This window comes from Phaseolus vulgaris, chromosome 7, assembly GCF_000499845.2.
Source record: "Phaseolus vulgaris cultivar G19833 chromosome 7, P. vulgaris v2.0, whole genome shotgun sequence".
In the NCBI taxonomy this organism is placed as follows: domain Eukaryota; kingdom Viridiplantae; phylum Streptophyta; class Magnoliopsida; order Fabales; family Fabaceae; genus Phaseolus; species Phaseolus vulgaris.
The window spans coordinates 4,790,391-4,859,297 of NC_023753.2; the positions used below are offsets into that span (position 1 = coordinate 4,790,391).

At 33.5% G+C, this 68,907-nt stretch overlaps 9 protein-coding genes and 1 long non-coding RNA gene across 24 annotated transcripts in view; 7 read left to right on the top strand and 3 right to left on the bottom strand.

The window, feature by feature from the left end:
• LOC137828306 (uncharacterized) overlaps nt 1–3,528 on the top strand; it is a 4,246-nt gene extending 718 nt beyond the window's left edge. For 2 of the 5 annotated variants that reach the window (XM_068634807.1, XM_068634811.1), the window contains exons 2-9: nt 209–345; nt 447–918; nt 1,022–1,139; nt 1,432–1,538; nt 2,103–2,188; nt 2,702–2,811; nt 2,884–2,916; nt 3,132–3,528. In XM_068634807.1, the coding sequence (XP_068490908.1) occupies nt 255–345; nt 447–918; nt 1,022–1,139; nt 1,432–1,538; nt 2,103–2,188; nt 2,702–2,811; nt 2,884–2,916; nt 3,132–3,194 (1,080 nt within the window). In that variant the 5' untranslated portion in view covers nt 209–254 and the 3' untranslated portion in view covers nt 3,195–3,528. Of the gene's footprint in view, nt 1–191; nt 346–446; nt 919–1,021; nt 1,140–1,431; nt 1,539–2,102; nt 2,189–2,701; nt 2,812–2,883; nt 2,917–3,131 lie in introns of all 5 variants that reach the window. The other 3 variants (XM_068634812.1, XM_068634810.1, XM_068634808.1) reach the window with 3 other exon arrangements.
• Nucleotides 3,529–9,428: 5,900 nt separating this feature from the next.
• LOC137827902 (probable serine/threonine-protein kinase WNK9) lies at nt 9,429–13,306 on the top strand. 8 transcript variants are annotated; one of them, XM_068634268.1, is made up of 8 exons: nt 9,429–9,708; nt 9,942–10,079; nt 10,177–10,214; nt 10,396–10,623; nt 10,759–10,982; nt 11,135–11,292; nt 11,391–11,832; nt 11,959–13,306. In XM_068634268.1, exons 2-8 carry the CDS (start codon nt 10,005–10,007, stop codon nt 12,990–12,992), a joined length of 2,199 nt encoding a protein of 732 aa, XP_068490369.1. In that variant the 5' UTR covers nt 9,429–9,708; nt 9,942–10,004; the 3' UTR covers nt 12,993–13,306. The 8 variants fall into 8 exon arrangements, with proteins under 8 accessions (XP_068490369.1, XP_068490372.1, XP_068490373.1 ...); XM_068634271.1 differs by having other exon boundaries at nt 10,762–10,982; XM_068634272.1 differs by having other exon boundaries at nt 9,477–9,697; nt 10,762–10,982.
• A 4,439-nt stretch (nt 13,307–17,745) lies between these two features.
• Nucleotides 17,746–22,605, top strand: LOC137828592 (pentatricopeptide repeat-containing protein At2g22070). 2 transcript variants are annotated; one of them, XM_068635232.1, is made up of 3 exons: nt 17,746–20,670; nt 21,904–22,000; nt 22,107–22,605. In XM_068635232.1, exon 1 carries the CDS (start codon nt 17,976–17,978, stop codon nt 20,334–20,336), a length of 2,361 nt encoding a protein of 786 aa, XP_068491333.1. In that variant the 5' UTR covers nt 17,746–17,975; the 3' UTR covers nt 20,337–20,670; nt 21,904–22,000; nt 22,107–22,605. The 2 variants fall into 2 exon arrangements, with proteins under 2 accessions (XP_068491333.1, XP_068491331.1); XM_068635230.1 differs by having other exon boundaries at nt 21,904–22,605.
• Nucleotides 22,606–25,381: 2,776 nt separating this feature from the next.
• Nucleotides 25,382–28,817, top strand: LOC137828351 (imidazoleglycerol-phosphate dehydratase, chloroplastic-like). The gene is made up of 8 exons (XM_068634876.1): nt 25,382–25,795; nt 25,888–26,012; nt 26,458–26,562; nt 26,890–26,982; nt 27,618–27,692; nt 27,838–27,900; nt 28,217–28,326; nt 28,636–28,817. Exons 1-8 carry the CDS (start codon nt 25,408–25,410, stop codon nt 28,661–28,663), a joined length of 987 nt encoding a protein of 328 aa, XP_068490977.1. The 5' UTR covers nt 25,382–25,407; the 3' UTR covers nt 28,664–28,817.
• Nucleotides 28,818–29,784: 967 nt separating this feature from the next.
• Nucleotides 29,785–31,751, bottom strand: LOC137828584 (photosystem II D1 precursor processing protein PSB27-H2, chloroplastic). Of its 2 annotated transcripts, XM_068635221.1 has the most exons (4): nt 31,654–31,751; nt 30,976–31,096; nt 30,159–30,562; nt 29,785–30,031 (listed from the first exon to the last, which is right to left on the bottom strand). In XM_068635221.1, exons 2-4 carry the CDS (start codon nt 31,055–31,057, stop codon nt 29,894–29,896), a joined length of 624 nt encoding a protein of 207 aa, XP_068491322.1. In that variant the 5' UTR covers nt 31,058–31,096; nt 31,654–31,751; the 3' UTR covers nt 29,785–29,893. The 2 variants fall into 2 exon arrangements, with proteins under 2 accessions (XP_068491322.1, XP_068491323.1); XM_068635222.1 differs by lacking the exon at nt 31,654–31,751 and having other exon boundaries at nt 30,976–31,653.
• A 1,160-nt stretch (nt 31,752–32,911) lies between these two features.
• LOC137827727 (protein SUPPRESSOR OF GENE SILENCING 3 homolog) lies at nt 32,912–44,051 on the top strand. Its single transcript, XM_068634016.1, has 3 exons — nt 32,912–34,060; nt 39,271–39,578; nt 43,211–44,051. Exons 1-3 carry the CDS (start codon nt 33,234–33,236, stop codon nt 43,564–43,566), a joined length of 1,491 nt encoding a protein of 496 aa, XP_068490117.1. The 5' UTR covers nt 32,912–33,233; the 3' UTR covers nt 43,567–44,051.
• A 4,517-nt stretch (nt 44,052–48,568) lies between these two features.
• On the top strand, nt 48,569–51,516 carry LOC137827835 (FRIGIDA-like protein 4a). The gene is made up of 3 exons (XM_068634188.1): nt 48,569–49,771; nt 49,863–50,038; nt 50,615–51,516. Exons 1-3 carry the CDS (start codon nt 48,877–48,879, stop codon nt 51,119–51,121), a joined length of 1,578 nt encoding a protein of 525 aa, XP_068490289.1. The 5' UTR covers nt 48,569–48,876; the 3' UTR covers nt 51,122–51,516.
• A 5,617-nt stretch (nt 51,517–57,133) lies between these two features.
• On the top strand, nt 57,134–61,937 carry LOC137829940 (cysteine synthase-like). Of its 2 annotated transcripts, none has more exons than XM_068636973.1 (11): nt 57,134–57,382; nt 57,855–57,908; nt 58,022–58,131; nt 58,246–58,303; nt 59,287–59,550; nt 59,635–59,772; nt 59,936–59,987; nt 60,525–60,604; nt 61,204–61,263; nt 61,411–61,491; nt 61,668–61,937. In XM_068636973.1, the coding sequence occupies exons 2-11, from the start codon at nt 57,867–57,869 to the stop codon at nt 61,758–61,760; spliced, it is 978 nt and encodes a 325-aa protein (XP_068493074.1). In that variant the 5' UTR covers nt 57,134–57,382; nt 57,855–57,866; the 3' UTR covers nt 61,761–61,937. The 2 variants fall into 2 exon arrangements, with proteins under 2 accessions (XP_068493074.1, XP_068493075.1); XM_068636974.1 differs by having other exon boundaries at nt 57,355–57,738.
• A 4,797-nt stretch (nt 61,938–66,734) lies between these two features.
• Nucleotides 66,735–67,233, bottom strand: LOC137829942 (uncharacterized). The gene is made up of 3 exons (XR_011084113.1): nt 67,096–67,233; nt 66,937–66,997; nt 66,735–66,854 (listed from the first exon to the last, which is right to left on the bottom strand). It is a non-coding gene; the product is annotated as an uncharacterized lncRNA (long non-coding RNA).
• Nucleotides 67,234–67,249: 16 nt separating this feature from the next.
• The window catches only part of LOC137829939 (pentatricopeptide repeat-containing protein At4g14850), a 2,495-nt gene continuing 837 nt past the window's right edge, over nt 67,250–68,907 (bottom strand). The window contains exons 1-2 of the mRNA XM_068636972.1: nt 68,053–68,907; nt 67,250–67,761 (exon numbers count right to left, since the gene is read on the bottom strand). The exon at nt 68,053–68,907 is cut by the window's right edge and continues 837 nt beyond it. Coding sequence (XP_068493073.1) covers nt 67,296–67,761; nt 68,053–68,907 — 1,321 coding nt within the window. The 3' untranslated portion in view covers nt 67,250–67,295. The remainder of the gene's footprint in view (nt 67,762–68,052) is intronic.

Sequence of the window (68,907 nt, forward strand, 5' to 3'; positions counted from 1 at the left end):
ACAATCATATGATGTAGTTGCCATCTTTTGAATTTGCTGCTTCTAGAATTAGAGCATGTATCACACTATAGTCTTTCTACCCTGAGCTCTCTAAAAATGACAACTATTGGCAGTGCACTGTGCACATGGTTTTTTATTGCCTTTTAAGATAGATAATTAGACAAACTACTCTGTTTGTGTTTCAAGAGCAGTTTCATCTTTTGAACAGCTATATGATTTGAATTCTCCTCCTCTCATGTCTGGAAGCTTAACAAATGTCAGCTTCAAGGTTTCTCCTCAGTAATGGCATCCTTTTGGGCTCCTCAGATGCCCCTCCAGTCAAAAACTTCCTTGAAACTCATCCAGGTACTTTCAAAATGAGTAACAATTTAGTAAAATAAGTAAATAAGCTATAGCAAGATTTCCTTATACATTTTCTAAACTTATTTGGCTAACTTCTGGTCCAGGTGCTTACACAACATCACGTACTTACAACAATGCCTCATGGTTGTTATTTTGGGAAAGGCACATAAAAAGACTTTCAGAATCTGTACAAATTCTATCAAATTCTGCCCCATGGCTTCTATTTAAATCTAATCATTCTGCAGTTTTGTCACCATCATCAGTAACCTTGTCAATATGGCAACCCACTGTTCAGTTGCTTGTTAATGATTCGATATGCAAAGTCTTGCCAATTGCTCTAAAAGAAAGGAAAGATTGTGAGGAGCTGGCCATTACAACTCTTGTTAGTGGTAATTTAGAGGAATTAAATGCATGTGAAACTGTTAGCAAGGAAAACATGAGTAAAATTCTCGATGTGCATGTGCACGTTGAAACTTATGTTCCTCCTACATTCGGTATTTGGGGAAATGGTGTACACTTGGCTTTGGTGGGATATGGGAGGAATGTTGCAGCTGCAAAATATTCAGATTGGGTAAGGTTAGTTTGTGCATTTTGAATTACATATTTATTTTCATCTTCTTGCTGTTTGTTGCGTTGATGTTCCTTCAAGTTCATAGTTGGAAATTCTGCTACAATACAGGATTAGGAAGCCTATGGAAAAGCTCAGGCCTCCCTCAGTGACGGAACTGTTGCTGTCAAATGATGGGGATCAGATCCTGGAAGGTTGTGTGACAAATTTTTTTGTTGTTTGCTGCAATGTGAGTTTATTTTATCTATCTATTTAATTTCTAACTTTCTATGTTACTATATTCATACTTATCTTATGCGAGATTCTATATGCCTATTTTTATTAGTGTGCATACTTATGCATCACTCTCCAAAATTGGAACCTAAAGTTGATGCTAAATACTGGGGTTGGATTGAACAAACTTTAATATTCTTGTGCATGTGTGGGGTTTGAAACATTTTATGAAATAAACTTATGCATTACTTCTGCTTTTAATGACAGGTTTGTGCATCTTTTAGTGTTAATTTCTTGTTTCATTTTAGGTTTGGAATTCAAATGATGGGAAGGCCCTGTGTGATTCTTTTGAAGTACAAACAGCTCCTATCAGTGATGGTGTCCTTCCAGGAACAATACGCCAAATAGTGCTTGAGTACGGTTTAATTATAAATCTTTCTGCTATATTTTTTTTTGACCATAAATAAACCATGCCCTTGTGTAAAATTGAAGTTATTTATATGGTGTATAGTTTAACAATTTGCTTGACATTAGCATAGAATTAGGGCTGTATCTCGTATTGCTAACAGTTAGACTTAAAGCATTGCCTTTCTGTTTCTGTAGTGTTTGAATAGTGTAGTTATGATATATTGTCTTCTTTGGTTTAAAGGTGAACAAACGTATATTTTTTTCCTTTTTTCTGCCTAAGAATTCTATTTTTTCTTTTCTTTTTTACATTCATATGGAGTTCTAATCTCTATTATAACAGTTATAAACTTAATTCTTAAATTTGGTTTAAAGGGGAGCCTTGCTTTCTTTAATATTAGGATTCTGTCTTGGCCACAGATGAAACTATATTATTGTTTTGTCAGGTAAATGTGATGCAGGAAGGGAAAAAGGAATAAAAGAAATGGGGGGCCAGTGTATAGGATAGAGGCTACTGAGAAGCACTAACAAGCTGTTTCTCGTGTGATTGAGCATTGACTTGCGTTATGTGCAGGATATGCAAGAGTGAAGGAATTCCATTTCGAGAAGTTGCTCCCACATGGTCAGAACATGAAATTTGGCAGGAGGCATTCATCACAAGTATTATTTTGGCTTTTCAATGTTTTCATTTATTTAATATTCAAATTCTTAAGAATCGCATGTTAAAATATACATTGGTTCTTATAGAAATTTCAGTATCTGTCTTGACGGAGTGTCAAAAAAGCCGATTGGTGGCAGTTTAAAGGGTGATGATTGTTTCTGTTACCTTTGAAGTGGTTCAAACTAATTGTTGGCCGCAAGAAATAAACACACTGCTTTCTACGTAAGGATAAAAATCTGTTTTTTAGGGCAGGTTTGAGCACAAACACTGAATATCCCTCTAACAAGGAACTCCCTCCTTCAACTTACACGGAATAACAATCTGACACCTTAATTTATTTTTACAAGTCCATAACACAACTTATGTAGTTATGTATGACTACAACTGTCATCACCTAGAAGATTAAGATAAAAGTAAATGCCTACTGACTTCCTAATCGTGAATTATAACTACCTAAATCAAATGTTGGCCTATCATATTCTACCATTCACTTGGGATTAATGTCATTGCAGATAGCTTGAGGCTTTTGCAACATGTGGATAGTATTCAGGTTCCAACAGAATGGAAATCAGCCCATTCTAAAACATGGGAGGAAATATCATGGACAAAAAAGCAATTTCAGGTGGTATATTTCTACTGGTGCTGCAATTTATTCAGTTTTTTTAAATGATTTTCTAAACTAGAGTAACTGTAGGGTGGACCAGGGATGATCACAACTGTTATCCAGGTAAATTATGTATTACTTCTACATAAATTTAAAAGGGGGGGGGGGGGGGGGAAAGCAAGCAAAATAAAATGCTAATCTTCTGCTATATATTTACAAGCAAAAAGAAAACTTTATTCAAAAATCAAGCTTTGCTCGTCTTTCTAAGATTTCTTGCTTCTTAATAATATTTCACAACATTGCAATCACAAAACCGAAATTCCCTTTCTTTTAACCAGGAAAAGATTATGGAGAAAGCAGTTATGGAAGGGTACCCAATAAGTAACATATATGCATGTTGAAGATCCCACTGAGTTGCTAATATGGTGGGATGAACGGACAATAGTTGACTTCTCCTTCTTTAGTTGGCTTGTACATTGCCAAATTCCATATTTCCTTGGTTCATCAACTACATGACAATTGAATCTGAAGTCTGAACAACTTCATTAATTAGTCAGAGACCGAATAGAGAGAATTGGAACAAAAATAGAGAATCAATCTCTAATACTGAGGTCTGGCACTATTTTATTTTCTCCCCCATACTCTACTTATGTGAACATTATTATCCTCTTGTATCTGTTTATATGGAAAAGGACTTGAACGAAAATATAATAAAAAAAGCTTCTTAAAATCTAACTGTTTGTTTTCAATTGTCGAAGAAAAAAAATGGGAAGCAAGCCAAAGTAAAGCTGGATTCCCATAACTTATCAGAGAGCATATACGCTTTAGCCGAACAATCCACAATAGAGTTTAATTCAAAGTATGTTCAAGTTTTACATCCCAGGATAAGACTCTTCTGGTGTTGCTCACAACTCAAGCATTCAAGTCATTGACTTCCTGCTCCACCATGTTAATTACCATATGAGAAATAGAATGATACAAGTTTCCTTATACCATGATTCTAAGTTGGTTAAAACTAGAACTGTCCAAAAGGGTTAAAGCTGGATGACATCTCCTTAGATAGATAGTCCACTAGTCTATGAAGTGGGTTCATCTACTCCTTGAATCAAGTTGGTTATTTAGAAAAAGAAACATTTTTAACTTTATGTTCATGGGTTGACATACTTCAAAAGGCTCTATGGGCTTGCCTGTGGATCTACTTAATACTTTTTGTTGTAAAATAAAATCATATTCAGGTAATATAAAATGCAGAAAATCTGTGGGATTGATGTTCTTGTTTTTGTTTTTATCTTTTTTTCTCCATGCAAATGTTTTAAATCATAACTCCAAAAAAGAAATCTGTTTTCATTTTAAATTACAAATGTCATTTAATTTTTACCTTTTCAGTTTTCAAAATTTGCGTAAGAAACTATGAAAATTTAATAAAAAAATCAATATTCTTGTACAAAATTTTAGAAGTAGGAAAAAAAATGAAGTGTCGCTTTTGCAATTACAAAATAAAATACTTTCTTAAACTAAACCACATTATTTACCAACATATCATTTATTGGAGTGAAATTCAACTCCTATGTAAAAGTTTGGAGTAGGCAAAAGAAATTAAAAAAAGTGACTAGGACGGAAGATTCAATCAAAGTCAAATTAACCATAGCAGAAAAAAGATACTTCTTACCAATAATAATAATAATATAAAAAATAAAACACTTGATACTTTTGCTTTTTTCCTTGCGACTTTTTGAAGCCACAAAATAAAATAAATAATCAATGTAAAGATGATTAGCTGTGCTCTCTTTCCTAGCAAACCAAAAGATTCAATTTAAGTTAACAAAAATCTGGCAGCATGACAAGAGATATTTGGCTGTTAGCAGATGAGCCAGGTTTCAAGTTCTTAAAAAAAAAACAGTAAAATATATGAAAATGTCACATGCAAATATGACAACAGGATTGAACTTTGTCTTTAAGCTGATTGACAAAATCAGATTACGACTATTATATTGAAAATATATATGAAGCTATTTGAAGAAACCAGAGCAATAAATTGTGATTTTGTTCTTTTGATTTTAGCTCTTGTCGTGGACATAATCCAAGTCCAAAGATCGGATAACACTAGAATGTTTTTCTTTTTCTTAAAATGTGTTAGTTCCATAAGATCTGAGATTATATAACTTTGTAAGAGGATTCTTTGGCACATTGCTGAGCTAATGCATGCTAACTCAACATGCAGCTATTTTTTTATATAAAAAGACAAAAACTTCAGACATATTTATATTAAGAACTCATTTCTTAATATTTCACCCCTTCATCAAAAAACAGTCTTTGAAACATGTTTTTTTATTGGTTGAGATTCATTTGCAGTTATAAAACTATGAAATTTATAGAATGAGTTTAAAAATTCCTTGATTTCTACTAACAATAAAATATTTTAAAAATGTGTTGCTGTGGTAGTTGTTAGCCTTTCTCAACAAACAAAACAACCCTACTTGGTTCAGAGACAAACAGCAATAAACAACTCTCTTTTATACTCAGAGAGTTTAACAGACCACCATCACATGCTATGCTATAGATTAGGTAGGTTTGAATTTTCACATAAAACAAGCAAGCTAAAGTAAAACAAATGAAAAGATAGTGATTTAACTTGGTATCATAATATAGTGTTCATATATAAAGTGAATAGTTTCTTATTATAATTTTAAAATTGTTTAATTTCACAAAATATTATTTTCTCTTTTCAATTATAATTTAGTATATAGTTCTCGACATATTAATACTCATTTAAATATTCTCCTATAAAATATAATAAGAGAATTTCTCCATCATATTGGTGAAAATATGTAAAAGCTAGTTATGCTAGAAAGCGTGTATCATTTGTTTCTTATGACAACCAACATACTATTAGTTTCTTTCTTTTAAGTTATTGACCAATTTTTAATCCACAGTATAAGAATTAAAAAGATTTTTTTAAGTTTTATCGTTCAATAATAAAAAATTATAAATGGTTTTATACTATTTTTCATTTTAATAAAAATACACCTAAAAGCACAAGTGTTTCTAGCTGTCCCAAGCCACCATCATTTTTTCCTTATCTGGCTGCCACCGCCCTCTATATGATGGTCGGCAGACATGTATGTGGGCTCCAGGCATAGCTTCCTACAAAAGCACTTTAAATATTTAGGTCTCTTTGTGTGGTGATAAAACTTTCTAACAAGGATTAGGTTAAGGGTTTATTTGGATTTATTTTCAACATTTATAAAAAAATAGAAGAAACTTAAAACAATTTTTTATATCACTTTTAAAATTAAATCTAAATTATGAATGTGTTTTGAAAATTTTTCCGTACATTTTTATATATATTTTTTTAATTTCAATAATACTCTTTTGAGTATCTTGAAGAGTGTGGCGTTTTTCTCATTTTTAAGTGGTGGTGGTGCTTTGTGGTGGTTGATGATGACTGGTAGTGAACATTGGTGATTGAGATAAGTTTTGTGATGTTTTTACTAGTAATGGTTGTGTTTTTATTCACTTATTTTTTTATTTTTTTGAAAATCACAAAACTTTAAAAAAATCAACTAGGTGCAAAAATAGAATATAAAACTCTTAAAAAATTATCTTAAAAAAGTCTAATACAACGAATCTTCTTATCACACACTCAAATGGTAGGATTGCTCTTGTTGAAACTGGAAAAGAATGAAAGTATTGACCTATATATGTATCGTTTTTGTTAATATATAGGTTTTAGTCTAGTCCCCCATATTTATTTGTATTTCATTTCTTTTGTCTTTTAATAATATTTTTTTTTTATGTGATGGCAGATGATTGTTGTTACTTGGGGTGTCAGTTTAGCTGAGATGTCATGTTTCATAATAATATCTAACATGAAAACTTTTATAAAAAAAACTCTTAATCAAATTAACTATTTTTTTAAAAGAAAAATAGAGTAAAATTGTAGTAATAGACAATATTTCAACATTTAATATCATATTTAGATATTATATTATTGCATGAAGTAATGATGGATTTTATTATTTACTAATTTTTATGAAGTTTTTCTTTCAAAACACATTTTTTTATCCATACAATTTAAATACGGTACCGGTGAGGGTCGTACGACTGATGTCATGTCTTGGTCCTCATCACTGGACCGACCGAGGTGAAGGCCCACGTCCATAGGGTCAATCGATAGCACAAATCCAATTACGCTCAATCAAGGTAAGCGAAGTTAATCCATGATTAAGAGTTAGGTAATGTATCCCTAAGCATGGCCCAACTCCCTAATTCGGCCCAATAAGATAGGCACACTAAAATAATATAAATAGCACATATTCTAATAATCAAGTATGTCATCGTATACAGTGTTATGAGAATCGAGTGTTGAATACCTTTGCTGACTTGAGCGTTGAAGTGTCTTTTGCAAGTACCCTCCGAGTCTCGATTACGATAAGACCGAGATTCGAGACTAGGAATGAAGAGAGAGGAGTTTGCAAAGAAAGAAGTTAAAGGACAGTATTAAGAACTCTACAACTGCTGAGGTACTCATATATGCAATTGAGATAGATCAAACCAACCAAATTTTACATTAAATTACTAGAGATCATAATAAAATGGTACATCAATCAATAATACTACAACTTTTCAATTTATCTAATTCAATTTCAACAAACTCAATAAATACATTAAAACATATTCCACTAACATTGAACATCCAACTATTTTATATCACTTATTAGTTCAAAACGCATCTATTTCACTCAAATGTTCGTTCATTGGAAGACATTTCAGGAAAGTGACAAAGTCACTTCATATTCATATATTCAAACCTACCTAAGGTACTGTTAAAAAGTAAAACTAGTTTTCATTACCTAATTAAACAGTTGAGTATCAATCTTAACCAATGATTTAAATACATTACTAAAACCCTAAACTAATAGAAAATAATCATAAAACCACATATATCACATGTAAAACACGTTTATTTAGGTACAAGAAAACTCAAAACTAGCTCAAAAGAAAAAAAAGTGGAATTGAATTTACTCTAATAAAAAATATGACCGGATAATTTTATTCTATTCACTGTGATGAGTCTAAAGATAGTCTTTGATTGTCAATATGATGAATGATGAAATAAAAAATCTAAAGAAAAAGTAGAAGAGAAATATTTTTTAAAATGGTGATTATATTAAAATAAAACCTTAATAATTAGTTTTATTAATTTATATAAACTTTTCACTTTAATAATAAAATATTTTAATATATTATTTATATTTTATGGTCCTTACATACATACTTGGAAAAGAACACAAATTAAATTTAACAACTATATTATTAAAAAAAATGAGGTTCAAAATCAATTATGATAAAAAAAAAATTAACGATGTCGACATTTGGTATCGATTATAACCACTCCTATTTGAAGGAAAAAAATCTTGAAAAGGAATTTAGAATCCAGATAAAAGTTTGATAACTAAATTATAAAATACAGAAAAAAGCAAAAATAAAATTTGAGGTTGGAAAGCAATTCCCTTCCGAAAATCCAGAAGCATAGCCAAGTTGAAAGGGTAGGCCTAGCTAGAGTTCAAGAGCACTGGTCCCCCTTTCTTTATCAGAACCCCCTAATATGGTTATGGGCCCTCCCACTCACTTCTTAACTACTTATCTCTCCTCTTCCAATCACCACTCCTCCTAACTCTATTCACTTTTCGCATATATACCTTTAAGTTTCTCTCATCAAACCCACTTTCTGCAATTTTGTCAAATTTTCTTTTCATATATCAAAATAAGCACTTTAAGGAAATTATAGAAATTCACAAATTAGGTTTGACAAATACGACTTTAAAATAAAAAGTCATACTTTTAATACACAAATTATAAAAAATGAAAATAGAAGTCATATATGTATTGTTAGGCGAAAAGGTCAACCGAAAGATTATGTCGAAAGTTCAAACCGAAAGATTGAATGTAAAAAATATAAATAAATAAAATTATAAATGCTTATTGTAGCAAAATGCATAATGATATGTTCAAATTAATAGGTGTGTGTTTAAAAAAGATATTAGGTACAAAAATAAAAACCCAAATAGGTTCTTCCTATAAGAGAACATTATAAATATGTCATTAATCTAAGAAGTATGTAGAGTGATTTATCTGATAATTATATCAAACTGATTCTGACTTTGGCATCAAAGTGTCTTACAGGTACACACACCTAACCGTAAGAGGAAATCTAGAGGAAAAGTGGAGAGATTCAGTTGATCTAGCCCAACCTAATAAACTTGTCAATCATAAGTCCAATCTAAAATATGAGTGAATCGAAAGTCCAACCCAAAAAATTCAGATATTGATATTTCTGTAAATTTATACAAATTTTGATAAACTAAAAAAAAATCACACCAATTTGTGAAAGGCCACTACTTTTCTAGTAGTTTGGTGATCATTTAGACCAAGCCCTTGTGTGCAACTTTTTTTTGATAACTCCTAACTAAAATATGATGTATTACCTGTTGTTGTCCACAATGCAGAACTAAAAAAGGAAGCCACCGTTGGAGAGAAGTAACATTGGTTGATAAAGTTCACTAAAATAGTAACAATAGCAAAGGACACCCAAATTCCTAACTATAAAAGGTTTTCATAAATTTCAATTATGCAACAAAGTCTAACCTTCCATAAATGCACAGGACCCAAATTCTCCTCCCGTGCTTAGAGCACCACATAAAATATTTGTTTAAAATGAAAGCCTATAAAACATTGGTTGGTCCATGCAGTGCAAGCTGTTTCATTAGAGAGTGATAATGGTTTTACAGCTCGTGATGAGATGTAAAAAGAGGAGGCTGGAAGAAAAGGGGAGAGAGAGAGAGTGTGTGTGCTTGCTTGTGTTTGTCAGTTACTGTCAGAGAAGCGTGGTGGTAGATTAGAGGTATGACTGAGGTATCACTCTCCTACCTTGTGAAGCATTTCCTTGTTGTTTAGGTTAGTTGGCACTTGGCAATAACTTTGTCTGTTTCATGGACCTTCCTAGGCTCTCTCTCTCTCTCTCTCTCTCTTCATCCACAGAAAACCAAAGTAATTAGTCATCACACTTTCCAATATTCCTTCTAGTATGCATTGACAAAACTACTATTTTTTTTCCTCTCTTCTCGTGTTCTTTATCTCTCTCGCAGAAGAGGAAGTAAAAGTCTTCATAAACTAAAGCAAAGGAGAGAACAGATAATAAGAAACAAAGCATGAATGGTGTTGCATGTGTTGAGGCAGAGTGCTGTGAGTTTGTGGAAGCTGATCCCACAGGAAGATATGGAAGAGTATATATGCCTTTCCTTTTACTCATAAACATTTGTTAGTTCTTTATGTTCCAATTCTTTTGTTTTGATTCCGGGATTTGAATTTCATGTTTGGCAGTACAATGAAATTCTCGGCAAAGGAGCTTCCAAGACAGTGTATGCATGATATCCTTAATCTCTTGGTTTTCAGCATACCCACCTCCGAGTTTTTCAAACAAAATCTTTTAACTACTTGAGATGTTCTCCATTTTGTTGTTTGAGTGAAACAGTTATGTTGGTTTCAACAAAATGAGTTTTTTCTCTCTCTTTTTTATGAGACTAGATGCATTTGTTGCAGCTACAGAGCATTTGACGAGTATGAAGGGATAGAAGTAGCATGGAATCAAGTAAAGCTTTTTGACTTTTTGCAGAATCCTGAAGATCTTGAGAGGTTATACAGTGAAATCCATCTTCTCAAGACATTGAAACACAAGAACATCATGAAGTTCTATACTTCCTGGGTTGATACTGCCAACAGACACATTAACTTTGTCACTGAGATGTTTACCTCTGGGACTCTAAGACAGTAAGCCATCTCCTTATCTTTATGCATGTAAGCGTATATGAATATCTTCCATTGAATGATTTGTTCGGGTAATTCTAGCTTCTGCTTCTATGTTTTGCTTACAAATAGGTATGCTTATTATATTCATTGTATAAGCAGGTACAGACTTAAGCACAGACGGGTTAACATCAGAGCTGTTAAGCATTGGTGTAGGCAGATTTTGGAAGGGCTTCTGTATCTGCACAGCCATGATCCTCCTGTGATCCATAGAGATCTCAAGTGTGATAACATTTTCATCAATGGCAACCAAGGGGAAGTCAAAATCGGTGATCTTGGCCTTGCTGCGATTCTCCGCAAATCTAATGCTGCTCGTTGTGTTGGTGCGTAGAAAAGCAGCATGAAAGCCTTTGATTATATTCCAAAAGATGAATATGAAAATGTTACTTTCCACTATGATAATTAGTTTTCTATGTCTGCACACTTTGCCAGGTTAAAACTCTGTGTTTGCTTTTTCTTCTTTGTTTTACTCCAGGCACACCTGAGTTTATGGCTCCGGAAGTTTATGAAGAGGATTACAATGAGTTGGTTGACATATACTCTTTTGGAATGTGCATATTAGAGATGGTCACTTTTGAATATCCTTACAGTGAATGCAGCCATCCTGCTCAAATTTACAAGAAAGTTGTATCTGTATGAAGCAAAAGTTGTTCTTTTATTTAATTTACCTCGATTCATTGTCCTATTTGATTCTTCATCTTTGTCCACTAATCTGCATGCATATTTTACAGGGGAAGAAACCAGAAGCTCTTTACAAAGTAGCCAATCCCGAGGTAAGGCAGTTTGTAGAGAAATGCTTAGCAACTGCGTCCCTCAGACTTTCAGCTAAGGAACTCTTGGAGGATCCTTTTCTACAAATTGATGATTATGGATTTGACTCCAAAGTAGTGCAGTATCAAAGATATTGCTATGAAGTAACCCCATTAATCAGACAGCCTTTGAATGGAATTTATAGCATTAACAACACCTCATTCAGTGGGTACATTCATAATCTTGGTGGTTATGGACCCTTATCTGAATTGGATTATCATCAAGACGATTTTGAATCAAGTGAAATCGGTCTCTTTGATTGTGAAGAGGATGACAATTTGGCTAAGGTTAACACCACAATCAAAAGTAGAAGAAGAGAAGATGATGGCATCTTTTTGAGACTCAGAATAGCAGATAAGGAAGGTTAGCATTTCAATTTCTAATTTTCTTTTGGAACTCTTAGTCTTTGATTATTCTATATTCTGTTGTTCTTCTGATGCTTGCTGCATAAGCAAATAAGCGAAATTAACTAAGGATTCCTCTAAATAGGTAGAATTCGAAACATCTACTTCCCATTTGACATTGAGACTGATACTGCATTCAGCGTTGCAAATGAAATGGTAGCTGAGCTTGACATAACTGATCAAGATGTAGCAGATTTAGCAAATATGATAGACAATGAAATTGCAACATTGGTTCCGGAGTGGAGGACAGGAGCCAGAATAGAGGAAAAGTCAGAATGTTCAAGTGCAGGTGTCTGCCTCAATTGTGCTGCAAACGGTTACTTGTTTGATCATGTATCATCAAATAATCCATGTGGCAAGAACCTTCAATTTCTTCATTGTTCTAAAACTGGATGTGCTGCAATTCATGGCCGATTTGAAGAGATAACATACCAAGTTGAAGGGTCTGCAACAAGTGGTACCGAAGGTGCACTGGATGCATCAAGCCGTTCAGATGGCATTCATTATACAGATATTTGGGCTCAGAGAGATGAACCAGAGTTATACAATGAAGAGTTAAAGGACATACACTGTGACCAAACTCACGAGGTAACAAACCCCTTGAACATCAAGGAGGAAGGAAAAACTGTTAATGTGTATGGAGAAAGTGATCTCAATACCAAAAAGCCTCATTCAAACCCTGCACCAAATTGTGTTATATTGGATTATGAAAATGAAATTAGGCAAGAACTAAGATGGCTCAAAGCAAAGTACCAAATGCAGTTAAGGGAGCTTAGAGACCAACAACTGGGGGTGAAGCCAAAATTTATTTGCATATCTCCTGACACAGAAAAATTAAATTGTGGGAAAGATGGAATTCAGAGGTTATCAGCTATATCCAAATTGAAGACAGTAAAGATTAAACCACAATTGAGATCTATATTTTCTGGGAAGCATTTTCCCGTTGAAGACGAGAAATGCAACAATTATGCTGATCAAATGGTTCAAAATGTTGATGAGCTTAGTCAGTCTAACAGTCCTGAGCGAATGCTCACAGCCAAGAATTTCTTTACAGGAGCTTTCTTTCCACACTCACTTCAGAGGGCAACCTCCCTTCCTGTTGATGCAATAGATTTCTAGAATCTAGAAACCACCCAAGTTCATAATCATAAGTGGGCACCAAATGTAACTACATTAACTGATAGCCTGTTTTCTTAAATTTAGGGAAAGAAGATCAGAGCCTTGCAGTGATAGGATTTGCTCAAACGACCCTATCTCTTGTGGGCTCCCTTTTGCATTATGTTGACGTGACCTAGTATGAAAAATGCCAGATGTAAATCATGCACAGGCTAACATAGTCACATTAACGCAAGTACAGTTTTCCCTTGAGATGCTGAATTTCAGCTCCATCTCCTAAAGGATTATATACTATAGATGATATAGATGCTGTGTCAGTAAGATCTCTCAGTGCTCTCTATGAAATAAGTTTTTATCCATTTATCTATTCCTAACCTTTCTCACTAGTCTAGTGTAATGAGTAATAAGGCAGCTAAATAATGTTATAAATCAGATAAATTCTTGTATGGTTCTAAGCAACCAAGTTAAGTTTAAAAATAACTAATTAAATTTGACTATGTGATTGTTCGGGACTAACAATAACCTTTCCAGAGATGGAGGTACCATGTAACCAGATACTTGTACAACTAGGAAACTATCTAATTGTTAGTTCCTTCTTCCTTAGCAATGTGATAAACTGAAACTGATATAAAATATCAAAATTTCTAGTCCTTTATATTACTGAAAAGGTTCTCCATTTTGATAAATAAGGCCAAAGAGGAGCCTCAAAGGCAAAGAAGAAATGGTCCATCGATTTATGTGATGTTTAATGTTCTGCTGATATGAACAGCTAGGCCACATGTTTTGCATCTCGATATCTAAAACTGGCCAAAGTGGTAGATATTTGAAAGCTACAGATAAAGGTGGCTCTGACAAAATAGTATTGCCTAGTAAATAAGCACCCCTGCCTGCAAATTTTTCTGGCCAAAAAATGAACATAGCCATTAAAGGAATTTTCAAGATTAAGATTTAAAATAAACTGCAAAGGTCCATTTTTACTTAAGAAGTCACTTGTGTTCAAAAAATGATGTGAAGTGTTGTAATGAGTATAAATTGTATCTATCTCACTTCAGTTTCAATGTTTGTTTTCCTAACTCAAAATGATTTGTCAATTTTCCATGATTCTTATAGGTGTTATGTTTTCACCTGGCTCAAAGTTTCATTTAATTAAGTGGGTTTCTGGACCCACTTCGAAGGACATCAAACACATAGCTTTCGAGCATGAGTGATTTGGTGACCATTTCAAACACGCTTAAGGTACAAGAAAGAAAAAAGAAGAAGTTATGCTTATTGCTTTTTAAATATTTTAAAATTACTTCAAGATAAAATATTTAATCGTAAATTCTTATTTTAAATTTATTTGTTGTCATAATCAATGTTGCTAGAGTTTAAAATGAACACTTTAATAGAAAATAAAGAACAGCTCAATTATAAATTATATTTATAAGAAGTTATTATAAAAAGCATATTCCTCTAGTTTTAATATTATATATTTCTAACATGTATTAATAAAAATAATTATTTTAGTTGAATTTTCTTAAAACTATTTTCAATATACGTGTCTAAGTCAATGTTCTAAGTTTTCTATGTTTGAGCTATTTATGGGGCTAGAATTTTAAGTGTAAATTTGTATTTATATTGAATACATATGTGCTTAAATAGAAATATATGAAAAAAAGACTTAGATATTTATTGTTTTAAAGTTTTGAGTTAAAAATAATAAGTTAAACACAATTTTATTATAAGTTTTATTCTTAAAATAATGATAAATTAAATAGATTAATTATAATTTTAGTTATTAATAGAAAGAAAGTATGTATTTTTTTTATGAAGAGAGAATGTAAATATTGGTAGTGTTGTTGGTTACTCTCTTCATTAATGGTCTATTTGTTGATGTGATAGAAACACCCTAAATACTCTTTAGTAAGAAATGAGATGAAAGCAAATTCAAGAAGAAAAAAAAACACAAAAAAAAAACTTAAACTTTCAGAGTTTAAAAGTGTGAAGAAAGTTTGAAAAAAAAAACTTTTTTTAATAAATAAATCTTTATAATATAATTTACATTAATGATTTTGTAAATAAATAATCAAAACAAATATTAAAATAATAAATAAATACTAATATTTTATTTTAATAATATATTAAAGTGAATTATTTTTTATATTAAATTTAAATTAATTTATTATCATTTTAAAATAAAAAAATTTATATATTAAAATTTATAATAATTTATTTATTTTAATTTATTTTATATTTTTTTAAAAAAATTATATTACTTTTTTTTAAATTATCTTTTATTAATTATAAAGAATAAAATTTTAATTACATACACCTAACACATTACTCACACTCTTCTTTAAAAAAATCTTTATTTTCGTTCTATTTACTTTAATCAACTTCACATTCTTCTTATATTTTTTTCTCAAATTGAATGAGTGTTCCAAACAAAGCATAATGGTACTTATGGTAAAGATAGGGATTTGTCTGAAGCCTTGTACCAAGGACAGTGTACTCGCAGTGGCATATGCGAAAACAGAACATGGAAAATTGTAGGCCATTCAAATGCAATGAATCTCATCATAAACACAAGTACACTAATTCCTTTATTGTTTGCTTTATTCAGCCGCTTTAGAGTAAAAGCTGAATTATGAAACACCACCATTTCTTTATTCAAAATTAAATAATTCAACAAGCTGGGTACAAGTCATTAATTTTAGTATAATTGAACTCGTTCCTTTTAAAAAATTATATATAAAACAAAATCAAAACTTTATTAAAGGTAGTTATTAGTTTTCAAACAAAAATTAATCTATAAAACATAATACATATTTTGCATTGATAACATGTTACATATACTTGACAATATAGAAGATTGATAGTCCTAATTTAAGACTGGATATTACCAGTATAAATTTAACTTTGTTAGTAGTTAAGAGAGTTGTGAAAATTTTAATTTTTAGATTGTGTTTGGTTAAGGAGTATATTATGATTATTTATTTAATACTTTAACTATTTACATATAAATGGAATAATTATTTTAATGAACAATTTTGTATGCTCAATATTTTGAAAACAATTTACATTCATATAATTAACATAAACACCACTAACATAAAAAGCAGTGTATCACAATAATTAAAATAAAAAAAATCAAAATAGCAAGTCATATTCATATTAGTCAAAAGAAAATTCGATATAATATAATCTGAAAAAATAAAATAACACCTAATATAGTGGAAATAATTTGTTTACGGTGGTTCCCAACCAATGTATTCATATTTTATGTGATTATATAATTTTTTTTTATAACATTATACCTTAACCTTACATGGTAAATATTTAGAGGATAATGTTTTGTTTTTATAAAAAGATTAGTATGTTTTGTGGAAAAAGAATTTTGTTTGGATAAAAATTTTGTAAATAAATTACAATGTTATGAACATATGAAAGTAGTTTGACTATTTAAAATTAAATAATTTCATATTTGATCTAAAATGTGATTTTTTTAAATTATATTTTTTTTTTTTGTCTCCAAAACTTATGTACCTGTTTTTCATATTCTTTCTTTAGTTTGACATTGGTCAAGATATTATTAATTTGGTTGATGTCATATATTATTAGTTTACTATCATGTTTCTCTTTTCTTCTGACTTAAGTTGATTATGATTATTATTTGATCATCATGGTCAATATTATTATTTTTTCGATATTATTATGTTCTCAATTGGCATTAGTAAAAGTTTGTTTTAATACTAACGATGTTATTCAACTAATGTAAAATATTATTTTTTTAACATTATTATATATTATTTTTATTATTAATAATTAGGTTTTTTGTGTGTGTATTTCACGTTATCTCTTAACTAATTAATTAAGGTTCTCCTGTCCTTGTGATGATTTTTTTTTTAATATGAACTTGGACTTTCTATTAACACACAAGATTATTTTCCAACTAATACAAGTAGGAGTTGTTTAATTAATATTAATATGAATTATTTTCAAGTTGAGATTATTTATTCGCAAATGTGAACAATAATTAGTTTTCTAATATTCTCTTTAGAGTTTATTCAATTTAATGAAATTATTTTTTATAGTTGTTTTAATAAGACTTTTTCAAGGAATAGTTTTTTTTTTATATGTCTCCAAGGTCGAAGAACTAATTTTTGTATTTGTTGATAGCTAAAATACTCTATCCAAAAAATCAAAGTTTGATAAATTTAAACCATAGTATTCAAATAAAATAATTTAAGTTTAATATATTTGAATTTTATTTGAAAATTATAATTTTTTTCTATGTGAAGGTAAAATTTTGACCATAATAATTTCTCATAATGCTAAATTATTTTTACTAATGTAAATTTAATTCAACTTGATTTATTTAGGAGAAGACAAGGTTGTGGAAGGCAAAACAGAAGTCTGTAATTTTGGGTAATTTTACTGATATGATGAGATTTTGTTAAAATTTATGGGGCAGAAGAGTATGATATTATTGGCAGACATATCCATACAAAAAACATTCGCAATCAATAAAACAACACATTCTTAATCCATTGAAAAATATTATTATTTATCTAGAATATATATATATATATATATATATATATATATATATATATATATATCAATTGACTCTTTTATATGAATAAATAGTATAAAAAAGTAGATGTGACGTCAAAACATTACTAATTTTTAGATAAAATCATAAATATTTTAGTACATTACAATATTACATAATTATTTTGTTTTATTAACACCAATAAATCTACTACAAATTTCCCATCTTATTTTTCAGATCAATGTGAGCTCACTCTCCCACATTTTTCTTTCTCTCTTTGATCCAAACTCACCCATGAGTGCAGGGAGATAAGAAATTCTACTATACAACAATTCCACAAGGCTGAGTTTGAAGGCAAGGAAACGAAAGTAGTGTTTGAAAAACTGTTGGGGAAGCCTTGATGCTGGTGCAACTTTGGGAGGGAGACACTGCCACCACTTCAACACCACTTGATGCTTGTGTTGATGCAAAACCCGAACCCTCCCTCCCCTTCCGACAAATGGCCCTTCCTTCTCCAATCCGCAATCAAATCCCGGGATCCCTTCCTGGGAAGATGCATTCACGCTCCAATCATCAAACATGGCCTTTGCCTCGGCGTCTTCTTGATGAACAACCTCCTCAATTTTTACGCCAAAACCGGGTCCTTCTCCGATGCCCACCGCGTGTTCGATGAAATGCCCCTTAAGACCACCTTCTCATGGAACACCATTCTCTCCATGCACGCTAAGGGTGGCCACTTGGACTATGCACGCCAAGTGTTTGATGACATTCCCCAGCCAGATTCTGTGTCTTGGACCACCATGATAGTGGGGTATAACGACTTGGGTCTTTTCAATAGCGCTATTTACACGTTTCTTCGCATGGTTTCTTCTGGAATTTCTCCTACCCAATTCACATTTACCAATGTTATTGCCTCATGTTCTGCAAGTAAGGCCCTGAATATTGGAAATAAGGTTCATTCCTTTGTTGTTAAACTGGGGCTATCTGGGGTTGTTCCTGTGGCAAATTCACTGCTTAACATGTATGCAAAGTGTGGTGATTCTGTTAAGGCAAAGTTTGTTTTTGAGCGGATGAGGCTGAAGGACAAATCAACTTTCAATACTATGATTTCAATGCACATGCAGCTCGGTCGACTTGACCTAGCACTTTCTCTCTTTGATGAAATCAGTGATCCAGATATTGTCTCTTGGAACTCCATCATCACAGGGTACTGTCATCAGGGATATGACATCAAAGCCCTGGAAACATTTTCTTCTATGCTTAAGAGTTCATCTCTGAATCCGGATAAGTTCACTTTGGCAAGTGTTCTGTCAGCTTGTGCAAATCTCGAAAGCTTGAAACTTGGGAAACAAATCCATGCACATATTGTAAGAGTCGATATTGACATTGCCGGGCCAGTGGGGAATGCTCTGATTTCAATGTATGCAAAGTCGGGTGCTGTTCAAATTGCTCGAAGGATTGTACAATTAACTGGAACATCGAGTCTTAATGTTATAGCATTCACAGCACTGTTGGATGGCTATGTCAAAATTGGGGATCTAAACCCTGCAAGAGAGATATTTGATTCGCTGAAGTGTCCTGATGTAGTTGCATGGACTGCCATGATTGTTGGTTATGCGCATAATGGCTTAATTAGTAATGCTTTGGCTCTCTTTAGGTCGATGATAAGAGAAGGTCCAAAGCCAAATAGTTATACTTTGGCAGCACTATTAAGTGTCTTCTCAAGCTTGGCTTCTCTGGATCATGGTAAGCAGCTTCATGCAGTTGCTATAAGATTGGAAGAAGCATCATCAATTTCTGTGGGTAATGCATTAATTACCATGTACTCAAGATCTGGTAGCATCAGAGATGCTAGGAAAATATTCAATCAGATATGCTCCTACAGGGATACATTGACTTGGACTTCCATGATTTTGGCTCTAGCTCAACATGGACTTGGAAATGTGGCCATAGAACTGTTTGAAAAGATGTTGAAAATTAACCTAAAGCCTGATCACATTACTTATGTTAGTGTGTTGTCTGCTTGCACACATGTGGGATTGGTAGAACAGGGTAAAAGTTACTTTAATTTGATGAAAAATGTTCATAACATTGAACCCACCTCTAGCCACTACGCATGCATGATTGACCTTCTTGGGCGTGCTGGATTGCTTGAAGAAGCATATAATTTTATCAAAACTATGCCCATTGAACCAGATGTGGTAGCCTGGGGTTCACTTTTGTCTTCTTGTAGGGTTCATAAAAATGTTGATTTGGCTATAGTAGCAGCTAAAAAGTTGCTTTTTATTGATCCCAATAATAGTGGGGCTTACTCAGCACTTGCTAATACACTTTCAGCCTGTGGTAAATGGGAGGATGCTGCTAAGGTTAGGAAGTCAATGAAGGACAGAGCAGTAAAGAAAGAACAAGGATTCAGTTGGGTTCAAATCCAAAACAAAGTCCATACTTTTGGGGTTGACGATGCACTTCACCCGCAAAGAGATGCAATCTACCGTATGATTTCAAAAATATGGAATGAGATAAAGAAAATGGGCTTTATTCCTGACACCAATTCTGTATTGCATGACCTGGAACAAGAAGTGAAAGAACAGATCCTTAGACATCATAGTGAAAAACTTGCCATTGCATTTGCATTAATAAATACTCCAGAGCATGCTACACTGAGGATCATGAAGAACCTTAGAGTTTGTAATGACTGCCATTCTGCCATAAAATACATCTCTAAGCTAGTGAAAAGAGAAATTATAGTTAGAGACACAACCCGATTTCATCATTTCAAGGATGGTTCTTGCTCTTGTCAGGATTATTGGTAGAAGAAACGGTTAAATTTGGTGTAGACTACAATTTGACCAGGGGTTTCATGGCACATTGAACTGAAAGCATAAATTTGCCATTTCTTTCTATCCACATCTTTGGATCCGTGTCTGCACCCACTTGGTGTGGGTCTGGCCAGAAGCCACAATATATACGTTCTGCGTTTCTACAGTTTTGACGACGAAAGAATATTTATGATTGAGACAATCAAGATAGCAGAAGAAGTCTCACTACCAAAGTGGTCATTTTCAGCAACTTGGGATTTGAATCAAATCAACCACTTCAGATAATTCAGTGACTCTCACGCTTGTCTTTAAAGGTTCTAACTTCTAGGTATGTGTAAAATCGATAACTAATTGATTGATGCCGCTTTAGTCTGGAAGTGATAACGTTATTCTATTTCATTTTAGTTTCAATTTAATTTTTATCTTTCTAGAAATATTCATTGATATATTATGCTAGAAACTATGCTATATTTACATGATTTTGTTATAAACCTCACTGCTATATTTTCTTTTACCATAAGTAAACTGTGTCCTTGTGTAGTAATTGTAGTACAATTTATGTTATTTAATATGTTCTGTAGTTAAACAATAAATAAAGCAATTTGCTTGAGATTAGCATAAAATTAGGGCTATGTCTCGTATTGCTAACAATAAGACTCAAATCATTGTGTTTGTTTCTGTATTGTTTGAATAGTCTACTTATGTTACATTGTCTTGTTTGGTTTAAAGGTAGATTAACTTATTATAATGTTATGATTTTTCCTGCTTTCTGCCTAAGATATTTTATTTCATTTCTAATATGAAGTTCTTTAGCTCTATTTTATCAGTTATAAACTTAATTCTTAAAGCCAGTTTGGTTAGAGGGGAGACTTGCTCTAATATTGGGATTCTGTCTTGGTCACAGAAATGTTAGTGGGTAAAATGAAACTAGATTAATCTTTTGTAAGGAAGCTATGATGCAGTAAGGGCAAAAGGAATAAAAATAAATGAGGGGCCACTGTATAGGATAGAGACTACTGAGAAGAACTAACAAGTTGTTTCTCGTGTGATTGAGCATTGGCTTGCATTATGTGCCGGCCGGAGTGAACGAATTCCTTTTCGAGAAGTTGCTCCATCATGGTCAGAACATGAAATCTTGGAGGAGGCATTCATCACAAGTGTTATTTTGGCCTTTAAATGTATTTATATATTTTAAGAATAGTACATTATATTATAGTATACATTTTTTTTAAAATTTCAGAATCTATCTTTTGAGTGAGTGTCTAATAAAGCCGAATGGTAGTAGTCTAGCAGTCTAATCTAACACATCGTATTCTAAAAAGGATAAAAATCTGGTTTTTGGGCCGGGTTTGAGCACAAACACAGAATAACTCCCTGACAATCTGAGACCTCAATTTCCTTTTATAAGTCTGTAACATAACTTATGTAGTCATGTATTACTACAACTGTCACATAACCTAGAATATTAAGATAAAAATAAAGGCGTAAATTATAATTGTCTAAATCAAACATTGACCTGTCATATTCTTCGACTATTAACTCGGGCTAAATATCATTGCAGATTGCTTGAAGCTTTTATAACATGCGGATATTGTTCAATGACAATAGCCTATTCTACATCGTGGAAGTATACATCATGGACCAAAAAGCAATTTCAGGTGATATATTTGTACTGTTGCTGCAATTATTTCACTTTTTTCTTTATGATTTTCTGAACTCGAGTAACTTCAAAGTGGACCTAGGATGATCACACCTGTTATCCAGGTAAATTTTTATTATGTATTTACAAGCAAAAGACAACACTAATCTTCTGTTGTAAATCTGGGAGTATTGCAAATGATATTGCCGAAAGATGTTTTCTTCCCTGCGAGGATTGTGAAATCCATCTATAAGAAATCTATGAGGGTTTGCCGAAGAGGTTGCATGATATCTAGCTGAAGAACATTGCTGAAGTTGCAGAAATCTCGGACGGTTCATTCCTTCTTCTCCGCGAGTCAAAAGCTGTTTTAAGGATGACGCCGCTTTGTATCCCGCTTACCTCAGAAGCTTCCATATCTGGTGCCACCGGGATTGGTAATCTGCAGAGAGAGTCTCCTCCGTTTCCGGCGATCTTTACGAATCCCGCGGAATGACTAATTGTTTTTCTTTGAGCTTTCCCTTTTACCTATAAATAAGAGGCATGATATGCTCTAATGACACTGAAAGTTCAAGCTTCTCTCCTATTACTCTCCAAAATATAATATATTTATTGCTCTTTTCTTTACTCTTATTCTCTCATGTCCTCGATTTTACTCAGTTATTTGTTGATATCCTTAGATTACTGGAGAAGTTCCTATTGTATTTTTTTGGAAATTTGAGCAATGCATCACGTACGAATAAGTGATGCATTTGCATCACGTACGTATAAGTCTTGTTCTTTCGTGGTTTTTCAGCCTAATTTACTAAATCTTATACTATGTGTTCATTACTTAAGAAAACATAGATTCAAAATCAAGGTTTACTTACCTTTATTGTTTTTGAACTGTATTCCAACAACATTGCAGAGAACGGTTATGCCTTTTTCTATTTTAACTCGGAAAAGATTATGGAAAAGGCAATTCTGGAAGGGTACCCAATAAGTAACATATATGCAGGTTGAAGATACCACACTAAGTTGTTTCAATGCTGGGATGAAACGGACAGCAGTTGACCTTCTTACCCCCTCTTTATTTAGTTGGTATACAAACTTTCTTAGCTCTTCAATCTAATTACACTGTGATCTCAACGAAGATGGCCATTTTCTTGAATCTGAAGTCTGAACAACTTCACGAATAAGCAAGAGACTGAATAGAGAGAATTGGAACAAAAAATGAGAAATGTAACTTCCCATTGAAATTTTGAGCAGCCAAAGATACAGGTAACCTGTGAAAACATGTTATTGTGTTTTCTCCGTTAGAAAAAAAGCAAATGAGAGCCTTTATTTTCCTCTCATGCAAACTACTATTTCACGTTTCCTTTGGAAAAACTCAGAGCTATGCTTTATCTGTCAAATTTAGTGAAATAAAGGTTAGCCCATTATATAAATATTTTACGATGGAATATTAAAAATGGTTTCGTTTGATATCTAAATTAGAAAAAAAAAGAATCAAAGTTTAAATATACTTCTGGTCACAATAATTTTACGATTTCTAGTCCTAAATTTTGTATTGTACGTTTTAGTCATCAAGTTTGTTGAATTAAACAATCTTGGTCTAGAGTTACTCTAGCATCCATTTACCCGTTGTGGTCGCTGGCGAGCAATTTAATCATAATCATTTAAGTATTGGTCTTGAAAAGAAGTGTAATTATATGGCAAATTCTTCGTCCATCATATCATTTGCTTTTTTTTAAAAAAAGCAAATGAGAGCCTTTATTTTCCTCTCATGCAAACTACTATTTCACGTTTCCTTTGGAAAAACTCAGAGCTATGCTTTATCGGTCAAATTTAGTGAAATAAAGGTTAGCCCATTATATAAATATTTTACGATGGAATATTAAAAATGGTTTCGTTTGATATCTAAATTAGAAAAAAAAAGAATCAAAGTTTAAATATACTTCTGGTCACAATAATTTTACGATTTCTAGTCCTAAATTTTGTATTGTACGTTTTAGTCATCAAGTTTGTTGAATTAAACAATCTTGGTCTAGAGTTACTCTAGCATCCATTTACCCGTTGTGGTCGCTGGCGAGCAATTTAATCATAATCATTTAAGTATTGGTCTTGAAAAGAAGTGTAATTATATGGCAAATTCTTCGTCCATCATATCATTTGCTTTTTTTTTAAAAAAGCAAATGAGAGTCTTTATTTTCCTCTCATGCAAACTACTATTTCACGTTTCCTTTGGAAAAACTCAGAGCTATGCTTTATCGGTCAAATTTAGTGAAATAAAGGTTAGCCCATTATATAAATATTTTACGATGGAATATTAAAAATGGTTTCGTTTGATATCTAAATTAGAAAAAAAAAGAATCAAAGTTTAAATATACTTCTGGTCACAATAATTTTACGATTTCTAGTCCTAAATTTTGTATTGTACGTTTTAGTCATCAAGTTTGTTGAATTAAACAATCTTGGTCTAGAGTTACTCTAGCATCCATTTACCCGTTGTGGTCGCTGGCGAGCAATTTAATCATAATCATTTAAGTATTGGTCTTGAAAAGAAGTGTAATTATATGGCAAATTCTTCGTCCATCATATCAATTTTAATATGCATTCTACCTTTTTTTTAAATTATTTTCTATTCTAGATTTAAATCTGAAATTTAAAAAATACAATTCAAAAATCAAAATCTTGTTACAAAAAAGAAATCTGAATACAAAAAATAAATTTTGAAAAAGAAATTCTGAAACATAATTTGAAAATGCATTCTGAAAAAGAATTCATTATAAGAAACTCATTTCATAAGGTATCATCAAATATCTTATAGAATTTTTAAAAATCTCGTTCTAGAATATATTTAATGTGTTTTTGAAAGCTTGAAAATCTTATTGCATAAACTCTATTATTGAAATCATGTTCCAAAAATTCTAGAACATATCCAGAATAGGTAATATGAAAGTCACCTTTACAGTATGTAAATGGTTATTTTAAAAATTATGGGGTGTAGGAAGAAAAAGCTTTAGTGCAGCAATGGTGTTTGGGTTACACAATGATACTAGTCCTTCATTATCCTCAGAAAATCTATATTTTGAATTATACAATTGAAAATATAAAATATATTTCAGAATGTATCGAAACACAATTTTGTATTGTACATTATAGAATGCAAATTTTATAATCTTTTAACAAACTTATTTCAAGATAAACAAATATATTCTAGATTATAGAATCTAAAAATTAAAAATAACTTTCAAATTGTATAATCCGAAAAAAAAAATACTTATGGATTATGCAGAAACTTTTCTATATTCCACGATTTTAAAAACACTTTTAACTTCCAGATTGTAAAATCTTAAAAAACACTTTCAATATAAATTTTTATGTTTATGGAATGCAAAACAAATGTATGGAGGTGCAGGAAGAGATTCTCCCATCTTAGGTTTCAAAATGGACCTAGCAAGCCCTGTTATTTGGGCTCAAAATAATCTTGCAATTTATATGGGCCTGACATTCTTTTTGCCAAAATCTTCCCAAGTTTTTTTGTGGACCAAAATCACCCTCGGAGAAGATCGGCGCGGTGCTGCCGTTGTTGCTACACTCTCAATGGAACTATCTGCTGCTCGCTCTTTTCCAGCATCTCCTTCTTCGCCACTTCTCAATTCTAGGGTTAGGGTTTTCAACGCAATACCCAACCCCACGCCTTCACCTTTCCAAGCTTCAATCCTTTCGCTCAATCCACGCAAACTCACTCCAATGGATCTTACCAGAAACGTCTTTTCCGCTGCCGTGGTGGGAGACAATGATTCAGCGACGACGACTTTGCCTATTGACTCAGGTCAATGCAACCCTCTATTTCTAATCTTCACTTTTTGAGATTTTGCTTTTTCCAATGCGTTTTAATGCTCTATTTTTTTTCATCATTTTTAGGTGCTAGAATCGGAGAGGTTAAAAGGGTCACTAAGGAGACCAATGTATCAGTCAAAATAAACTTGGATGGTTCCGGGGTTGCTGATAGTAGTAGTGGAATTCCCTTCCTCGATCATATGCTCGATGTCAGTAATTTCAACTCAATTTTAGTGCATTATAGCTAAGGATGCTTTATGTTTCTGATTGTTTGTTTTTTTTGCTTTATTTACTTTTTAAATCCCGTTGTTGTTATCTGCCTCAAAATGTTATTTGAGATTTCAATCATTGTTCATATACATGTATGATGCAGAAAATAAATGTTATGGGAGCCAAAAAAAATCAATTAAAACATCAACTTAGAAAAAGACATCTAAAATGAAAATGCATATAATTTCATCAATGTTCGTGCTATAATAGATTAACGAACACGGTAATGTGGAATGAAAGAGATGAAAGGCTGGTTGGATAAGAGTTGAACTTTGTGATGAGGAGTCTATTTTCTGCTTGAAAACGGAACACTAAAGGCTACTGAGGATGTAAAACATTCAATGGAGATAATTTTGGAAACTAAACTTTGCTGTGGTTTTTCAGCAACTTGCTTCACATGGGCTGTTTGATGTACACGTAAAGGCTACAGGTGACATACATATTGATGATCATCACACAAATGAAGACGTCGCCCTTGCCATTGGAACAGTATGCAATCCATTAAATATGCTTATTCTTTCTTTCCTTTTTTGGTTTTCTATATTATATTTGTTATTTCAATTCAAACTAAAACATGCTTCATTATCTTGCATTGAAGATTGGTGCGCAATTTGTATCTTTATATACTTATATATTACCTTTTGCTTTCTATGCTCAATGGCATCTAAGTAATTGTTGATCATTTTAACAATTATAATGCTAATTCTAATCTTATAGCAACAGGGATTTGTAATTACACCGGTCTTTTTTTTTTTTAATAATTTTTCATTTATCTATCATGTTAAAACTAAGAGGTTTCTGTCACTACATCTTCAGGCTTTGCTACAGGCTCTTGGTGATAGGAAGGGTATTAACCGGTTTGGTGACTTCTCTGCTCCACTTGATGAGGCATTAATACATGTTTCGCTGGTAATTTGCATACTACCTGTAGAAATAGTAATTTATTGGTAAATTTTAACATGTGTTGTGGGAAAGTGTGATTTGTCATTGCTTATAAACACAGTAAATGGATAAACACACTTCAAAATGTGTTAGGACTTCTTCTATGTGCAACCTTAATAATTTTACGATGTCATATTTGTTATGTGCATAAATAAAATCAAATTACTCTTTAAAGTTTAGTTGCTTCGGGCAAAGAGGCTCCACATATATGAGCTTGTTGTGAGACTCGATCATAATCAGCTCTAGTAGTACTTATACACAATGCTTCTGAATTGAAATGAGGAAGTTCTTCTGTCCAATGTGATCACTATTACAAGCTTACTTTTTGACTATAAATTTATTTGCATAACTACATTAGAGCACCACATCAGTTGTTAGTTAGATGGTTGAAAGGACAGAAGTTTTGCTTAAATAGGAGTAGTAGTGGAGGGAATTAACATCTAACTTTTTAGCATTGGGTAAATAGAACAGCTGCATAGTTGTGAGGGGAAACCCTTGAATGAGAGGTCTTTCACTTTCTGTTCATCTTTTCGTCATGCAACAAAATTTCTCTTGTTTTCTTTCTTATTCTTCCATCATGAATTCCTTGCACACTTTTCCAGGATTTGTCTGGCCGGCCATATCTAGGTTATAATTTGGACATACCCACTCAGAGGGTTGGGACTTACGATACTCAGGTAGTATACCTGTTCAATTGCTTAGTTAAGTTTAGAATTCTGCTTTTCAAGCTTCTGATGTTTCCAGTGCTTCTTGTTCCTTTTGTCTTTTTACCTTTATTATTATTATATACTAATGAATCCAACTGGATATCCTCGTTTATAGTTGGTAGAACATTTCTTCCAATCATTGGTGAACACGTCTGGCATGACACTTCACATTCGGCAGGTATTAATACATAGAACTTTGGTCATCATCAGTTATAGTCATTCAATTTGTAAATATATTTGTGCATATCTTTATGAATTAAGCATACTGGATGTTATAGATGTTTAAGCTAGGATCTTTGATATATCTCATAGCCACATTGATGGAAGGCACAAATCCATCACACATAGGCTAGACAAATGAGATATTGTTTCTATATTCTTCGTGCATTGACAGATTGACTACATAATCCAACTTGGTGCTTATGCTTCTTTTCTAGTTGATGTTTTTTATTCTGAAAACATTGTAACAGAATATATATATATTCTGAGCGCAGCTTGCTGGAAAAAATTCCCATCATATTATTGAGGCAACCTTTAAAGCTTTTGCTAGGGCTCTTCGACAAGCAACAGAGTATGATCCACGTCGCCTTGGAACTGTACCAAGGTATGGTGCCTTTGATTTTGTGCTAAGATGACGATAGCTAGATTTCATTCGCCATATTATTTGCTTCTAGTATTACTTGAAAACCATTTATATTTCTCCTCTTTTTGTTTATAACAAAGATGATATCTCTGCTGCATAGGGTGAAACCAACTTAATGATTTGTCTTCAAATGATATAATAATCATTTTTGTTTGTTTTCATGCTTTGGATTTAATTTGCAATGTGTCTATGAAAACTATGTGAATTTCCATGAATGTGGTTGTCTTGTCATGTGAAAATCTAATACTATTAATCGATTTCTCTGCGCAGCTCGAAAGGGGTTCTGTCTCGTAGCTAATATCTGCTGGTGGACCTTCATATATTTTTGGTATATCAGAATTGGGTGTGATGATAAATGCTTGTTGTACGCATATTTATTTTAGAAATAAAATCATTTCTCTGGTGTACATTTAAAAATGAATAATGGGGAAAAAACTTTAGTGGTCTGGAAACTTGTTTATAGTCTCCTCTTCAAAGAGTAGTCAAATTAGTTTTAATTTTTCTTAAAACAATTATTGAGTAAAATAAAGCACTTTAGCGAAAGAATTTATTTTATTAGTTTTTAACTTTGTTTAAATACTGCCTTTTCTAACACTTGAAGCTATAAAAGCTTTTAGATTATCTTTTAATGATCACCATTTTATGAAAATTTCTTTAACCCTTACGTTGGGCAGCTCCACGTTTTCTTCACTTTTCTCTCGTCGAATTTTGTTTTTTTATATTGTATCAAATTATAATCTAAACATCTAATTTTATTTAATAAGAATATATAAAATGAGGATAAGTTTTAAAAATATTATGTTATTTTTAATAGTATTAGCTATTTAAAGAATTAACAATTTCAACAATGTAAAAATGTATATTATCAATTTTCAAGAAATTATCGGTTAGTTTTATTAAATGTTTTAAATTCAAATAGCTTAACAGTTTAATATTCCGTTAACTTTGCCAAATATAGCAATTCCCCTCAATTTGAAAAATGAACATAAGAAGTTAAAAACAACATAAAATTGCTCGAAAATATGTACTAGAGGAAAATAAAAAATTTACTGCTAAAAAGTAATGTATGCTGCGGCGGAGGCATATGATTGAACATACTCCCCAGAATTGTAAATAAAGAGGAGTTTATTTTGCTGTTGGTATAAAATAATTTAACTAGTTTCTAAAATAATATTTATTATTCGATCGCAATTTAATTTTTCTTAATGCATATCATATTAACTGGTAAAATATGGAAATAAAAAGATATCTTTCGCTTTCAATATATGGACTTTAGAGATAAAGAATGCGATATAACGCATCAAGTGACTCAAATTTAGCAGTCTTCTCAGTTTGGTTACGTTAGAGAGACGGGAGAATAATCATCAACCAAAACTAGCAATCAAAATTCAGATGAAAAAAAGAAAAGTTGGATCAATCTTTCGGAACTAAATTAATTTGATTGAGGAATAATTTTGCTTAATCACATGCCATGTAGCATCCAGGGAGTTATAAATGGTGTTATTTCTATAACACTCTGGAAGATGTTCTACAAAAAATCTTCAGCTGTATTTAGGTAATCTAATATTTCAGACTTAACTTCCTGCGACAGTGGAGCTGATGGCCCTGCCTTCGAGTAAAAGTTTGCCAAAGATCTTATTACTTTCTCCAAAATAACATATGATTCCTGCAAGGCATCCAAAACATGATCATATATATACATCTTTAAAAGGGTAATCTGCAACAAAATTTCCACATATTAGTCAAGGCATTGAATTTTCAATGCTTAAAGAGTTTCAAGTAGAAATCCATACTTCTTGCACAACAGTCTGACTTCCCCGCCAACTGCCCAAATATTCCCGAATTGACTCCTTAGCTGAATCTGCATTCCTTCTAAATTTGGCAATATCATCAGTGGTTTCATTTAAAGATTCACGCAGTGTTTTCACTACTTCTCTTGCTGACTTTAAGTAAGCCTTTGGCAACACCTTTCCAGACTTTGTTTTCTCATTAGGATCAAATAATGACTTGATGGCCCCAATAACCCCTTTATCTTCGTCCTCTTTATCACCAGAATTCTCTTCAGCCCATACCACTGATGGTGATAAACCACAAGTCAAGGTAACCAGTGAAGGGCCAACACTGGCTAGAAGATGCCTGCGACTTGATGAAGCTTCCAGATGAGGCAATGCAATATTAGACCTGGATTGCAGTTTATCTGTTATATTGCAGAAGTTGTCAATAAACGTAGGACCTACTGTACTCAGTATATCATGTTGTCCTCACAAATTATGTATAATCTTGATATTGAGTCTACTTTTTTTCCTTCTTCATCAGAATAAGTCATTCTTTCTATATAATCAATCAGAAAATAACAATCCAAAATAAATATGTAATCCCTTTAGCATGACAAATAGTGAAATAGGAACCTCGAGGAAGAAGAAGAATACAGAAACAGCAAACATGCAAAATACTAAGCTATGATTGGAAACATGTTCACCGGGAACAGATCACGTCAAAATGGTTAGACGGTGCAAAAGCTACAACTAGTAGCTTTCATCCAAACGTAAAAAACCACATAAGGTGTCACCAACATGCCCTACAAAAGCATTTTGAAATTTTAGGACATACCTTCAATATCAAATCTTCTTATCCCTTCAACCGTCTTGGAATTTGTGATCGAACACATATTTGCTGCAAGGATAATTGCCATCCTCCTTTTGTAAATTTCCTCAATGCAGAGCTACATCCACTAAAAATACAAGGTAGCAGTAATCTCACAATCATGCTTGTTAAGACTCTTAACTTAGGGTATCATTCCACCAAGTTAACCCACTAAATACTCTTAAGTTAAGAGCACCATTCCACCAAGTTAATCAAGAATTTGTTTCTAGCATGGATAACTTCTTCTACAATTGAATTGACACTTGTACACATGATTATTCAAACACACAGTGATACATAACCAATTGCCCTCCTCCTCCCCCCATCCCAGCTCCGGCTACCACCCACCCGGCGCCGCCATTGGGCAAAAAAATCGGATTACAAATAAAATAAAACAAAAACTGCAATGCTCTATATAAATTCAAGAACCATACACTACCAACTAGCAAGCAACATCCGAGTACAACAATGAACGGTTCAAAATCTCGGTAGCATAACTGACAATAAAATTCCAAAAGTTTAAAGCGCATTGAGAACTTAACGACTGGATTCTGAGAGTAAAACTTTTCAAGAAATAACTGAACACAACACAGAGAACATAATTGCGTTTGGAAGATCGAAATGAAAATGCTTTGGTTTTCTTACCTGTGCTTTGCGAGCAACCACACAGCCTTATCCAAAGGGATAAGGCTAAAACCCCCATTCCACAATTCTTTATATTTCATACAGATTTTACCTGCTTCTTTACTTTTTTTTATTCATCCAAGAGCTCATTTAACCATGAATAAAAAAGGAAAAAAAAAATTCTTTTACACTAGAAAAGAAAAAAAAAACATATATTTTTGACAGCCAATTGTAATAATATTTTAAATTAAATAAATATAATTAAAATAATAATTTACTGGGTTGTGAAAAGAATGTATTTTTATTAAGTATCACTGCCCATAAAAAAAGGTTCCTTCCATTCTTTTTTTATTTCATATTTTTTTGTAAAATATATTTTTATTCCTTCCAAAAAAATAAATTTGATTTCAGTTTTTCTAAATATTATTGTAATTGGTTCTTGAGTTCCCCCTTATTGGTATAATAGAGTGTAACTCTTTCCAATTAATTTAGATGTTAACGTGGATTGCATAATTAGAACAATATATTGATAGCATAGTCCAATTTTCTAACCAAAAATATATTTGTTATTTCATGCTTTTAGATAAAAAAATATTTATTAATTAGATACGTAATATTTTTTTATAAAAGAATACCATCAGAAACAATTCATTAGCATTAACCTAATATTTATGTAAAAGGTAATACACAGTGTCTAAAATTTTGAAAAAAATAAAGTTATATATGTTATTTGTATTTTTTATGTTCCTAAGATAAATTTTGTTTTACCCTAATGGTTCTGTTATACTACTAACTCCGAATATATCACTTACATCTATAATATCTGTCTTATGAAATGAAGAAAATTAAAAGTTAAATTATCACCTATTTTGTGTGCATGTAAGGAATAGAGGAAATTACTATCCACATTTTTGTGTGTATCACAGCTCAAGTTAACAAAGTAATAGTGTGTTACATCGATAATTCTTTTAATGTGTTATACATAATTAAATTTAAATGTTTAAAGATTAAAATATTTTTTAATTAAAATAATCATCACTTATGTTAATTATTTTCTATTTATCATTATGTACGCAACAAGCAAAATTTAATTATTTAATTAAAAATTACAAAACTTATATACGTATGTATTTTTGTTCCATGTAAATAATAACCATTTTAAAATTAAATCTAAAATATTAAAACAGAATTATTAATATAATTTAAATTTTTTATTTTTAAATGACATTTCATAAAACAAACAATAGATATAATACATATGTAAATATATTCATAATGTATTTTTAGATATAATAAATTTATATCTAAAAATAGATTTTCACCTGTTAACAAACAGCAAATAAATTTTGAAGTTTTTTTGAAGAAATTTTGTTGATAATGGTGAATCAGAGGCTTGAGCTCTAAAAGAAAAGTAAAGTTGCGGTTCTTGGCAGGAGAATGTTTATTTATTTGTTTATCGTTTTTTAATCTGTTTGTTGTTTTAAAACTAAAGTGGTGGATCTGAGGTGGTAAAGTTGAGAAAGGGAAGGAGTATTGAAGCACAGAAAGCGGTGAAATTAAGCCGGTTCGGCTAAGATCCTTTGCAACCTCCTCCCTGCAGGATGGCCGGCGGCAACCATCCCAAATCCTCTCTCCATAACAAACCTCCGCCCTCCTCCGCCGCCTCCGCCTCCGCCTCCCACCGTAAATCCCGCTGGGAACCCAACTCCTCCTCCGTCAAATCCCCACCCGATCCCAAAACCTCCGCCGCCCCTTCCCCCAAACCCAAGCCCAAACCCAAACCCAATTCTAACCCTAACCCTAGCCCCAAACACCCATCCGATCACCCTTCCCTCCTTCCCTTCCCCTTCCCAGACCCCTCCCCTCTCGGCCCACCCCCTCCTCCCGCCTACGGCTTCCACATGCTTGAACGCCGTACCATCGTCCTCGCCGATGGCAGCGTCCGCTCGTACTTCGCCCTTCCCCTCGATTACCAGGACTTTGCGCCCCGCCCTCTTGACTTCCTTCACCGCTTCCCTCCGCCCCTCAGCCCCGGCCGCTTCCGCCTCCCCGACTTCCCTCCTGGCGCCTCCAAGCGCAAGTACGGCGACGACGACGGCTCCCGGGATGACCTCGCCAGGCAGAGGGAGCAGCTCCTCCGTAACGCTAATGGCCTCTCTAGGATTTCCGGCGGCGAGTTCTCTGCGGGCCCCAGCGGCGGTACCCCCCTCAAGCGTGAGTTGGTGGACCCCCCTGAGATGAGGCCCTCCAAACACTCGAGGCACGACGGGGCGAATTTCAGTAGGCACTCGCAGGTGGATCAGGACGCGTTGAAGAGAGCCTTTGTTAACTTCGCGAAGCTCATCAACGATAATGTCTCGCAGAAGAGGAGTTACTTGGAGGATGGGAAGCAGGGACGCCTTCACTGTCTTGCTTGTGGCACTGGCAGGTTTGATGCAATTCACATCATTGCCATTGTTTCTTCGAAGTTTGTCTAGCTGGTGTATTTATTTATATCGTTAAAAGCAAGGTATTAGTTCATGGCCTTGAGGGTGATATGGGCTTCGGTAGCTTCAGGCAATAGTTAGATGAACAAGAAGGAGGAGGGGATTGTATAGTATGATTATTTTACGTTGTTCTTTCCGTACAGGTTAACTTTACAACCTTACCATGACAATCGTAAGTAGGAAAATTTAGGTAACTCAGCTTCTTGCTGCTAAGATACAGGAGATTGACAACCAGTTATGTTGAAAATTTTGGAGGCACTAAATGTATGACTTGCCAGAACAAAAGATGCTTTTTTGCTCCTGAGGCGCTCCTTTTACTACCTTTTTAGCTTAGTAGATACAGGGAGACAAAAGAACTGCTAGGATTTTGGAATTTTTGTGATAACTCTAAATTAGTAAGAAATTATGTCTTTTTTTTTTGGAAGATAGATCTTTCCTGTCTTGTATATTTGTACAGTTCAGTTGAGTAGTGGAAGTTCATTACTTTTTTTCAGTTGACAACACTTACCTCTTGGATTTGTCTGGAGCTTAGGTTTTGGAAAATATTAGGTTCCTGATCCTACTGTTGTTTCCTCCTCCTGTAGCATATCGGTTCTACTACTACCACCACCTTTTTCTGTTGTTGTTTGTTCCTTTAAAGTCCAACATGCAATATCATATGCTTTTGTTATAGCCTCTTATGGCTTCAGATGTATTTTCATAAAAGATTGTTGGGGTCGTAGATATTTTCTGATATTTATAACACCAAACTAGATTAAAGTAACTAGAACTTAAGGCTGGGTCTTGATGTAATCTGTATCTTTAGAATTTTGCACTAGTAGTTCTACTACCATACATATCTTGTAATAGTCTGGATATAAGCTACATGAACACCATTCTTTCTCAAAGTCTTCAATGATCCCTCTTTCTGCAGTTGATCATAACTATCATAGTCAACATTATGAAACGCTGCTCAATTTAGATAACTGAGCTTCTTATTCTTAATGCCTTGGAGACTGACAACTAGTTATTTTTTTAACATTCGGAGGCACTAAAGGTGAGCCTTTCCTAAACCAAAGTGGTTCAACTCTTCGCCAACCCTCTTGTGCCTCCCTTGTGAGAGAATATCATTTCAGTCTTGCTGGAATCAATGTGACAATTATTTATTTCTTCTAAGATGTTTAGTTGATTGTAATAAATCTTTTACAACTTCCTTAGTGGCAGTTGTAACTGTCAGATTAGACTTTAGATAGGCTTTATATTTCTTGTGCGATAAATATCTGGTTCATTCATTTTCTGATTTTCAATATACAGAAACTTTCCAAATTCTCTCTGTTTTCTCAACATTCAACATTTTTTGACTACCTCTTGAGCTTACGTATACAAGGAGCAATGTTATCAATGTTGAAAGGCCAAATCTTCGTCATATAAATATGTCATTTTGACCTATGGTGCTTCAATAGTGGGTCTCCTTTCACATATTGGCTATGATGGTGACACAAATTCCACCATGCCATTTTGCCAGGGATACACCATTTAGCAACATGGAACCAAAGGAATTATTTGGATCTTGTTGTTTCTTCCTATTGTAGCCTATAAATTATGTTAAGAGATATGATTTATTTATATTAGAGATATGATTTGATTACATTAAATTATGAGATATTATATGATTTAATAGGGATTATCTTACCCCCCACTATTAGATATTGTTTTTGTTCTTTATCATTTGTATCTTCATTATAAGTAAGAATAATCATGTGTGTACACAACACACAAAACTCATTATATTCCTTCTTGGTTTCTATGTTCTCAACTCGGTACCATAGCGTACCATTGCTATGACCTGTTTTGTCACTAGTTCTCTTAAGAGCCTGGTAAGAAGGAAACCCTTGTGCGTGCTTTCTCTATGGATCCATTGCTCATAAGTGCAATTTTTGTTTAAACTGTGTATGTTTTCGGTTTTTTTGTTAACTTTTATTGTTCACAATAGTTCCATTGTTCATCACTAACATCATTGTTCACTATTGTGTCAATGTTCACTGCCGATGTTACTGTTCACTGATGGTGTTATGGCTCTCACCAATGTTTTTTTCTATGAGCTCTATTCAGCAAATGAGCTCCACCACTAGCAGCACTTAGTTCTGTGATGACCATTTTTTGATCTCCAACAGTCATTGTGCATCTGAGCATTCCAACGACTACTGTGTTCTCTAAGCACTTTTGCTTTCCGACAGTTGGCATGTCCCCTGATCATCTTTGGCTTTCCGGCAACGGCTACATCCTTTGAGCATTTTTGCTTTCTAGCTACCACTGAGTCCTTTCCTTTGAGCTTTTTTGGTGTCTGCCAACTGCTATGTCCTCTGATCAATTTTACTTTATGGTTGATATGGTGTCCTTTTAGCATTTTTTCTTTTTGGCAACCCTTGTCTCATCTATCAATTTTTTCTCTTTGTGAGCTACTGTGACCTGTCAAATCTTAACAAGTTTGACTCATGTGATACTCTACACATGCTCCAACTTGAAAGGAGTGTTAAAGATATGATTTGAAAGGACGAAGCATGTTGAAGATTGATTGTCACTTTGAGAAAACAAAAGTCATGTTTGGGAAATATCTAATTAGTGTCATTATGTACTTTTGACAACCAACTGACTTGCATGTTCACTAAGTGTCTCAAGAGGTCTTGTGTTGATGACATTTGTAACAGACTTGTCTCGTGTGATACATATGCTTTAGCATGATGGGGAGTGTTAGATATATGATTTGATTATGTTGAATAGGGAGATATGATATAATTTGATAGGGAAATATCTTACCAAGTATTTCCATTATTAGAGAATGATTTTGTTCCTTATTATTGTTTTTCATCTTCATTATAAATAAGAATACTCATGTGTGGCACCCAATTCATTATATTAATTCTTGATTTTTGTCTTCTCAAACTTATGGGTGGCAAAATAGACCAGCCTGCCCCACCAATGGCCTCCAAAAAGCGAGCCTGTTGGAGATGGGTTGCCATAGTCAACTTGGGTTGTTGAAGTCCTTGGCTCTCCCCATCACAGGACAAGTCCACCTTATACATACATAAATATATACATAAATATATATATATATATAATATATATATATATATATATATATATATATGGGTTAGTTGTGCCTGCATGACACAACTTCATTGTGAAGAAATCATGTATGCATAACATGACCTTGGTTATGCAAAGGTGAAGTCGTGCCACCTTGACACGACTTTGGTATTGGAGCGAAAATTGTGCCACCTTAGAACAAATTTAATTAAGGTTAATGATTTTTTTAATTGAAGTCGTGCTACCTGGGCACGGCTTCAGTTCAAATAAGAATACATTGATGTCATGCTTATGAGTATGAAGAGTTACGAGTCTTCTAGTCCATAAAAATCTCAACTGGTTTGATGGTCAGCTATGAATTTTATAATTGACACTTCTGGAAACTAGTTTTGTAATGTGATTTCATTTAGTCTGGTTCTGGTCAGGAAATCTTGTAGAAGGATCTTTGGTTAAGAGGTATAATTGGAAAATAATGAGTACTGATGTAGTCAGCCCTTGAATTCTGTGTACTTGTATATATGTTGTTTTCTGTTGTCTGTATGCAGTCATTTCCATTAGCCCTTGAACTTGTGCATTTCTGTTGTGGCTGTTATAGTTCGTTAGAAATAGTGGGAAATGGTATTTTTTGACGTGTTGTAACTATGGAGTGATTTGATGATTCCTTAGGATCTGATGGATTGAGAAACTAAATTCTTAGATCAGATATACTTGTGATGTTGCTTATCTCGTAATTCATATGCGTTTATGATTATCTTTGTTGTGGGCTAGTGGCTTGTCTTTGGAGCAATTTTGGTTGCCATATAACATGGCTAGAGCTCTTATGTTTTCCAATCTGGAATTTGTAGAACTTCTGCTTCATTTAGCTTTATATTTGTAAAAAGTTTACAGTTCTCTCTGCCTTTTAATATGGAAATGGTTGTGTTTTTGTTTTTTTTAAATAGTGTTACTTGGTTTAGATGTTGGGCCTTGGAGCAACAATATATAACCTACGGTTTAGAGGCCACGGTATCATATTGTGAAAACAGCCTCTCTGATCCAAGGGGTTTATGTATATACCCTCCTTAGATTTCACATGATGGGAAAAGTGTGTCGGTTTGCCTTTTTTTCTCCCTTTTCTCTAATGTTGCTTGATTTATAAAATGTAATACAGTGCCATCAAACTCTTAATTATTCTAATATATGAAGGCAACATAGCCTTCTCTGTTCTGTATATATTAAGTTTTTTAATATTTTGAACATGTGGTACAATGATTGTTAGAGTATTGTTATGTTATTTATTCATTAATTACAACTGGGGCAATTTTGCTGCTTGATTGTTCAAAAGAAATTTATGATGATATGGGCATTTTCTGAGGGTCATAGAGATGCTCTTGATGTAGGTTGTTCTTATCATCTTAAATACATAAGTGGGCTTCATCCATCTCTTGTCTTTTGTGGAACCTTAGAACCATGCATATATTCCTTATACACTTTATCTCCTGCTTCCTTAAGGGGATGACATTTTCTTCTGAGTTTTCTCGCTTACCTGTTCTTTTTGTACTGAAATTTAGCCTTGTTACAAGTCCTAGGTTATGCCCAGTCAATTTTCTTTAGTTCATTGCTTCTGAAGTTCAGTCTTTGGCATCGTTGGTGACTTGAACTTTTACATCTTCACAAATAATTGAACTCTTTTTAGAACAGAAACTTTGGTGATAATTTTCTTTACCAAATAGAGTTACCCTTCTGTATCTCTTTAGAGAGAGCAATGTACCTTTATATTGCACAGAAAGGAATAATTTTTCTATGTTGTCAATTTGTCTTTGAAAATCTTGGTATCTGCAACTGTTTGGGACCAAGCTCAATTTGTAGTGTTGATTAGAACTTTCACGAGTGGTGCTTCTCCACTCTTGGATCTTCTTAAGTAGGACCTTGGTGCTTTGATGTACTTTAGGATGTTGGTTCTCTGTGTGACTTCAGAAAGAACATCCTAGGATTTAAATCTAAATGAAAGGAAATTAATATGTACTTTTACTTTACCTTTTCTGTGTACTTACAGGATGAAACCCTAAAATATATTCTTCAATGCCCTTGATATTCCAACTTTCAGGTCTGCTAAAGATTTTCCAGATATGCATTCTCTCATTATGCACACTTACAACTCAGATAATGCTGATTCACAAGTTGATCATTTGGGATTGCACAAAGCTCTGTGTGTCTTAATGGGTTGGAACTACTCAAAGCCTCCAGATAACTCAAAGGCGTATCAGTTTTTATCCTCTGATGAAGCAGCTGCAAATCAGGATGATTTGATCATGTGGCCACCTTTGGTGATCATTCATAACACAAATACCGGAAAAAATAGAGATGGCCGTATGGAGGGTTTGGGAAACAAAACAATGGATAATAAAATTAGAGGTATAATGTGAACCTCCATTTTTTATCGTCTTCTATTATGATGTCTCTGTTAACGGTGGCAATGAGCTCAGGAAAATCTTTCTTGCATGCATACTGAGTGGACCCTTTAGAGCAGTTTCAGTAGTTAGTTACCTTTCCCAATATTTCTTTTAGCCAAACTCTGCTTTAGGCTGATGTCTAATGGAATTTCTTTTGGCATTATCTCTTCAAAGATAAGGAGATGAGAAGCCATTTTGATCTTATAGGATTTGCCATCAACATCAAACTAGAAACTTGGACATTAGAGACCCGTCTCGTCCATAATTTAAAATACAAATTTTGATTTTATTTTACTATATTTGACTTTCCATTAATATCAAAGAGTTTTTGGAGTTGATTCTTCTGTCAAGGTTGCTCTTTTGCATTTTTTTTTAATTTTGCATAGTAATGAGTCCTGTCTAATATATTGGTTATTTCTTTTTTATTTTTGTCTTTTTAATTTCAGTAGTGTTTACTGCTCCCCTATCAGTTTGACATAAGTAGTAGAAGCTGTTAACTTATATTCACTGTTTTTTGTTTTCATTAGATCTAAAAAATATAGTTAGTTTCTCTGTAACTTTCTGATATTCTGTTTTGGTATGTAAAAAAAAAAAGTTTTTTATGTGCAGCTATTAGCTCTCATTGGCTGAACTTGTTTCACTCTAAATCCATGGATGCATTTCCATTATAGCTTTGACAAGATTATGAAATTGTTGATAAGTTTTTTATTTTACCCTTCTTGATTTACTTGAATTAAGTTTTCAGAATTTTTGTCATAATGCATTGATGCTTGAGTTGAGTAGATGGGTTAGATTTGTTAGATTGTTTATGTTAAATTTATATATTCATTAAATTTCCTTAGAGTCAAACTGAATGCTATTTTGTATTCATTTTTGGATTGATTTTGGGTTGTCTGGGTGTAATTGTTTTAGTAACTCCTAGGTATATCTTCCTCAGGATTCAACTTCTCAATAATCAATACAGATCACTCTTGATTTAGAGCGTGACTAGAGTTCATTGGAGGGATGTTTGATACTCGAACAGGAGTCACATCTCATAGTTGGTTAGGTGGCAGAAGCAAAGTTCATGCATGCCAAAGTGTGTGTATAGGGGCATCTAACTACAATCACATGGTGAAAATTGTGTTGATGTTAAGTGACAAGCATGTGTATCTGTGTCTATGTTTGAGCACGTAGCTTTGTGTGGGGGCACTATGTTATTCCTCCACATGATGATATAATATGTGCTTTTTTAGTCGAAATATATAGAGAAGTTATTTCATAGATTCATTTCCAATAACGACCATTGTACTCCTTTCCATTGAACTTCATGATGACTCCTCTCCTTTATACCCGGCTTCTTCCACAAAAGGAACTACTAAACATTGGTCCGAATTCATCATCAGTTTGGTTTGTTACATGTTCTGGATCTCTAAAACTTCCCTTCCACTCCACCCATTCTTTGGATATCTTTTATAATTGCACACTGAACTGAGAACTGGAAAGCAATGGTGAGTAGCTCAAAATGGGTTTTGGCACAAAGATACTGTCATTGACAAACAAATATGGGATCCTTTAAAACAGTCCTTTCCTTTAAACAAGTTTAAGCAATAACTGGTACAAGGACATATAAGCCAAAAAATAGAGTATAAAATAGAGTTTGGATTTGATGAATTTTTTTAATTTAAATTTATTTCTTCTGCAGAAGTTTTCTTAATTTTGGTGTTAGTTGAGTAAGCTTACTTTTTGGAAGCCTAAAATGTTTACCCATGCCTCCATTGTGTAGCACATTATGTTGACTGTATATGTGACCTGAATGGAAACATGTCTTTACGGCCCCTCTCTCATAATTTGAATTATTGGATGATTCTTCTGTTTAATTTTAAGTTCGTTTGGTTAGCTTTAAAGTTGTTTTCTTGGTAGATAGATGAGAGTTGTTCATGAATAGATCTTTCTACTTAGATTGCATAACTGCTAGGGGATATTTATTTGTTACCTGTGCATTTATGCATGCACAATTGTGTTCATATCTCGATGACAGTTGATTGTACAACAAGGAAAGTAGGACGTGATTGTTATTAACTATGCTATTCTAGTAGGATGTGTTGCTCTTCATGTTGTGCCCAAGTTTTCCGATGTTAATCTAGTTCTTGCTTAAGTGTGTTCTTCATTTGATTTGATACCTAGCCTTGAGGGAATGTTTTTGAATTGAATTGTGTGTCTGGACATATGAATGTCCATTCATTTGTGTAAGTATGCACGAATGTAGCTGTGCATTTATGCCCATGCCTATATTGATATTTTAATGATGGTAGGTTGGATAACAAGAAAGAAGTTTTGGTGATTGTTATTGTAGGACAACTCTTCACTTGTGTATAATTTCTGCTTAACTATGTTGTTTTTGCATCAAGCACCGAGAGTGTTTATTTTGCGATGGAGAATATTAAGTTGTGCATGTGCATATCTTTCTTACCTGTCCATTTATGCATGCCAACATGTAGCAGATCGATTATGCACACACATAAACTACATTGTTTTAGCACATATTGTAGTATTGATGTTATATATAGAGATCGAAATTCAAATTATATTTGTAGCTTGTCTGCATTTTTAACTAGTCAAGGTAATGCAACTGCCTTGATGTTGAACAAGGTGAAAAGAGTTTATTTTTTATCTATGGGTTTCCTGACCCGGATTCTGCTTTTAATTTATATGAATAATGCTGTACACGTCTAGTGTTTTTTTCTACCTGATGTCATTCAAATGGAATTTTCAGCCTGGTCTGGCTTTACTATCTGTCAAATCTCAGTGACTGACGTGAAGTGTTACTTCTTTCTGCTTGCATATACTTTTTCTTTTGAGGTGGACTTGTTCCATTTTTTCTCATCTCTCACTTTTCTAGCTCCATGTAATTGTAACTAGTATCTCTTAACTCTCTTTTTTATCAACTACTAGCTTGTGAGTTCAACTAATCTCTGTGAATCGTGATTGTAGTCTTACTGCAAGTTCTTGTGTACTTTGTTCTTTTAAATAGCTATAAGCTTATTCTCTTAAACTCTCTTTTTCATCACCTTCTAACTTGTGAGTTCAGCTAATCTTTGTAAATCGTGATTGTAGTTGTACTGCAAGTACTTAGTTGGTTATTTTGTTCTTTTAAGCTAATTCAGTTTAGACCTGTTTTTGGTTATATTATGTTATATTGACATTAGTCTGTTTTGGCCTAATCAAATAAACCATCTATATGGATGAGTAGAAATTTAGATGATACAGAAAATCTATCTCCAACAGTCCATTTGCTTGCCCATGATTTCTAGTCTCTTGATTTAGATAGTTTGCTCACTGGTCTGCCCTTTGTTTTCTCTCTTCTACTTCCCTCAGATTTCACTCCCTCTTAGTTTTCCTTGACTAACATTAATTTTGTTGGGCATAAAATCTCCTCGGTGATGATGTAAATTAGTTGGTCTAAGTGCCTTTGATGGCAGCATTTATGCAAACGCTCCTTGTTAGGAAGCACCTAACAAATTCTAAAGTTTATTTTTCCATCATCCTCTCATATCTGATGATACAGTGAGCTTTTATATTTTTTCCATCTGATATTCATACATGGTTTTCCAGAGCTTGGATTTATGGGTGGCAAATCAAAGTCATTATATGGAAGAGATGGTCATTTGGGCGTAACACTGGTTAAATTTGCTGGGGACCAATCAGGCTTTAAGGAGGCCATTCGACTTGCTGAGCACTTTGAGAAGGAAAACCATGGACGCAACGATTGGGCCCGTGTGCAGTCACAAACATTAGGAAAGGATGATGAGAATAATGCAAACCTTGTTAAGGTGGATGAGAAAAAAGGAGAGAAAAGGAGGGTCTTGTATGGGTATCTTGGGACTGCTTTTGATCTTGACAAAGTTGATTTTGACACAAGGAAGAAGGCTGCCATAGAGAGCAGGAGAGAATACAAACCACCCATGTAGTGTTTGGACTATATGCCAATGTAAAATGGGATACATGGAAAGTCTTTCCAGTTGCATAGAGACGATTCCTGAAGATGATAAAAGCTTTTATGTATTGTGCTGACCGTTTCAATGTACGATAGGAGGCAGCGTTGCCATCATTTTTATTTTAATTCTAAATTTATGCTGAATTTCCTGCCATAGTTGCTATTTAGGTGCATTAAGAAGATTTGCATGCCTTTACACCATCTGACAACCTGGAACGCACTATCACTAAAAGTCAATGACTGGTGTCCAAAGTCTTAGTCTTATCCTAGCTTTTCCCCATGTTGGCTGGGAACTCTTTGTATACAGTTTACATTTTTTAATTACAATGGTGGGGCATGGAAATATGTACTCATGATTCCTGCGAACTCTGTAAATCCCTTATCAGTAGCCCTCCTTATTGATTATTTGCAGTTCAGCTTAATTGATAGAGGAAACCCTCTATCCACTGCAAATTCCTAGTTGATTGTGTTCGTTTCCTCTATTTTTGCTTTCAACCTTTCTTTGAATTTGTCGACAAGGCTGTAGAAGGAGGGCTCTTTGGTGATATAACCTAAAGTTCAAATAAAGAAGGTTATGGTGGAGTTAATGGATGTTGGATTCATAGCAACGATCACCACTTAGTGATTCTATTCCAGCTTACTAAAGTTAAAGGCACCAATGCATATTTTTTATATATTATTCTCACAACAAGTGGTGTTCAGAAATTATTTGTCATAGAAATAAGTGGATTCTATTTGAGTTGGAAGTAAAGCTAGATCTTGGTGTCCGTACACCAGCGAAAGTAGTGTCTATGAATAACTGCAGATGATATACTCTGGTCTGGCTACAATATTTGCTGGGGGATGTAGTTTATCTCTTGTTCGTAAGATAAATAGGATTGTGTTATTTTCAAGCGATCTCGTTTCTATAGTGAGTATAATGTATTCATCTTAGATTTAATTTATAGTATATTATAATTATGTTATTAAACTTAAATGGTAAATACATCTTCACCCAGAATGCAACTTCGCATCTGAGGACCCTTTTTTAGAGACATTAATAATTATCTTTAGGGTTTAAGACATTTTCGGCTTCTTATTCTTGGGATGTTAATAAGCATTCAGATACACGTGTGTTATTGGATAACTTCTTATGCTCCATTTTTATCTTGTTAATAGTGCTTAGTTAAGGGGAAGCATTTGGGCAATGGAGACACAGTATTCAATGTGTTTCCAAAACTAACCACTGTTCTTGCTACATTGGTTCAAAAAATATACAAGAATTTTTTTTTATTGAGAAACATGTGAGCACAATACGTAATTATAGGGGAATGTATTTATCTGTAGTTGAATAAAATATTTTTTTCTCAATTCTTTAACCAATACCTTTAGGATATTAATTAGAATTTGCTTTTAATTTTTTAACATTATAATTTTATATTTCATATATTTTGTTATAAAAACATCCCTTTTTTAGCATTACAAAGAAAAGTTAAAAGCAGCCTTTCTCCCCACCAGTTTATTGGTCTGTTCCCTTATATATATATATATACACACACACACGCACAACAATTCTTACTTTGTAGATATGTTTAAATGACCAAAAAAGGACATTTCTTTATCTAGTATTTTCTTATTTTGGTTTCTTCATGTTTACCCTTCATTTAAATAAGTTTAGTTGATTATATGCATTTAAATGAGTCCAATGTTTATACATTGTTAATTAAATAAGTTATTGATATGATTTTAATGATAATGGTTATAACAGTTAATAAATTTATCGTCTATGATAATTTATGATGAGAAGAAAGTGAAAATGGTATTAGATTGTTAGTGTATAATTTGTTTGTTCTTTAACTATCAGCTAATTATATTGCTGATATCTTTAAATGTAAATAATGTATTGTCTAATATTTCTCTCTCTCTCTCTCTCTCTCTCTATATATATATATATATATATATATATATATATATATATATATATAAGTATTCCAGTTGGTGTTTTGATTATCCTGGTTTGCCGTTTTACCCAAATGTAACTTCAATTTATCGTCGCTATTAAAACTCAGTTCACATTATTTTTTTGGTAGAGATTTTAGCTTCCTTTCAGTAGTAATGATTTTCATTCATCAACATGGAAACCTAATTAGGCCTAGAAGTGCCTGAAAAATCATGTATGCTTTTATTTATTTTTATTTATGCTCATTTAAAGCAAATGCATGTTTTTATTTTTTATTCTTGTGCTCGTAGAAAACCAATTTATGTGTTTTTGAATTGGCAGGGTCACTAAAGAAATTAGTTTTATTTAACAAAATGAACAAGATACTCGCATGAATTTTTATATTAAACTGTATTATATACGGAATAAACCTCTTGAAACTCTTATATTTGTATCTGTGCGTTAGCATTATCTTTTTAGGGATGATATAATCAATACTGTGTTTTTGGGAAGTCTAAGCCCAGAAATTAAAGTAACCTTTTTTAAGTTTCCAGAGTATATTAACGTGTTCGTGAATGATAGAATCCCCTTATCATAAAGGGGTTTACATATATGTATAAATAATTACTTTTCAAAGTTGGTATAAATGCACAATTACTCTTGACATTCATGTATATGAATAATATAGCCATCTCCAAATCAAATTTTTGTTTAGTTTAATTAGTTTTAAGGAGAAAATAATAGTAACTTGTGTGTTAAGAATATTTTTACGATTTTTTTTACTAAAAAAGCAAGGACGCTTCAAAACAATATAATATGATTTTTTTATCAAATATGTTGGTGTACTCTCTCGTAATTTCCAAACATTTTCTATAATTTTTTTTTAAAATGTAGGAGTATCTATATATTATACGATTATGAATTATATAAATTAGTAATGTGCACAACTATGTTTTAAATTATTTTTTGAAATAGAAAGATGTTTTTCATAATTGATTCACAATGATTTTTTTCTTATTTTTATAATCATAATAACAATTTATATAATAAAATTTGAATTTTTAAAAAATTACTGTATTTTTTAAAAAAAAATTATGTTAGAACCATACTAAAATTGTAAGAAATTTAATAAATACTTTTTGAATTGGACACTTCATAGATACATGGTTTACATGTATCATATGAATGTCGGTCTATTGTACACCGACACATCATTTAAAAAATTTCACAACAAAGAAAATGAAAAAGGCTGAAAGGATAATGTGATAGAAGGAAATATAAGAGAATTTAGAAAGAAATAAGTATTATTAATTGAAAGAGTGGAATCTAAAAAGAGAGATGGAAGTGGAGGGAGAATTATAGGTTATCCTAACAGGGACAGAGATTTGTAAGCATGCATGTGTCTGTGTGTGATAGCAGGTGCTGTACAATGTTTATAGTGTTTGTCTGTTTTTAATCCTTTCCTTTTAATTTAATTTAAATTACTCTCTTATCTTTCATTCTCTTCACTCACTTTTACCACTTTATCTGACTCTTCCCATGTGGAGCTCCACTCCTCTCTGTCTCTTTCTGTCATCAGATCCATCTTCGATTTCTGGGAAAGTTCTTTCTCTTCTCTTCTCTTATCTTCTCTTCTCTCTACCATTTATACACAACTATTCTACATTCTTTCATCCCATACGCCCCTATTCCAATGTTTCCTAGGACACTCTCCTTTACACTCTCACAATCATTTTTATGGATTTTTCACCATAACTAATTTCTAAAATATTCTTCTGCCAACTCACTTCAACATTTCAATTATCATTCTTTTCAAGACAAATTTTAACTTTATTCTTCCCTTCTCATCAATTTTATTCTATACTCTAATTTTACCACCTCTATTTCTAACTAAAAATGTAACTTTTCATGTCTCTCAAGATTACCATGTTATTCTCAGCATTTGTATCTATGATTGAAATCAAAATATTTTCACACATTTAATAAAAAAAATTATATTGTTCCCACATCATATTAATAAAAGTAAAAATAATAGAATCTTATTAAATGTTTATTAAAAAAACTGTACTGTCTTTTCTTCTTTTCTCAAGCATTAAACTAAAGTAATTAGTATGTTTAGTTCAGTTTATACGTTCTCAGTCAAACAAAAAGGAATGGTTATCTGAGTCAAACAATTTAAATTAACTTTCTAATTTTTAATTATTATTATTACCGTTATATCTTATTTTAATTGTACAATTTGATGTGATACTTATAGTTAATATATAATTAAAGATAAAAAAAAATTAATAAGATAAATAAAAATAAATTGATAGGATGATTCAAATAGATTAATTGAATAAATACAGTCTTAACTGGAACATACCCTTGAGTATTTGATTGCAAGTTTGGCTTGGTAGTGGGCACTGTATATTGCTCTGAGTATATTTATAATCAACTAGCATACTATGATTAATATCTTTGTTATCTATTATTTTATTATTATCAAAATAAAAATAACAGTTATCAACATAAAAATAATAATTTGGACAATAAATTTTGTAATAAAAAATAAGATAATCAAATAAATGTTTTGAGTTAAAATTAATTTGTATAAATTAAAATGGAGTGTAAAATTGTTTATGTTAACGTAAATAAATTTTAATTTATAAATAAATAATTATTTTAAACGTGTTTTTAAGGAAATTCTTCCCAATAAACTGTTGATATTTATAATTATTCTTATCAAGGAATGCTACTATTTTTTAGATTAAGAGATTTATTTCTTTACAATTATTTTAATATTTTAGATTCAACATTTTTAACGTGTTGATATGAAACTTGTTTAAGGATTTTTAAAATTTTAATTAGGTTTATTGAATCGTGATTTTTATTTTACATAATAATATCTGATTAAATTAGAGTACTTAAACTTGTACAAAAAGAGTGTATTTGAGTTTTTACTTCCTTATTTGCAGGGCTATTATACTTTTGAAACATTATCTAAAAGCAGATATAAAGAAAACAAGTATATACTATATACGGCAACATGTGTGTTTGTTTTATTATTTTGAAAAGTGAAAATGAATAATTTATAGAAACTAATATCAAGCTGGCCTAGTTTGTTTCCCTGTACGCACACCCAGCGCATTATAGCATCGCCCCTCAACCACCTTTTTCAGACAACGACAACACGTGTCTCCACCTTACCCATCCACGTCAGCAGAGGCTCTTTCCCTCACTCTTCATTTCATTTTACCAGCACCACCTTTACTCTTTGTTTCGTTGCTTCTTTCTTTCTTCTCTGATTGATTGAACGCAGTGAGTGAGTTAGTGAGTGAGCGAGCGAGATAGGGTTTTCGTGTGTTCTCTCTTCAGTTCGCGACCATGGGGTCCATCCCCGATCCTGGCGAGTTGAGCGAGTTGACTCAGCCGAGCTTCGACGAGTTCCAGCGCCAAACCTCTCTCATGACCAGCTGCACCCTCCTCTGGAAGGAGCTCTCCGACCACTTCTCCTCTCTTGAGGAGGACCTCAAGCACAAATCCGAAGCCCTAAAAGGTAAGATGCGGACGCTCGACACTGCAACCTCTGACTCCCTCCGCCTGCTCGACCGCCGCGAAACATCCCTCGACGCCACGCTCCAGATCGCCCTCCGCACGCTCGACACGCGCCGCACAGCTGCCCTATCCTCTTTCCTCGACGACCACGCGGACGACGGCGGCGGCGAGGTTGACGACGCCACCGGCCTCGTCCTCAAACTGAAGTCCTTCTGTCTCCGCATGGATGCCTTCGGCTTCTGGACCTTCCTCAGCGCCAAGAAGAAGGAGCTCGACGGATTACGCGCCGAGGTCCCCGTCGCCCTCGCAGAATGCGTCGATCCGGCCAAATTCGTCCTGGAGGCCATCTCCGAAGTCTTTCCGGTCGACAAGAGAGGGGAGAAGCCCGGCCACGACCTAGGCTGGGCTTGCGTCCTTGTCCTCGAGTCTCTGATTCCTGTCGTTGTCGACCCGGTCATCGGAAAATCGAGGCTGTTGGTCACCCCCACCGTGAAGGAGCAGGCCACGGAGATAGCGGAAACTTGGAAGGCCATCTTGGAGGAGCGTGGCGGCGTGGAAAACGTGAAGACACCTGACGTCCACACATTCTTGCAGCACGTGGTTACCTTCGGTATTGTCAAGAACGAGGACTTGGATTTGTACAGGAAGCTTGTTATTGCTTCCGCTTGGAGGAAACAGATGCCGAAGCTTGCGCTTTCGCTTGGTCTTACTCAGCAAATGCCTGGTATAGTTACAATTACGGTTCTCCGCAAATTGATTTTGTGGATTTGTTGTTTGTTTGCTGAAAGTGTTGTGTTTGCGTGTATTGTTTCTAGATATGATTGAAGAGTTGATCAGCAAAGGGCAGCAGCTTGATGCGGTTCATTTTACATATGAAGTGGGTCTTGTGGACAAGTTCCCTCCTGTTCCCTTGTTGAAGTCTTTTCTCAAGGATGCTAAGAAAGTTGCGGCTTCTATTTTGGAAGATCCTAATAATGCAGGCCGAGCAGCGGTATTTTTCCCTTTTTGTCTTTGCTTATGCGTGGTTTGGTTTGGTTTAGTACTTGAACGAGTAAAACTTTTCCAGAAGTTAATTCTAGCGCATAGGAAAGTAGTTTAATTCGGTTTATTTCGTTCTTCTAGTAAAGGTTATGGAGTAGTTTATTCAAATCAGCCCTTACTAGTTCGATGTGTGGAGGCTGAACTTTCTTTTCTTTCATGCTTGACGAGTATAGCTGTGAATGTGTAGTTGGTGCTTCGAACATGTTTTCTATTTTTGGTTTATTTTGTATAGACAGAGGATGCAGCTTATTAGAAAGAATATGGCTAGGATTCAGTTTTAGATAGGGGAATAGAGTGGTGATATCTTTCAGGGTCTTAGTGTTAGTACTTGGTTAGATACTGATCTGATTTCTGATTCTTCTCATCTATTTGTGTTGCTTCTTTGATTAGTTGGAAGAAAAAAAAGGGCAGGAAATGGTAAAAGCGCTCTATTTGTGTGGTGTTGTTTTTTCGAGTTATTAGAAGAGGTGGGTTTAATATATTAACGATCTTTTTGTTTTTTTCCGTGTTGAATGAAATTTGGCAGTACCTAGCTGCAAGGAAAGAGCAGTCTGCACTCAGGGCTGTGATTAAATGCATTGAAGAATACAAACTTGAGGCTGATTTCCCTCCAGAAAATCTGAAGAAGCGACTTGAACAGTTGGAGAAGGTGAAGACAGTGAAGACCGAGAAAAGGAAACCGGTTGCTGTTCCTGCCAATAAGAGAACTCGAGCAAGCAACAGCAATGGAGGTCCAATGCCACCAGCCAAAGCTGGGCGTTTGACGAATGCGTATGTATCATCTTTCCCTGCTGCTCCTACATTTGTTAGGTCTCCTTCACACGGGCAATACCCAGCTGCTCTTCCACCATACCCTTCCCCACCCCACATGTATGGCAGCAGAAGTCCCCCAGCAAATCCTTATGCTGCTTATTCGCCCGAGCCTGCACCAGCTATTGCAGGGTCTTACCCAGCGGCTCCTATGAACTATCCTGCATATGGTGGCTATGGAAATGTCTTGGCACCCACTTATCAGCAGGCTTACTACCGATAGAAATGACAACCCTCGAAGATGGTAACCACTGATATGACGACCTTGATCCAATTTACTTTCGCAATGTTGTTTGTAATCACTAACCGTTTAACGGTAGCAGTTCTGTGTGTTAATTATAACTACTGTCCCACTTCCTGCTCTGCATGGGGAGAAGCTGTATTTCTAATGTTGATCCCATAGTACTAGGTGATTGTGGAAAGTAACTAGGACGGCCAAGAAACATCAGAAACTCAACTACCACTGTTCGGTTTAGTTGTAGAAAGACTTACTGTGTTTACATTATATGCTTATCTTGGGATCGAACTGAAGGAAAACAAAAAAAGAAAAAAGGTAATCTGTTTCTTGGCAGCTGTTGACTATGGTATAAAGACTATAAAGGAAATAATTTTGTCTGAGATGAATGTTTTTACATTGATGAGCGGTTCTGCATTCGCACTACCGGACTATGGTGTTTGTTAGTACTGCATTCTTCCAAAGAAAAGTTCTAAATCTTTTGCCAAGTGTTAACCCTTTATTTATTAAATGCATGAAGTATTAATGTTTTTAAGATGTTAAACATGTTTTTTTTATGTAATATATTTTTCTATAGAATGTTAGGAAGATTAACTAGAGAATAATTAGGAAGAATAGCAATTACCTTTTTCTTTCCCAAAACCTAAGATGATGAGAAAAGAGAATGCGAGTAACCCTGGTCGAGAGGGAAAGTTGGGAGAATCCTAGCAGCTAAATCAGGGGTGTGTATTTGGTTTGGTGTAACAGTATATCGGTTGGGGATAAAAGATGAAGAAAACAAATAGCAATTATGTGTTCCTGAATAGTAGGAATAGTATTCGCATTGCATTCACGCTACTTACCTAATTAAACTGAGCGCAACAACCCGTATAAAGGAAGAAAACATTCAGAACGTGAGTTAGTAGTAAAGACCACTAAGGAGGCAGGGAATCTTTTATGAGTATCCATAAAAAGAAGGAAGAAAGCACTCGAAACATACAGTTATTGCAATGACCACTATGGAGGCAGGGAATCTTTGATGGGTAGTTTTCTTACACTTGTAATACTCAACTATGCTATTTGTTAGTACCCATTCAACGGTGGTATCTTATTACATTCCTTTATTGGCATTCTTCTAAAGAATAATTCTAAATTAATCCTCTTGGTTACTAAATGTAGAAAGTATTGATGCTGACAAATACTTTTCTTATTTTTATTATAAGATGCTGAGAAGATAATGTAAGAGTAGCATTAACTTCTCTTTTGCCCAAAATTAAAGATGAAGAGAAAATAATGCGAGTAAACCAGGCTTAGAAACTAGTATGAGAACATTGCCAACTAAAATTTAGTTTGTGGTATGTATTTAGTCTGTATAATTTCTGTTATTGAAATAAAATATGAAGGAAAGAGATTGCAATTATGAATCCTAGGAAAAAAGTATTCACACTACTCAACAACCCAAGAAAAGTAGGAAGAAACACAGAAGATAGGTGGTTGCAAAAGAAGACCACATGGAGGCAGGGAATCTTTTCTCACATGTTAAGCAAGCTTACACAGTCCAGTTACAGCTTGCAACTCCACTTTTCTTATTTCTCAGTTTGGTTTGTCCTTCACGACGATTCCCGTTATAGTAACTTCCGATTATCTTTGTAGCCTAGGCCTTCATCTTTCGTGTACCCTTGTTTCTCTGATGTCAAAATCATCGTTCAAAAGGTTATGATATTGTGTTTGTGGATGATGATGCTTGAGCTTGGCGAAAGTGTGAAACAAGCCTGGCTAGAAGGGATGTGGTTGCATGCATGACATGTTCTTTAGGTCACAAGTTAGTGTCCCTTAAGTAACATTTTCCTTGTATGTTTAGGGTGAAACGGCTTTTGATTTTAGGACAAATTATATGATAATTCGTGGCAATATATCTATAAATTTGAGTACAGTTCCGAGGATGATTCAGAATTCGAATAATGAATACTCTTCAAAGAAAAAAAATGGAGGAGTGAAAAGAAAACAGATAAAAATAAGTGCAGATGTGATTTGCAGAGACGTTGATTAAGTCTCAAGTAAAAGCGAAATGTGTATCTGCTGTAAAAAATCAATGACACTTCTTTTGTGAATAAGACGCAGACTTGGCAAGGTTCCTACTTTTTACTAGCCCAGGGGTCCTTATATATCATGAACCATTTTGCTTTGACATTTACTCATCAAAATTCATGCTTACATTATTGCTGTCATTCCATTTCTAAATATTCCAAGTTTGGCCTAGCTAGCTTCTAAGGGTGTTGTTGAAGGGGCAATTTTGGCTCACTTGAACACGTAATTTACACTCCAAGGAAAGATGAAAAACTGGACCAAGGAATAATAGCTTCAAAATCCAGATTGTTTTTCAATAGAACATTGATGGTGACGCTAATGTGAAGGTAGAGAGATTAAGCGAGGAAAACCCAGAAAGCAAATCCAGTCCCATTGAACCAGTGGCCCCTTTTTTAGTTGACAGAACATGTGATCGATAATTGGGTATTGTAGAGACATGAATGACGGATATAAATGAAGCATCTTCTCTCAGTGTTGTAGCACCTTAATGGGGGACATCGACTATTTCTTCACGTGAAAACCCTAATTCTCTTTGTGGAGCTACCCACCTAAAAAATTTCACACTTCTACTATTTTTAATCAAAAATAATCCTTACAATACAAAATTTTCTTATAGGGTTTCTATGTCAATTTCGGACTGAAAAAACTGGCGTGATAAGGTCTTGGTGACCGCTTGAGATACCTGCAAAAAATTATCAAATATTAAAGATAGTTTTTCGGTATTTAAAGATAATAAATATGTATTTTCTTTTATTTGTTATTTGTCAATCTATTTATAGAGTTTAATTGAATTAATGTTCTAATCGAATATTAATGAATTTTAATTAGCACGAATATTATTGATAATATATTATATATTGGTCTGAAAATAGTACAATTTAATTATTGTAAGACAATTTTATCAAGGGACTCTTTTAAGTATAGATTATGTTATTGAGGTCAATTTCGACTATTTTATGAGGTGAATTGACCATCTGATAATACACAAATTTATTTTAATAATTTAATAATATAAATTAGAATTTTAAATTATAAATTTAAAAATTTAATTAAAATATTATTACTTGAATATGTATTATTATGATTGTTAAGTGAATTTTTTCCTTGAAAAAAGAATTTCAGTCCATCATTTCTTATATTGGTGAAAAAAAAAATAGTTGTGTTTTTAATCTTTATAAATCGATAAAGGTGGCAAGATTTTTATAATTTTTTGTCTTTAAACTTAAAAAAGACGTAGATTTAATCTTTCTCAACTTTAAAAAAATGGATTTTTAAAAATGACTAAATTTTTATATTTTTAAAATATAAAAATAGTTTACATAAAATTGTCAGAAACAGAAACATATATTCTTATATTTGAAAAAGTTAAGTGGTTTAATTTAACATGAAATGACGCTCATTATTCATATTTTTCGGTTTGTTATTGTAATTTTACATTTTTTTTTCTTTTACCCTCACAATTTTATAAATTAACTTACCTTCATCTTTTATTTGAAATTGGAATATGGAAGTGAATCATGTTATTTTTTGGATGAAGGATGTTCTGAAAGCAAAGTTTACATAAATCGTTGATTTCTGAATTGTTGGATCGTTGATTTCTGAATTGTTGGATCCAGAAGCCTAATTTCTATTACGGATTGGTGAATTAGGAATGATTTTTTTCAATTATGAATCTGGAATGTATATTTTGAATTACGGATTGACGGATCTAGAATGATTTTTTTAATTATGGATGTTTTGTATTTTTTATTTTGATTAACACTGTCATTCATGTACTATCGGAAGCACCAATCCAAAAGGTTACAAGAAGCACTAATCCATAAAGTTATCAGACGTGTCAATCCGAAATTTTACAGGAACCTCAGTCCAAAAATTTGTAAATTTGTTGAAAAATTTGTCAGATTTCACAATCCAGAATGAAAAAGAATAAATATACAATAATGAAAAGGAATAAATATACAATTTTTATATATAGGGACCATTTTATCTTTGCAAAATATTCTTTGGTTTATCTTTGCACAATATTCTTTGCAGGAAGAAACTGCCTTCATATTTTGGTCAAAGTTTGTTGTGTCTACGCAACCTAGTGTGTTTTGATTAAAGTCATACCTTGAATCTCAACCACAATTGGAAAAACCAATGATGGGAATAAATCCAAATTGCATATTTCTACATATGCTTTGCTTTGCTTCAGATTTTATATTGTTCAAAATTTCAATATCCCTTTTAATATATCATAAAATTCAATAGAAATAAGCTGAGTTTAAAAAAGTTCACATCCTTGTTTCTTAAGATTACTATCAGCTTTTATAATATATATATATATATATATATATATATATCCAAAACTTTCATTTATTTACCATCTTAAATAATTTAATAAGAACAAGGTGATATTTTTATAGCATAAAAAAATATCAACTAAAAAAAAGGTTAGCTACTTTTCCTTTAAGAATAATTTTATTAAAAACCTAAGCTTAGTAAACATATTTTCAAGAAACAATATGTTTGGAGAATGTTATTTTTTAAAATAAAATCATTAAAATTGTACTATAAGTTTGAATCATGATAGTAAGTTTAGTAAACCGAGGGTCCAATAATAATTAAAAGAACCTAAATTTAATTATTAAAAGTTGAGTTTGTTTAATTGAGTAAAATTTAATATCATTACAAAAAATATGTAAACCAGTTACTTTAATATAGGTAATCTTGAAAAGAAGTTGATAATTGTGATTTTTATAAACTATTTATTTTCCTTATCATCGTATTTACTATTTTTATGTTTACTAATCAACTATAATTGTTATTTGTATATAATCTTTATTATATTGCTATTTTAAGGTTTTAATATTATAGGAATGACATTTTTGTTATCTCTTTATAAAAAAAAGTATATGGTAGGTAAACATTTCAGTCTCTTCCTTCGATACAATTTACAACATACCCTAATCAATCAAAGAAAAATATGAGATCGATTGATACTCTAATTGGTTTAATTAATTAATTTTACGTAACTATAACTTATAATATAATATTAATATCTATACCATTGTACAAGGAAAGCAAGGAAGTCAACTTAATAAACATAATAATCAAAATTACCTTAGCTGATATAATTATACATTTTTATGTAATTAAAAATATTCTATATAAGATTGTTGTGATTGTATACAATGTTTCATGAAATTTAATAAATTAAATAGTAGATTATATAAAATCAAAGTTCATAATAAAACTGGTAACTCAATTGATTGTTTTAATAAAAAGACATACTTGTCGTGATCAACCATAAGTAAAAACAAAAGTGTTTTCTGTACACATATTTAAAAACAAAATGTTGATTGAGAAAGAAAATCAGTAAATGAATATATTGAGACAACTAATAAATTTTTTTGTTTTCATCATCACCCTTTTCTCATTGAACTTTCAACTCATTGTTGCCTTACATACATTGAAAAGAAAATTATTAAAAAAGTAGTGCAAATTCAACTGTAAATAATTATCGTAAAATATTAGAAAGATATATTTGGATAAAATTTAATTTTTGAAACATTTACAAAATAATTTTTTTTATAAAATTGAATTATACATATAAATAACTTTATCTTTTTATAGTTATAACCTTCAGCAAACTAGTGTTAAACTAACTCAATAAACGAATCATCTTCAGTGATGTGTTAGTGTTTAACTGTATGCTACGCTATGTTCTATAGTACGCTACGTTATGTTCTATAGTACAAACAAAATAAGAAAAAAAAAATAGTATAGAAAGAAAGTGAGTATATGCATTTAAATTAGAAAGATAGTATTATGAATAACGTCCAAAATACGCTAATGTATTTTCCTTCTTCTTTGTTCTAAATTCAGTGTGAAAATACCGTTTAGAATCATAATTCACAAATAAAATAAAAACGGAAAATGCCCTTTCTATCCATTCCAATGCTACAATCTATTTTTGCATGCATCACAGCCACATTTGTTCGAATATGATATGCTTAAGAAATAAATGTCATCTTTTGAAACTTATGTGGACGAGAAGATGGCAATGTTCAAAAATTTTTAACTTCCACCAATGATTTTTGAAGAATTTTCAAAACAAAAGAGAATAATATCTCTATTTAATATAGACAAGATTTAATAGTCAGGTCACACGCAAGACTTGTGCAATTGTCATTTCCAAAGGTGACTCACTCTTTGATCTCTCCACTCAATTAGGCTTAATTTCCAATTAGGCATCTGAACCAGGATTTCTCTTCATCACATTCGCAACACCACTCAGGAATTTAATTTATCTATACCAGTCATGTTCAATTTAGTTCTTGCAAAGTGTATCAAGGAATTGTACCCTTTTTTTCATTTTTTAGTGAAACCAGGCTCACTCAATTTAGATAATTTTGTAACCGAAGTTATATATTTATCCGATTTGGGTATAGATGTTTCATGAGAAAGGTTGAGATTTTTGTTGTTCTTGTTGACCCTGATTGAGTTTGAAGTGGTCGTGTGTTTAAGGCTAATTGCCAAAGAGAATTGGAAACTTGGTGAATTCATAATTCAGAAATAGTTCATATTCCATTGATAGACAACACAAAGTTGGTCGTTTTGTGGGTTAAGGCACATCAGCATGCTAATGTTTTTTTTTTTTCCATCATTGTAGAGAGCTGATATCATGGCAGTTGAAAAGTCTGGAATTGCCAAAGATGTCACAGAAGTGAGTTTCTGCTCTTTGATCTTATTTTTAATGTATTTTTTTAAAGTGTTGTTCCCCTGTTTTGGTGTTTGTTATAGTATAGACACTGATATCTGTTGTTTTATTTCATGAAGTTGATTGGTAAAACTCCATTAGTATACCTGAATAAAATCGCGGACGGTTCTGTTGCCCGGGTTGCTGCCAAACTGGAATTGATGGAGCCATGCTCAAGTGTAAAAGACAGGTAATGGTTTGGTTTCTTTCACCTTGCTACAATCAATTGAGTTTTGGTTCTTGCTTTCAGATGTTTTGGAATCACTTTGTGATTTTGTTCCTATGATATACACTGTAAATTTAGGATTGCGTTAAGTATGATTGCTGATGCGGAGGAAAAAGGATTTATCACTCCAGGACAGGTTAGTACAAAGAAATTGCATAGAATTGGGCATCAATAGTGAAGCTGCTTTTATTGCCAAGTCACAAATAACTTATCGTGTCTAATTGATGAAGTCTAAATGTTATGAAGCTTGGACACTCCTCTTAAATAGCGTATCGGTGTCCGATAATATTGAACACGACAGTCGTATGTATGACACCTGTAGGACACGTATCCGTGAAGTGTCCAATTAAAAAAGTATTTGTTAGATTTCTGACAATTCTAGTACGGTTCTAACACAATTTTAAAAAGTAAAAATATATTAATTTTCTAAAAATTCAAACTTTATTGTATAAATTGTTATTATGATTATAAAAATAAGAAACAAATCCTTGTAAACCAGTCATGAAAAACATTTTTTTGCTAAAAAAAAATAATCTGGAACATACTTGTGCATGTAAATCTTTATTGTCAATTTATATAATTCATAATTATATAATATATAGATCTGTGTTCCCGTATTTTACATATTTCTGTGTCCGTGTCGTATCAGTATCCGAGTGTCCGTGTCAGTGCTACATAGTCTAAATGTCTCATTGGCTAAGAGAAGGAGGAGAAAGAGATTTCTTATTTGCCTCTATAATTTTCCCTCAAAAAGAGCTCTATTTTTTTAGTGTATTCTGTTTTCTTGATTTCTTTTATGATATTTATGTTTGTGTATGAAAGCGATCCCATGATGAATAGTAGATGTGGGTACGTTTCCCTGATTGAAATAAAAAGTACATACAAGTTTTCTCATATTCAACTTACAAAATGAACTTCACTAAACCACATGGCAGTTATTTGAAGTAAGGTGTATGAAGCACTGGTAGGCGTTAGGTTAGTTTCTGCTACAACTTCTGTGTAAAAAAACTAGGAAGTGGAAGAGAGAAAATAAAATAAAATAGTTTGTATTAATTTGGTGTAACCCTGAGTTCACAAGTATCATTTGTGTTGCATGTGTGTTATCTTATTTTACTGAAGAGTGTCCTCATTGAGCCAACGAGTGGCAATACTGGCATTGGATTAGCATTCCTGGCAGCAGCCAAGGGTTACAAGCTTATAATTACAATGCCCGCTACAATGAGTCTTGAAAGAAGAATCATTCTTCTGTCTTTTGGAGCTGAGTTGGTTCTGACAGATCCTGCAAAAGGAATAATAGGGTCAGTTCAGAAAGCTGAAGAGATATTAGCTAAGACTCCCAATGCCTATATACTCCAGCAATTTGAAAACCCTGCCAATCCTAAGGTAATGTACAAATTTGTTCTGTAACTGTAGCAGTGGATGCTTGACAACTTAGGTGACACATTTCTGTGATCATTGTATTTGTAGGTACATTATGAAACTACAGGTCCAGAGATATGGGAAGGCTCAGGAGGGAAAGTTGATGCACTTGTTAGTGGTATAGGTACTGGTGGCACCATAACGGGTGTAGGAAAATTTCTTAAAGAGCAGAATCCTAATATAAAGGTTACTTTTTTAAAATTTGTATATGTTTAAATATAATTTAAGAAAACTGTGCATGTAATTTTTCCTGACAATTGAGAGATATATTTGGTTATGGTTTACAGCTGAAGCGGTCGTCTCTGTCATTGTTTTTATTTATTTATGTACTCATTTTATTTTTATGAAGGTATATGGTGTGGAACCAGTTGAAAGTCCAGTGCTCTCTGGAGGAAAACCTGGTGAGTTATAACACATTCTTTGCTCCATTGTGAATAACTATAGGGTACTTGTAAACCCCAAGATAATAAAAAACCTACGTAAATCATGATTAACTATAACATCACAATTTTAAATATTAATTTCATGTAACATGAAATAGTAAATACATCAAAATGGAAATTCTTATGATAATATTTTCATTGAGCATAAAATATTACAAGTAAAATTAATGAAAAAAACTCATAGGAGGAAATTCTAAAATTTCTTAGAAAAAATAGAATAACCCCTAAATAAAAACATTGATTCTTAAATATGTTATTCCACTCTGCAGCACTTGGACTATCACATGCTTTCCTTAAAGAAATTTAATATTTTCATTCTCTGAAAGTTATATCTCTAAATTATAAGTCTGTTCCTATATGTTTTCCCGATTGTTTTCCCTCTAGTAGTTACCTATTTACACGCTGAATGGTTTTTCTTTATAATAAAATGAGTTCAGATAACAACATGCTCTTTAAGCTGTTTCTGATAAGCATATTGCCATTGTGAACATCTAGGTCCACACAAGATTCAAGGGATTGGTGCTGGCTTTGTCCCTGGAGTATTGGAAGTTAGTCTTTTAGATGAAGTAGTTCAAGTAAGCTTTTAATACTTTTTTAATAGCATTGTATTTTTCAAGGCTTAACGTAATAATACATAACGAAATATTATAACCATATTCTGAAGTTGTTTGGCAATGCAATGTGCAGTTTTGGGAAACAATGAGAAAAGTCCTTTGTTTATTATTTCTAATGAACATTGATAAATAACTTAAAGTTCTTAATATATGGGTGTCATACTGGGTGTTTCTTGTTTTAATACCAATTTGCTGATATTGATGCATTGTGCGCACTTTGGTTTGAGCACGGCCAATTTTTGCAACTGAATAAGACAACTTTGGTTTAGGAGCATATTGTTTATTATTTTTTGGGTAACAAATAAAGGTAGTAAGTAAGTTATGGTGCGCATTGAGATATATTTTCTGCTATACAATTGTCCTACAAATTATAATCGTTCTCTCCTTCCCTGCACAAGTCCTTAGTTGGGAAAAACTTGAATGACACCTTTGCATCACGTTAACTCTATTTGTCAACGTAATTAATTATTCGAAAGATAATAATTGTCATTATTTTGCGATTATTTTGGACATTAGTAACAGTTTAAGATTTGTTAAATAATGGATGTATGATTTGGCAGATATCAAGTGATGAAGCAATAGAAACTGCAAAGCTTCTTGCACTTAAAGAGGGCCTATTTGTAAGTTCTAAACCTCTATAACAGCCATAATTGAGCCTATTCCTCTAATAGTAGTTATCTATTTCGTCTTTTTTCTGATTTTGGAAAACCATACGCTTATGTTACAAATTTATTCTATAATAGCCTATACTTCAAATATTACTGTAGGTTGGAATATCATCTGGAGCTGCAGCTGCAGCTGCCATTAAGATAGCAAAAAGATCAGAAAATGCTGGAAAACTTATTGTTGTAAGTTGATCTTTTTCTGTACAAATGTCTGTTAAGAACTTGCAACAGAGTCCCATGTTTTTGTCAATATATTATCTTGTTTGTTTAGTTTTGATTGATGACAACTGAGATTACGAGTCATGAGCATTATTTTAGAAGTTTCACTTAGTGGACAGTTTCGTTTTGATATGGTACAGGTTATTTTCCCAAGCTTTGGTGAGAGGTACCTGTCCACTGTGCTGTTTGAATCAGTCAGACGGGAAGCTGAGAGCCTTACTTTTGAATCCTGATTTCAAGTGGTGGATTTAGATGGCGAAGTCAGTGATCCTTGTGATATAGATTGCGATTCTCAAATAAACATTACTTCAGAAGAAAATAAAGGAAAATAGGTTACTTACGCAGCAGACATCTGAAATTATTTAGAATGCCACTTTTTTGTGGAATATAATCTATGTTTCTTAAACTCATCTGATCATGAGGAATGAGTGCATTCAACATCTAAAATAATAGCAATGAAAATGACCACTATACAAGTTAAATTTTACTATCAAACTTGAAAGTCTAAATAAACTCTCGAACTTTAGTAGACTCCCAAGAGTTTTCCTAACATAAAAAATCTATTAATGACATATATGCATTACATAACGAACCAATAATTCAATATATCTACTTCATAATAGAGTCTGATAGTGCTAAATAAGATTAACTACATAGATGACTAAATCTGTGAAACCACGTAACCCAAACTTTTGGCATAAAAGTAAAGCATATAGATGGTTGAAATTTTTTTACATCTACGCAATTCTATGCTACTTAGTTGGTTGGGAAGTAGACAAATTTTTGCCATGCATATTTAATAACCATTTTCATCCCTTTACCATAAATAGCAAGTCATTCCATGGACTTGATGCATCCCTATATTGTAACTCCTCATTTGAGGGAGCTAGAAGCAAGATTATTCTATTATGAGAGAGAGTATACTGTATGTACTTTGTATTAAAATAGGGGTTGTAGTTTTTCTTCCATTTAGTGACAATACTTATCTATTCTTGCACGACCCATGGTTTTTCCCTTATTAAATGCTGGTTTTTGGTGTAAAAGTATTGTGCTAATATTCCTATTTTCTTATCTTTTGGCTAAGATATTATTATGTTACTATGGTACCCAATTAGTAGTATCAAAGTGAATAGCTTGTTGATATTATTCCATTGTTATGCACACTAGTATAGTGTCGATGAAAATTCATAATATGCTCTGTGGTTGCAATATAGTCTGATTTGTCACATCAGAAAAGAGTTGCAATATAATATAAAAGTGCATCTCTCAGAAAAGTTTTATCAATGAAAGACTTATTGGTATTTAAGTGTATATTGATGATTCAACTTTCTTTATTGGGAACTCATTTGGGGCAGTAGTTTACTGCCTACCATCATTATTTCAATAGGTGGTACTATTCACGTTTGAAGTTGAAAAGCCAATTCAATGAAAAACAATAAAATAGTGCGAACTTGAGGCAACTAAAAATGAGACACCAAAGTTCATAGGAATAATTTTTTCCTATGGGAATATAAGTGCAATTTTAGGAAAGAAATTTGTCTAGATGCAATTAAAAGTAGACCTGCAGATATAACTGATGGATAGTGGTAAGAGAAAGATGACAACGTTGCAGCCAATTTGCACCTTACATTGAAGATTCAATGTTGTCTAGTTATACATAGAAGAAGACTGCAAACGAGAGTTGGAATGTTGTCATCAAATTGTACAATATCAAATCACTTTATACAAGAATATTCTCCAAAGTGAAAACTTCACATATTTTCAAATATCCACCAAAATATTTGTAAAGAGAAAACTTTATATTTTATGAATGTCCAAACAGATTTAAGGTTTAGGGTTTAGGATCTAGGATTTAGAGTTTAAATACTCAACATACAATGTCAAATTTCAACATCGTAGAATAAAGTATTCAGATTGTTGATGTTGACTCACTCATTCAACATAGTTTTCTCTAGTTTGGTATGCATCTTCAACTTGATGAAAGTACGGGTGGTCATGGATATTTTGAAAAATCCAATCTAAATCCAAATCCAAACAAATGGATTGGATTTAAAATTCATATGCATTTTAACTATATCAAATTTATTTGGATTTTTTCAAATCCATTTAAAGTAGATTAAATCCATTTTTTGTCAGTTAGATTAAATCCATTACGATTTGGACACGGGCTGACTTGGCTCGACTTGGGCCTAAACCGACTTGACCTAGACTCGGACTAACTCAACTAGACTTGGGTCAGGGTCGACTCGGCTCGACCTTGGCCGACTCGGTTTGACCTGGGTGCGAACGGACTCAGTTTGACCTGGTACTAGGCCGACTCAGCTCGACATGGGCTTGGGCCCACTCGGCTTGAGCCCACTTGGTTCAACGTGATCCGAGCTGACTTGGCTTGACCTGGACCCGAGTCGACTCGGCTTGCCACAGACCCGAACCGACTCGGCTCACCATGGGCCAAGGCTGACTTCACTTGACATAGGCTCGGGCTGACTCAGCTCGACACAAGCCTGACCGACTCAGCTTGACACGGGCCGTACCGACTCGACTCGACATGGGCCTAAACCGACTTGGCTTGACACGAGCCTGGGCCGCCTCGACACAAGTTGACATCGGCCCAGGCCAACTCTGCTCGACATCGGCTCAGGCCGACTCTGCTCCACATCAGCCCGTGCTGACTCCGCTCCACATTGGCCCGTGCTGACTCCGCTCCACATTGGCCCGTGCCGATTCCTCTCCACAGCGGCCCGGGTCGACTCGGCTCGACATCTACCCGAGTCGACTATGTTCGACATGTGTTAAGTATAATAGTTTTTATTCTTTTTTGGGCCTCCATTTGCTTTGGGCCTCTTTGGGCTTCAGCTATTATTCTGAACCTCATCACCTTGTATATATCTTCTCTGTGCCTTCTTTCTGTTTATCAGATAATAATAATAATCTCTGAATTCCTTTTTCTCTTCAAACACGTGTACTGTTACTTTTCTTCATTCACTGTGCTAGGGTCCCGTTTCTGTTTCTTGGGTTCTTCTTCTTCTTCTTCTTCTTACCAGGTGGCTCCAAGCTCGTGCTGCTCTTCTTTGGCACCACTGGTCCGATCAAGCAACATCACGGACACACACCAAATCTATTAACATGGGCTCGGTGCCGACTCAACTAAGGCTCTGGCACACTAGCTCGACTTTGGCTTGGGCCGACTCGGCTCGAATTTTGCCAGGATCGACTAGGCTTGACTTGGGCCCGGACAGAATCGACTCGACTTGGACCCAGACTGATTCGACTCGACATGGACTAAGATTGACTTTGCTCAACTTGGATTGACTTGGCTCAACCTAGACCCGGGCCAAGTCAAAATCCAACCAAAAATCCATTTTGGATAATCCAAAAATGTATCCAATCTATCAATCCATATCCAATTAAATGGATTGAACTTAAAATCCAAAAATATGGATTTAGATTTGAGATAAATCCATTTAAATGGATTAAAAGTAATATGGTTTTGGATAATTATAGATTGGATTTGGCAATTTGGATTTTTTGGCCACCCTCATATGAAAGCATCCAAAACTTCTTTTGTAGTCTTATTCCCTACAACAATGAACAAAGTTGAATCTACCATTGCAAGGTGTAAATTTCCTACAACATTGTGATACATTCATCTCTTTCCATTTTGCATCAATGGTACCTACAAGGTTACTTTTAATTGCATCTAGACTTATTTCTAAATTTCCCTTAACTTCAATTTCATAAGAAATGAATCACTCACTCCCTTTGTAGTTCTTTATCTCATATTTTATTGCCATAGTTTCACATTATTATTTTTTTCATTAAACCCGACTATTGCAACTTCGACCATGAATAATACTGCTTACTAGGAAAATGATTGACGAAAAACCATGAAATTGTACACCACGGAAGTTCCCACGAGAGAGATGAGTCTTATATGGATACATACACTTCAATATCAAATCTTTCCTTGCAAAAACTTTTCTAAATATGCATTTTCACACTATTACAAGAAATTTTTCGATGTGGTAGTTAGACATAATACGATTTTTTTCCCAGCATTGTACTAATGTGTATCATAAGCAAAATAATATCAACTTATTGGCTTTGAGACCACTATTGGTATCATAGTAACATAATATCTCACGCGAAACATTATAGACATGAAAAAAGGAATTGTGTAATAACAGGAAGTAAACAGAACTAAAAACAGGATTAATTCTGTTATTAGTTGCTTATAAAATAAGCTGTCTAATTCTGGAGTAAAAATAGTTTTAGCTTAGCAAGCCAGAATTATATATAGAATCTTCGGTACACAATTTTGAGGTAATCAATAATCATTTTCAGAGTTCAGTATTCTCTACACTTCTAAGAGAGCTGTGAGCGAGTGAATGCAATCAAGGTTGGAGCTAACCAACCTTTGAGTGTTGCAAATTGAGACAATATTTTTACTTGGAAAACCCTCAATTGGTAAGGGATAAGCGAGAAAGACTAGAGAAGTATTTTCACAAAGTGGAAGAGAACTCTAAAACTACAAGGAGATAACATTTACACGCTCTCTTGTAATAAGAGAATACACTCCCTTAGATCACTCTTACTTCTAACTCTCTCAAATGAAGAGCTATAATTTTGAGATGCATCAAGCTCACAAAATGACCTGCTATTTATAGCCGAATGATGAGCATGGTTATTATATGCAATGTAGAATTTTTTCTATTTTCTAACCAACTTACTAGCCTAACAAGCATACATGTAAATTTTTTTCAACCATCTATTTTTTACTTTTATTTCACAAAATTAGCTTTATGAGAGTGTTTTCGTTTCCATTCAGTTGCACCAAACTGCAGTAGTATCTCAATCAAAAAACTTGTGAATAATTTAATCATACCTCAATATAGTATCAAAAGCTTTAGCTTAAGACCACATTCATATCGATCCCCCCCTATGTCTTCCAACTCTGAATCATCCACAACCATTCCAGTTGCTGATAATCACATCTTTGCTGCTGACTCCCGAAGCATATACCATCTCGTATGTACAATGAAGATACCTTGTGTGTGCGCGATGCATACAATAGAGATAGCCCCAATCTAAGGCCCTGGAGTACGTTTGCGTGAGACAAAACTGCATCCTCCATAGAGTTTCATTGTCCACACCAGCTTTTAATCCACCTTGATACGACTCTGAAGCAGCAGCTGCAATGTTTCCCGTAAAACACTTTCTACACATTTCCCATCCTGGTATGAGAAATCCTTGTTGTGACATCATCAGAAGTTGACCACCCTGCAATCCACTCACCGCCACACCACAGCCCTAAATTAAGGCATGTCCTGAACCACACCAAGGTATAAACCGAGTCACTAAATTTACACCAACATTGGTAACAATCAGTAAAAATTGTCTGTTTCCCACCTCAACCATAAAAAAAGTATGCAATGCCCCCATCCAAGGCACAAGATCCTAGTAATACCAACTACAGCACATACCAAAATCAAATCAGCCTGTCACATACATAAATCACCCAGCAGAATCCCTGTCAAACTCTACCATGTAAACACCCGGAATAAGCACCTGTCGCAGAATGCCGATACTTGTAGAATGGTACATCAGCCCCCAAACCCCTGCACAGTTTATTAGGAAATGGCAGATACACCGTGAAAGTAACAATTGATCGGCATTCATCATCAACATGGGTATAGAGAACCAGATGTGTTGCTTAAAAATATTTTTGAGGCAAATGAAATGGATAAAATAATCTGAGTATGGGAATATTACCAATAATCTTTACAAGAACACCAACCATTCTTAAAATGATGAAAACGATTATTATCTCTCACAATAATTTCTCTTCCAACAATTTTTGAGATGAACTTAATGGCACTATGACAATCTGCACAAATCCTAAGATTTTTTGTAATACGTATGGGCACTCCATGAGGAAGAGCTATGAGGCCAAATGCTAGAGCAATCTTCTCACTGTGGTACCATACTTCTGAAGCCTTTTCTTCTTCTTCTAAATCAAAGAGTGATAGATTGGTATCAGGAACATACCCAGCTTTCTTCATCTCCCCTCTGAGCTTAGCAAGCATTGCCTGAATTTCAGAGTTATTTTCATGAGAACTATCCTTTGCTTGGAAAACATGGACTCTATTCTTTACTGCAACCCAACTATAACCAACATTTTTTTTAATACCAACATCTCTCATTTCCTTCCTAACAATAGTGGCTTCTTCCCATCTGCATTTAGCAATTACTACAAGCATTAGCAAAAGAACCATAAACAATGTTAATTCATAAGGAAGAGACAGTTTTAGTTTTAGCTAAACATGTTAAAGCAACTGCACAAAAATGAAAACCACCACAACAATAATACTAGCCTTATCCTACTAGATGCAGAAAAAAGAAAATAAATTCTTTTGAAACTAATTAGGATGGGCAGCTTATTCTACAAAATAAAACGAACAATGCAGCTAACTTCTCAATTCTATCCAAGAAGGAAACTTAGTTATCATAATTGTGAATTTTTACCTGCCAGCAGATGCAAGCATGTTGGAAAACACTACATGGTTGCCAGAGTCATCAGGATCAAGCTGGAATAACTTTTCGGCAGCAATTTTCCCTAACTTTGTTTTCCCATGCATCTTACATGACCCGAGTAGAGCTCCCCATACAGATATAGTGGGAAGAATTGGCATTCTTTTAATAAATTCATATGCACGATCTACCAAACCAGACCTCCCTAGAAGGTCCACAATACATGCATAATGCTCAGCGCCCGGCTCAATTCCATATCTCCCTCTCATGGATTCAAATATATGCAATCCTCTCTCCACTGCCCCTGCCCTACTACACGCTGACAATACCGAAACTAGTGTAACATAATTTGGTGTTATACCAAAGCTGCTCAGTGTCATCTCCTCAAATAAACTCAATGCCATGTCAACATCGCCTAAATGTGCATATCCACCTATCATTGCATTCCAAGTGACTAGGTTCTTCTCAGGCATTTCTCTGAATACTTGCTCTGCCTTCTCTATACTTCCGCATTTTCCATACAAATCAACAAGTGCACTCCCAACATATATGTTCTCCTCGACACATGCTTTAACAGCAAGAGCGTGAACTGACCTGCCCAATTCAAGCCCTCCAAGCTCCGCACACGCACTGAGTACACTCGAGATCATGAAATCTGTTGGCTCAACTTCCTTCCTTGCCTTCAGGAAGACCGTACACGCTCTCTCTTCCTCGTGGTTTTGCACAAGAGCAGCAAGCATAGAGCACCAGGAAACAACATTCCTCCTGCCACCGCCAATTGTACTGAAAACCATTTCAGATGACACGATGTCCCCACATTTTCCATAGAAATCAATAAGCCCATTGGAA

What these genes read in the sequence shown, in the direction of transcription:
- LOC137828584 (XM_068635221.1), bottom strand. Translation starts at nt 31,057, where the DNA reads ATGGCAATTATCCTTGCAGCAAATATGTGTTCGATCACAAATTCCAAG. An exon ending in AAGAAGATTTGATATTGAAG is followed by an intron (nt 30,563 to 30,975) that starts GTATGTCCTAAA and finishes GCAATATAACAG; the next exon opens with ATAAACTGCAATCCAGGTCT. An exon ending in GTCAGACTGTTGTGCAAGAA is followed by an intron (nt 30,032 to 30,158) that starts GTATGGATTTCT and finishes GATGCCTTGCAG; the next exon opens with GAATCATATGTTATTTTGGA.
- LOC137829940 (XM_068636973.1), top strand. Translation starts at nt 57,867, where the DNA reads ATGGCAGTTGAAAAGTCTGGAATTGCCAAAGATGTCACAGAA. An exon ending in TTGCCAAAGATGTCACAGAA is followed by an intron (nt 57,909 to 58,021) that starts GTGAGTTTCTGC and finishes TATTTCATGAAG; the next exon opens with TTGATTGGTAAAACTCCATT. An exon ending in TTTTAGATGAAGTAGTTCAA is followed by an intron (nt 60,605 to 61,203) that starts GTAAGCTTTTAA and finishes ATGATTTGGCAG; the next exon opens with ATATCAAGTGATGAAGCAAT.
- LOC137827727 (XM_068634016.1), top strand. Translation starts at nt 33,234, where the DNA reads ATGGCCGGCGGCAACCATCCCAAATCCTCTCTCCATAACAAACCTCCG. An exon ending in CTTGCTTGTGGCACTGGCAG is followed by an intron (nt 34,061 to 39,270) that starts GTTTGATGCAAT and finishes TCCAACTTTCAG; the next exon opens with GTCTGCTAAAGATTTTCCAG. An exon ending in AATGGATAATAAAATTAGAG is followed by an intron (nt 39,579 to 43,210) that starts GTATAATGTGAA and finishes ATGGTTTTCCAG; the next exon opens with AGCTTGGATTTATGGGTGGC.
- LOC137828592 (XM_068635230.1), top strand. Translation starts at nt 17,976, where the DNA reads ATGCTTGTGTTGATGCAAAACCCGAACCCTCCCTCCCCTTCCGACAAA.
- LOC137828351 (XM_068634876.1), top strand. Translation starts at nt 25,408, where the DNA reads ATGGACCTAGCAAGCCCTGTTATTTGGGCTCAAAATAATCTTGCAATT. An exon ending in CATTAATACATGTTTCGCTG is followed by an intron (nt 26,983 to 27,617) that starts GTAATTTGCATA and finishes ACACTTTTCCAG; the next exon opens with GATTTGTCTGGCCGGCCATA. An exon ending in TTGGGACTTACGATACTCAG is followed by an intron (nt 27,693 to 27,837) that starts GTAGTATACCTG and finishes CCTCGTTTATAG; the next exon opens with TTGGTAGAACATTTCTTCCA.
- LOC137827902 (XM_068634268.1), top strand. Translation starts at nt 10,005, where the DNA reads ATGAATGGTGTTGCATGTGTTGAGGCAGAGTGCTGTGAGTTTGTGGAA. An exon ending in TAATGCTGCTCGTTGTGTTG is followed by an intron (nt 10,983 to 11,134) that starts GTGCGTAGAAAA and finishes GTTTTACTCCAG; the next exon opens with GCACACCTGAGTTTATGGCT. An exon ending in TTTACAAGAAAGTTGTATCT is followed by an intron (nt 11,293 to 11,390) that starts GTATGAAGCAAA and finishes CATATTTTACAG; the next exon opens with GGGAAGAAACCAGAAGCTCT.
- LOC137827835 (XM_068634188.1), top strand. Translation starts at nt 48,877, where the DNA reads ATGGGGTCCATCCCCGATCCTGGCGAGTTGAGCGAGTTGACTCAGCCG. An exon ending in TCTTACTCAGCAAATGCCTG is followed by an intron (nt 49,772 to 49,862) that starts GTATAGTTACAA and finishes TATTGTTTCTAG; the next exon opens with ATATGATTGAAGAGTTGATC. An exon ending in ATAATGCAGGCCGAGCAGCG is followed by an intron (nt 50,039 to 50,614) that starts GTATTTTTCCCT and finishes GAAATTTGGCAG; the next exon opens with TACCTAGCTGCAAGGAAAGA.